General features: G+C 38.6%; 2 protein-coding genes across 2 annotated transcripts; both read right to left on the reverse strand.

The window, feature by feature from the left end:
- Positions 1-7685: 7685 nt before the first annotated feature.
- Positions 7686-12376, reverse strand: LOC107802952 (axial regulator YABBY 1). The gene is made up of 7 exons (XM_016626538.2): positions 12134-12376; positions 11257-11415; positions 10882-10996; positions 9337-9385; positions 8856-8931; positions 8561-8635; positions 7686-8096 (listed from the first exon to the last, which is right to left on the reverse strand). Exons 1-7 carry the CDS (start codon positions 12251-12253, stop codon positions 8028-8030), a joined length of 663 nt encoding a protein of 220 aa, XP_016482024.1. The 5' UTR covers positions 12254-12376; the 3' UTR covers positions 7686-8027.
- A 13618-nt stretch (positions 12377-25994) lies between these two features.
- On the reverse strand, positions 25995-31680 carry LOC107802953 (Golgi SNAP receptor complex member 1-2-like). The gene is made up of 6 exons (XM_016626539.2): positions 31386-31680; positions 28162-28358; positions 27300-27389; positions 27151-27219; positions 26349-26478; positions 25995-26263 (listed from the first exon to the last, which is right to left on the reverse strand). The coding sequence occupies exons 1-6, from the start codon at positions 31525-31527 to the stop codon at positions 26166-26168; spliced, it is 726 nt and encodes a 241-aa protein (XP_016482025.1). The 5' UTR covers positions 31528-31680; the 3' UTR covers positions 25995-26165.
- Between the last annotated feature and the right edge of the window lie 40409 nt (positions 31681-72089).

Here is a 72089-nt window from a genome sequence, read left to right on the forward strand (position 1 = left end):
GAATCCAGTCCTTTCAATATCGGAGGTGCTCCTGGGATTTGATCCACCCTGAAATTGTAGGTTTCAACCTTTTTGTTGTTCGCCTCGATTTTCTTTTCCCCTGATTCTACCCGCTTTGTCAACTCCTCAAGCATCTTTATAATCTCGGGACTGGTACCCTATTCTTGTTCATTTGACCTTACTATGACCGGTTCATTTATGCGGGTGGCTTCACGGGGCGGATTGGGTTCAACCCTGCTCGGCGTCTGGCTTTGGCTCCGCAACTGAGCTATCACCACCTGTTGAGCTTGCAACATTTTGAAGATCATCCGTAAGCTGATTCCGTCTTCTTCATTGTTTGGTGTGTTTTGAGTCGCCGATCGAGCCCCACCACAGATGCTATTTTCGGGATCGGTAGGCAAGTTGGCATCGATCACCATGTGTGAATTAACATAAATTGGATCTGCGGTCGAAATTCCAACGGGACCAACAGGTGGCCTTACGTTATCCGACATTATGTTGTTATTCTCACCCTGATGGCAGGACTCGTTGTCGATATGTAGGGTGCTAATTGAGAGTTTGATATTTTTTACCTGAAATCAAAGATACTTCAAATAGCAAGTGTAAAGTAGTATGTGTTATGAAGATTTGTATCAAATAACCATTATTATCCTTAGCCCCACGGTGGGCGCCAAACTATTTACCCTCAAAATCGGATAACAATTGAATTTGTTAGTGGTTATAAGGACATGCGGATTAAATTGATACAAAGCGATAAATTAGATTGCAATTAAAATAAATAACGATAAATTAATTGCGAACTACAGGAATTGGATGATTCCAATTCTGAGAATGCCAGCCACCCTTGAGTTGAATACACTTTTATTGATAGAAAAATATCAAAGAGTAGGAGCTTGGAGAATATATTCCTTATCAGTGTATGTTACCATGCTTTTTATGAATTGTCAAGTCCCCTTTATATACTAGTGGAGATCTACCATTTAAGATATTATTTTATTATTTTATAAAAGGCAAAAAAGACCGTTGGTTCTCTTTTTCATGATTTTTGCCATAATGACTAGTTAATGGCAAGAATTACGGACCCCTGTCGGATGAGTTGGCAAAGTTTTCTTCGAGGCCGTTGGAACAAGACCTAGTATGCCTTCGGTAAACTCTAGGACATATTTGATGGTTTTTCAATGGCTAGTTTTGATAATGCTTTGGGTCCGATCTTGAATATTATATTCTGCTCTCGGCTGATCATGTTGGATGTCATCGAACCTCGGACTTCGATTTTTACCCTGTTATATATGTACTGACCTTGGCCCTCCATTTCTCAAGCTCGATCGAACATTGAGCTTGATTTATCCGTACACAGATAGTCCCCTCATTTTTCGGAGAGTAGATGACGAGAAACGATATGAGTCTCACATTCTCACTTCAATATATCATGACGCAAGTGAAAAAAATATAAAGTCAAAATCCCCTTATTTTTCAGTGGGCAAATGATGGGAAACGATTCGAGCTTTAACTTCTTAAAAACGTGACGACGAATTCATGACGTAAGTGATATGAATAGCAGAAATATCCCGTCGGTCCAGTCTTCGAGGCATTAAATATGTGTCAGTCAATGGTCGACCATTTTGGGATATGAACTGCTGTGATATGAACCGTCGTTTGGGAACACTATAAATACCCTTCAACCCATTCATTAGAACCTTTTCCATTTCAACTCTTGCTCTTGCGTTTTAAGAGAATTTCATCATCCTCACCTTCTAGTTTTCCGGTTTTAAGCATAAGAACTTCCTTCCTTGTGAGTTTTTAAAAATTTCTTCGTAAGTTACCTGCTAGTAACAACTCCTCCTTTAGTAACATCTTCTTCTCTCCTCTATTTAGAAGAAATGGCAAAGACTTCAAAATCTGTTCCTAAAAAAGAAACTCCTTCTTCCTCGAAGCCATCGGAAAATGTTTCATCTCCTGCTATTGAGGAACCAACACCGAAACCCTCTCTAAAGTCGTTTGTCCCTTGGGTGTGCCGACTTCAAGATCGAACAAAACCCCTTGGTACCGGGTCGGTGCGAGCCGGTCTCGAGATACATATGTACTATTACAACTGACATCCTCGAGAATTACGGACCTTTATCGGATGAGTTGGCAAAGCTTTCTTCGAGGCCGTTGGAACAGGACCGGTTATGCCTTCGGTAAACTCGAGGGCATATATGATGATTTTTCGATGGCTAGTTTTAATGATACTTTGGGTTTGATCTTGAATATTATATTTTGCCCTCTGCTGATCATGTTGGATGTCAGATCGAACCTCGGACTTCGATTTTTACTTTGTTACAGATGTACTGACCTTGGCCTTCCGTTTCTCAAGCTCGATCGAACATCGAGCTCGATTTTATCCGTACAAAGGTAATATACACAGTTCTCCGCAATTAGAAATTGGTAATCGTTTAGCTCTCGCAACAATCAAATTTTATCCATTTTCTTGTAACACAATGAAGTTATATACCTTGATTCCTAAAGTTTTTCTTATTTATTCTTCTCCTTTTCTATTTTTTTACCCTTCATTTTCTACTTTTTCTTATGTTTCTTCCGAATATTACTTTTGAAGTACGAAATCCAATAGATGATGATTTGAGTTTAATTTTCACACTAACCTAGCAAAAGAATTTCACAGTTAGGCCATCAACAAGCTTAAATAAACTAAAATTTATAATTAAATGGAATTTATTGCTTGAAAAATAAAACAATTAATTTGTTACTACAAGTAAAAATACACCCCACATGTTGGGATCATACTGGGTTTGTTGTTGTTGTTGTAAGTAAAAATACATTCGCATCAATTTTTTTACATTGGTGTATACAGATGCGGATACAAAATTTAAATTTTATCGGCTCACCATTCAGAATTACACCTCATGTTATTATTTAATGGATTCAAAATATATTATTTGTACATATTTAATATGTTTTATGTAAATATACTGTGTGTGAGACGAAACTATGAATTCAGATGAATCTATGGCTTCTATTCTAGATACGCTCTTGAGTGTATATAAATTAATCATAGTATCACTTTAGGGTGAAAATGGGAGAACATGGCAACTTTTAATACATGAGAATCCTTTTGGGAATCTCACGTCGAATATTTATATGATAAAAGAATTCATTATATTGTTTTGTGGATGAGCTAGTAGTCGTCAACCATAATCCCTAAGGAAAATTCAGAGACGGATAGGCACAATTCAAATAATTTTACGAGCTTGAATCTGATCATCTATTTACCATAGGTATCAATTAGATATAGTTTTACAAAGTTTGAATCTAATCATCTTCTTACTGTTGCTATCTAATTGGATCTCTCCAATTTCAGTTACAATGGGAAGTCTGAATTGGGTCAAGCCATCTGTAATTGAGCTGCTTTGGGCTTTTCGATCTCTGTTCCAAAGCCTGAACAGGTTTTGTCTAGGGACTTTTTCGTATATATACAAGATTTTAAACTTATTTATTCGATTTTGTCTAAGTCTTCATATTTACGGGAAGTAACAGACATTTTTTTACAATATATATATATATAAATTCGGTCAAAATCTACAGTTTATCTACAACTTAAATACATATTTTTTGTACAGAATCCGGTCAAAACTACAATTTACATACAATTTATATACAATTATGTAAGTTGTAGATATGTTATATATTGTTTCTACACTCGACATACAAAATGTATACAATTTGTTTAGGCCAAATACATATACAGCTCCTCTAACTTGACACGAAATTCCATCTTGGCACCTCATTTTAGTCAAGTTCCAATTAAACACTTCATGTACACTTAAACTGTGTCATTTAAACGCTTAAATATAGCCGTAAAAATATTAGTGTGCGTGAACTTTACACACGGTGACCTGTCAAATGTAACAAATAAGAAAACACCACATGGCTTTTTAGTCAAACTAATGCCAAAAATAAGAAGAAGAAAAGCTTTTGAGCCTAAAGAAAACGAAAGAAAATTATTTTTTAAGAATCCCCTTCTTGAGTATCATCTTCTCCACCATCAACTCAGATTTTTATCCTTTCCGACATCAAAACGCTTCAACCCTTTTTCTCCACCATCTACTATTGACTTAACACCACCGCTTCAAAGTTCTATTTCTAATTCGCAGACCATCTCTGTAAATTGTTGAGAAAAACGAGCACCATATCGGTCTTAGAATTTTATCATAGACCACAATAAAAATTAAGAATAAAGACAAAAGATAAATATGGTACCGCAATTGTGCTGCAGATTTCATTAGGTGATAAATATTTTATTATTAGGGCAGGGTGTTGTAAGATCATTGCAGAACATTTGGAGTATATTTGTGTGAACATAATAATAATAATAGTAATAATAGTATTAATAATAATAGTAATACTAATAGTAATAATAATAATAGTAATAGTAATAATAATAATAATAATAATAATAATAATAATAATAATAATAATAATAATAATAATAATAATAATAATAATAGTAATAATAATAATAATAATAATAATAATAATAATAATAATAATAATAATAATAATAATAATAATAATAATAATAATAATAATAATAATAAGAATAATAATAATAATCAAATTGCAAGTTAGCTTTTGGTCCATTTTTTGATGTCTTACAGAGGTTAAGCTCCAATTGTATATTATCTACCTGTTTTGTCAAGAATGAAACGGGACCGAGATTCTGGATTTCCTATAAAACTTTTCAAAAGTTCTCAAAATTTTCTCTGAACACAATGATCTCACAGGCTTGTTAAAAAATTTCTCTTTCGATAGCTCAATTTCCTCTTTCTTTTTCTTTTGTTAAAAAATAATGGAAGAAAACAGTGATTTGTCAAGAAGAGATCGAAAATAGAAAGAAGAAGAGGAGATTTGCAGTAAAAAAAAAAGAAAAAGCAAAAGGTAATTTTTTAAGGAATGAGGCCCATTTTATATTTGTTAAAGTCATTTTACGCGCGCTAGATAAAAGTGAGAAACAAACATTGATCCATGTCAGCATAATTGTTTAATTGTACAGTTCAATGGTATTTAAAGTGTTCAATTGGAACTTGGCTAAGATGAGGTGCCTAGATGGAATTTTGTGACAAGTTTGAGGGGCTATCTATGTATTTGGTCATTTGTTTATGTATTCTTTTTCTAGTTTCAAACTGAAATTTCAACCAAAACCACCTCGAATCTTCCCCAAATTATCTCAAAATTGAGATATAAACTCCAACGGATATTCTCAATCATTCGCAACAACACCCAATCCAAACAAAAAATAATTTCGTAAAATTTGATTTTTCGAATTCAAACTTCGAAACTTTTTAATGGTTGTCAATAGAGTTTTTAATGGATTAACATAGATTCCAATTCAATCTAGTCGCTTCTAATTAATACTATTTTGTTTATTGATTTAAAAAGCTAAAAGAACGATAACTAAAATGATTCTTCTCATTAGAGTTAATTTTTTTCTTATTTACTCGTTTTCATAGGATCTCGAGCAAAAACTTTGCTAGGTACTAATCTTCTCTTTCTTTTCTTTGCTAGGTACTAATCTTCTCTCTTTTTCACATAACATTAGTATCATTTCTTCAGTTAATCCACATGAAAATATTAATATAAGAATACTGATAGAGAATGAGAGAGAGAGAGACGGAGAGAGAGATCGAAGAGGGAATTCCCTACTCAATTCCTAATATAAAAGGATACTCATTAATACTAATTTGTATATAATTGGTCGAGCTAGAGTATACCTTACGGATTCGATAAAACCCATTAACTTTGGTCGGAACAATATATTTATCGTAAAAAATTTATTGAATATGTATAAATTATTAATTTAAAATTCAATAATTAAAAAACAAAAATTCCAAACTCATAAGTTTCAAATTCTTGCGTCCCCTCTGAATTCCAATAAACGTAATTTGAACAAGCACACTGTAGAAAGGGACCTCGACTACTTGTACAGTTTTTTCAGATACTTATTTAAAGCTTATACTATATTCTTTAGTAAAGCTTCTTGAACGACCACCCGATATATAGTTGCTTATGCAAATGCAAGCTCAACAATGCGGGCTTGTAATCCAATAATGCATTACGGCGAGGGAAGGCAAGAAAATCATGGTATATTGGTATGTTCAAAAAGCTGATAAAAGAGCTAAAACTGTCTTTACATTGAATGAATAATTCGGTCTTTTGATAATCCCTACCTTACTGACAACACTTCTTTAGTTATGGTTAGTTTATTTCTTTGTTGGAATCTCCAAAGAGATTTTTCAGTCGATCAAACTATCAGAATTCTAATCATAATATTAGATATCCAAACGTTCACTCTCTATTTCCATTTAAAGGATCTACGACATGGTTTTGATATTTTTAAAGAATAAATGACTTTATTATGCTGGGAAGGAAAATATTCATATTAATCTATAATGGAGTTATTGCCCACGTAAGGAATACATACTTCAAATGCCAATTCTAAGTTTGAAACTAAAATATTACCTCATTTAGAAATATTAATCACAAAACTATGTTTATATCTCAGATATTGTGTATCAATGCACAGAGTGGGAGTTATAATTACACACTGCCTTTATGTAGCTGAAGAGGGATAATTATTACCTTTCATCACCTAAGTACCTTAATAAATTATACTGTATAATTTTAGCTTTGCTATCAAAGCTGATATCAGGTTCTTTGATCGTCTATTAGGCTAGAATCGAATATAGGCGCAAGTACCCGGTTATTCAAGTTTTATCTAAGCTATTACTTTGGTTATCTTTTCTATTTCAAAGTGATTTGATATATTTATCTACATATATTATTCGCTTTTGTTTTTTAAAGGGTAAAATGTTAGGAGCAACGTGACATCATTAAAATCATACCAAGACGAGTTAAAGCAAATTAGCAGATAAAAATGGCATAAATTTGTTTAAATTACATTTTTTCTCTCTCTAGTCCAAATTTGGACTAAGGCACGTTTTCAGTTGCCCTCGAGTTTAGTATGTATCAGATTTAGAAGTTATATGTTAGTAGTATTCTTAATATAATATTGGCAAAGGGGAGGGGTGTTTAGGTTATTGGAACATCAACGAGTAGGTCGTGGTGACATATTGGGAAGAGAAGCAACCTTCTGGCTAAATTTTCACGAGTAGTGTAAAAGTTTCATATCACTGTCCATTTCTATGTGGCTAGACGTATTATTGACCCAAAGATTAGGATATATTCTGATTAAAATTTCTTTGGGGTACCACTGCTATAGCATAATCAAAATACAATGCATGGTCTAAACACCAATTTTTCTAGGGGAATTGTCAGAAGTAATTAAGAACGTTAACAAGGTCATGAAATGTACATAAGGAGAAGAAACATTCCCCTTTAGTTAAGCCTATGCAAAGATAAGTTCAGTATTTTAGCATGGTTTTAATTTCTATCTTGCAAGTTGCATGTACTCTGGTATATACTCCTACAAGAAAGTTTGGAAAAATGGGATTATATATTTAAAGTTGGTCATTGGGTTGTCAATGGATCTTCACTTATAAATTTGCTTTTTAATACTTCTTCTCAAAAAGGCAATGGAGCTATGTTATCCCTCGCCAAAAACGATTCTAAAGAAAATAATGAAAGGCCCAAGACGGTAAAGAAAACTACTCAACTAAGGGACGATAAAATTCATAATACGATACTCTTAAATCTTAACATATATGAACAGTAGCAGTTCCATTTTCAGATATTGGGGGTTTCAGAGAGCTTAGTTATTAGCATTAACAAACAAACAGAGTTCTCAGAATCCTTTCCTCACTAGAAACTAAGCAACCTGAAACAGTTAGAAATGTCTTCTTCAAAGACAACATGAGAGCGAGCAGCTGGAAACCCTAGAGAGTACGTGTTCTTCAAAGAAACTAGAAATTAACAGGCCACCCAAAACTATAGATAAACTAACGCACATTAGATAAATAGACAGTTCCAACAGATTAGGTAGAGAACATTGGCCAGTGACTTCATTTCCTTAATTAGTAAGGAGATACACCCACGTTTGCTGGAGCAAGAAACCCTTCCTTTATCAGAACATCCTCCCCTTCCTACACATTTCCCAAAAAGAAAAAGAAAATCAAAAACAATAAGACTAGAATAAATATCATTTTAATGGAAAAGCATGTAACCTTAGTTACACTAATTAAACTACTTGAGGATTTAATTCATATATTTTGATGAGAATGTAAAGAACTTTTACATTGTCATTATATTTTACCATGTGATAGCAGATTACATACTTTATTTTTTTGAATTACTAAGTCCACTTGTTATGCACGTGTTACATCTAGTTACTCTATTTTTTTAAAATGAATTGATAGTTTATACTAAGTTCTTGTAGAAGTTACAAATTTGTACTAAAGGTCCTCAAAATAAAGAATGTTAAGCACTCCAAAGTAAAGTTCTACGTTATATAAAAATGATATAAAAGTGTGGTTTAATTAATTAGCTCACTTAATAAAAAACATATTGGGTGAAAAGCTAGGGTTTTAAAAGTGAGTTGGAAAGGTACCTGTTGACATGCATTGGGTTTCTTCACGGGTTGATCAGGCATAAGTCCGAAATGAATGTGTGGAAAGTGGGCCCACTGCAGAACAAGAAAACAAACCAACGCGCAATTCAATAACATGTTTGTAAAAAGCAACATATGCACCAAACCCTAGTCAAACAAAACCCTAGTTAAAAGGAATAGAAACTAGCTCTAATGCCTATAAGAATAGATTCTTATTTAATCTTTCTATTCTTGTGTTAATTCTATAATAATAAATATTAATTTATCTTAATAAGTAAATATTTTTGTGTCTTACATTCTTTGCAGCAGCACTGAAGGCCTCCCTGTGACTTATATCAGGATTTCCAGCTTTGATACGTTGGATCTCGTCCCTGCATATATCGCAGTCATTAAATTATTTCATTGTTTTTGTCAATGGCAATCCATGTGCCGCTTAAATCATTTTTTAAGTATATGTATTTCTATATTAATCTCCATTTTGAACATAAAATTTGGCTGCTTTTTTCGTTTTTTAAAAAAAAAATTGAAGAAAATTTTGAAGTTTCAAAAACTGGTATGGGCCAGTTTCTGGGTAATAATTTTTTTTTTCACTCACAAAACTTTTGCATTTTTCAAATAAAATGCATGTTCAAATACGGATTCAACTTTAAAAAATTATTTTTCAACACAACTTCAATAATTCTTTTTTTTTAAATTTCACCCAAATCTATATTCAAACGCTAATTAAAAAAAAGAGATAAACAAATATTGTATCAATTTAAGAAAAATATACATACTTGATGAATCGATTGTAAGCAGATGGCACACGCTGTCGTTTCTCCGGGGCTGAGTACAGACGACATGTAGACAAACAAAACAGGCATTAAAAACACTTGGCTGACTTTCTGTAGTATTTCTGATACTTTCATTTACCAGTACTCTCACGCGGGACCAAAGAGATCAAGAATACTTTTATATACCTTTTTCTCTGTCCCTCTCCTCTCTCACATCATATCATTTCATGATCATTATCTAATGATCTATCTTTCTATCTATTCATCTAGATTCTGTGGTGCTTTTGAAAAACCATCTAACTTTCCGGGGGACATTTTCTCTTTCTCTTGTACAGAGAGAAAAAAAGGGCATCAACTATATAAAAGTGCCTAATACACATAAAGCAGCTGGTGACAGAAATAAAAATGTTAAGAGTGCTACAAATAGGATTTGTACTTACACAACCTAAATTAGTTCCTAAACACCATTTATTAGTATACTACTAGAAATTTACGTCATGTTAATAGGATTCAACAATTATACCTATAACCTAAAGCAATTTTTCAGTGCACATTTACTAGTTTACTACGCCATTCGTTTCGAAAAGATTATTCTAGTTTGACTTGATAAAAACTTTAATAAATAATTGAAGACTTTTGAGATATGTGGTATTAAAATATTTATGTGGACTTAAAACTTTTAAAACTTGTGATCTTAAAATTTTCATAGCATTTATGCAGCTATAGATGCTTCTTATTAAGAAAATATTGAAAGGGGTCTATCTTTTTTAAAACGGACTAATATAGTGTCAATCATTTTGAAACAAATGGAATAGAAGTTTTTGGGGGGATTCAACAACTGAACTTAAATTCTATATGCACGAAATAAATTTCCGAACGAGAGATTCAATTGAACCCCTTTAAACCATGTATATCTGCTCTTGGTCCCAAGCCCAAACACCCCAAGAAAGAAGTCCAAATGAATATTTTTTTCAATAAAAGAGGCCGCCATAGTGAGGGGTTATAATTTTAAAATGAATGATTAAAATGATTCATTCTACACAGATTTTAGGGTGTTAACTGATATTTCAAGTGAAGATAAAACAATATCATCATAGTTAGCACATATATTGTACACACAGGCAGAAACTGTAGATGAACAATGCAAATACGTTTTAGCTGCAATTTCTAAACGTGGCTTTTTGGGAAGTACCTTATATGTGGAAAGCGTTGGAGAAGGAAGGCAGACAAGAGAAAATGGTAGAAGATCCTTCCCCAAAAATAATACTATTTCAGTATGGAAAAAGAAAAGTTTAACTTATTAGACACTGTTGAAGAATAAACATATGCTAGTAAAATGCACATTCTTTCTTCATTTGCTAAGAAACCCCTATTCACTGAAAAGTCTAGAGCTTCATTGTTTGTTTAAGGGTACAGCACTCCATATGCTGAAATTAAATTAATTTGGTTCTGTTTAGAAAGTCATGTGTTACTAGTAAAAGAAGTTATTTTTGTCATTTGTGAAACTTTGAAGGAGAAATATATAATTGTAAGTAGAATTTATCTTACGTCTGTTTGCAACTGGTGGCTTTGGAAGTTCATCAACTCCTCGAACTGGCATAAGTGGCTCATTCGGGTTTGGCTGATTGATCAACAAACTTGGTGGAGAATTCCGAATCTCATCCTGAATTTTTAAGAAATAATGACAAGTGTAAAGGAGAAAAGTGTAAAGAATTATTAAACTTGCACTTTCATCTCTTAAGGACAGTCAGATAAAATAAGAACGATACAGAAAAGATTAGATCATGACTTCTCTTTAAGGATGAGAGGTACAGATAGTGAAAATAAAATGTATGGAGAAAGATTGTTGTTATAAATAGCTAATAAACATAGACATATGGACTTGGAAACCCTAGATTCCAAGCATAACTGATGTATATATACCAGAAGATTCTGAGGAGAAAAGAAAGAATGGGGGAGATGAAGCTGATTAGCAGAGGGAAGAAGCAGGCCACGCATGTTGACGTTGACAGACAAAAGGTTGGTGCAATGACCACACCTTACTGTCACAGTCTTGAACAAACTGGAGCAAGGAACACTCACCTGTGTACAAAAAATAACATGAGTATTTTAGCAAATAGAGTAACGCAATAGCAATTTTAGCTGATTTATGCAAAGGGTCTAGCTAGGCCGTTGAACTGTCCAACTCTTTTATCAAAAAGTTTATACTATTACCAACAAGAAACAAAAGAAAGGAGCATATGCTGGCAAGAATGAGCTGAAAGATTTATTGTGTTGTTTTTACTCCAATTCCCCTTTTGTAATGAAATTATACACTCCATTTCACACTTGTTCGGGAAAATAGCATTAGAAGTGTCCCATGATTTAATATAACGCATTTATATTATTAGTATCATTATATTATGAAGAAAAAGGGGAGGATTTGCAAGAGAATAAAGATGCGGAACAAGTCATTATTGAGTTTGTGATGAATAGACTGAACACATCCTTGAACAAACTGGAGCAGAAAAACCATGGGAAGAGATGAAAAATACCACCAGATGGAATAAAATCCAAGAAAGTTCATTTTAAAGAAAATTTATGTAAAGGGTTCCAACAAAGGTACATAAGTAAACCTATGGAATATATCAAGTATAAATTAAAGGAAAGTAAGGGAAAAGTATGAATAATTTCAAGAACATGATCATATATCACTCCTAAAAGTGAAGAGGGGGAAGAGGTCACAAGACAGAGAGAGGAAGCTAAGAATATTATTGTGTAGAAGGTGTTATAATATAGGGAAAAAGTAGTAGCATAATACCGCGAGAACAGTGTCACAAAAGTTGCATTGGACATAACAGAGTTGTTCCCCTGAGGGAGGAGAGAGGTGATGGTGGTGGAGGTGGTGGTCCGGAGCAAAAGCAGCAGATGAAGAGGACATGATGTTTTTGAGATGAGATGATAAGATTCTGATTTTCTCCCTTTTGATTTGATTGATTGATGATTGACTGATCAAAGGGAGTGAGTTTTATATAACAGCTTGGATAGGGCTCCTAATTCTTTTATTTTTCTTTTAGGAGTTATCAAGGCAAGTTGAAGAGTAAGAAGTCCATGTGTGTGAGAAAAATAGTGGGATAAGGACAGAAAGTCAGAAACCGACCTAATATAACACATTAGGGAACTTGGTGGATCAACAAATTCTCCTATTTCTGGATTTCCTAAATAAAATTCACATTATTTTCCCTTGCTACTCTATTTTGTTTTCCTATTGTCCATAATATGGAGTAATGAATTATGATACTGTCACAATAGGGAGCATCATCTCCGCGCGTCCCGTTTAGATGTTATTATTTCATTTCTTTTTTTCCTAAACTAAATCAGTTGATAACAAAAAAAACCAATTGATATAAAAATATATGTATGAACTAACATTGTTTAAATTGTTTTAAATACTTTGTATAAAAAATAAGTTACTCTATCAAATCACTGACATTTAAAGTTGTCACACTACCATATTATATAGCCCGTAAAGAGATGACTACAAGTACATACAGGATTCAAACTGGATTGTGCTGAGATGAATAATATCGTTTCTCGTTTAATCAAATCTTGAATTCTAGCCCTAAAACTAGAAAAATCCTGATAAAAAGGGTCTTATCTTTTAATGGACTTTGCGCAAGTGAATCCTTGAAATGGATCGGAGAGAAAGAAAAAAAATGTATGGTTGGCATTCCCAATGGCTGTGCTTGTTTTGGTGTGAGGGGGGTAGGGATTGAGGAGAAGCAGAGGCGGCAGAGGTGGGGGAAAGGAGTGAGAAAGGGACGTTTGCATGGGTCGATTAGCTTTCACTCATTCACTTGTTGTTTTCATAGTTATGAGAGGAGAGTACGAGACAATAGTTTTTCTTTTGGTTCTTTCTTGGTTCCCATATCTTCATTTATTTTCTTTCTTTTTTGGTTTTCTCGTTTCCCAATTCTTCTTGTATTTAAATTTAATTATTACTAGAGTGAGTAGGGTTAATAAAGCCTTAAATGTCGGGCACCTATCCTCTGCATCAAATTAGTGGTGCCCCAACCTCCAGCTATTCCATGCTCAAGGTTAGTCGTGATTACTACTAGTTCCATTTTAACTCCAACATCATATATTACCTCTTGTATATCATTTTCTCGGTCACTGAATTCGGTTCATGTTATGTGTTTTTAAAAATTTGCTTATATATTTAATAAACTCAATCATAAGAGTATTTGATCATTATAGTAAACTTTTATCTCTGTCTTACATGCCTGCTTAATTGACACTCTAATTAATAAATAAAAAATGTTTCTTGTCTTTTGAGACCACATAGGGTATGATTTTATTCTGGGAGCGAGTTTGCGTAATTAAGGAGATTTGGTAGGTAGAATTTTATTAAAGCGTCTAAAGCACATGTTTCTTATAGATTACAAGAGGCCTTTACCTGTGGTCCAATTTAATTGTATGACTCACAAGTGTATTATTTCTTCATACTTAGAACAAAGTCAACTAATTTAAATTCAGGAGGCCTGGGAAAATATCGATGAAGGTAGTTTTACATGACCCCACCTTGATTTATACAGTAAATATGACAATTCGTACTGTTTCCCAAACAACAAGAGTCAAATATTATACTGCTAAAGTTTTAATCTTTGTTTCGGGGGTGTTTGGACCACTTTCAAAGTCCAGTTGTGTAAACCATTCTTAGTGCAAGTGGAAGAATTGTTTGTAATTTATAAGGGAAAACAAATACCCTTTTGGATCTTTGGATTACACTCTGATTCCGAACTTAGTTCATGTAATAATTAATATCATATTTTATTAGCGCGTCGTTTCTCTAATTAATATGATCCTCTTAACTCGTTTGCGATATATCATCTTTGGCAAAACTCGGATAAGAAATTAAGAATTTGATAGCTTCACGGTTTTTTCTCACTCTTTGCTTCTTCCTCCAATTTATCTTTATTGTCAATCTATTACTCCATATAATCCAATTCGAAGTTAGGAGTTAGCCGAAAGATAGGTTGGCAGTCGATAGTAGTTCTAAATGAATATATTGGCAAGCAGGATGTTGGTTTTTATTAAGATTAAAACGTTTGAATTTAAATAAATATCTAATTACCAAAATATTGTATTTTTTTAAAAAGTAAATTTTCGCCTTGTGGTCCAAGATAGTGTATTAAAATCTAAACACAAGAAAACTAACACTATTTGCTTATTTTCAACATCTGAATAAGTAGTATACAATTTATCCTTATCTAAAACTAATAATTATAAAAGCTATTAACGGTGGAAAGCGCTAGCGATCAATAATAATCATCGGCCCTTGGGGGACATCGACTCCCCAAATGATCATGTTAATTACGTGTTGAGGCTCCTCCTATCCGATCTGCTTGTTGGTATCCCTGATTCTGAAGTGGTTTTTGGCTCGCTCGCTTAGGAATTCTAGGAGGTGCCCATTGTTAAACAATCGAGCAACTTCTTCTCTTAATTGTCGGCAATATTCGGTCCTATGATCGTGAGTATCGTGATACTTACACATCAAATTAGGATCTCTCTGGGCAGGGTCGGGCTGTAATAGTCGGGGCCACTTGGTCTCTTTGATGCACCCTATGACCGACACGATGCTTGCAGCGTCCACGTTGAAATATCACTCCGATAAAATTGGTGCTTCCCTATTCCCGAGAGACCTGTCAAACTCGCTCTTGCCCATCATTCCCCGACCGCTCGACCCTCGATCACTTCTCTTCTCGTACCTAGCTGGATGACGCACGAATCCGTTTCTCCTCCGATCCGCGCTGTATGGCTAATATCGATCTCGAACCGGCCTTGACTCCTGATCAATGACTCTCTTAGATCTATCATCGGTTCTGATGGGGTAAACAGATTCAGAAGGGACCCTGAGTTAGTCGTCTTCGACCTTGATTTTCGATTGGTACATGACGTCGGCCCAGGTTACCGCTGGGTACTCCATCAAATTTTGTTTTAGTTGTTGAGAGGCCACAAAACTTCGGGGGTTGAGCCCGTGAGTGAATGCCTGGATCGCCCAATCATGCGCAACTGGTGGCAGATCCATCTTTTACATCTAGATCTTGACACGAACTCTCTAAGCATCTCGTTATCCCTTTAATTGACCTCGAAAAGATTTGACTTTATTGTCTCTACCTTGATGGCTCCGGCATGGGCCTTCATAAAAGCTTCTGCAAGCATAGCAAGCGAATAATTAAAATTCAGAGGTAGGTTGTGATACCATAATATTGCCCCCTTTGACAAAGTTTCCCCAAACCATTTTAGCAATACCGACTCGATTTCGTCATCTTCCAAGTCTTTCCCTTTGATCGCGCATGTATAGGAGGTTACATGCTCATTTGGATCACGGTCCCATTATACTTGGGAATGTCGGGCATTCGAAACCTCTTCGGGATCGGCTTCGGTGCCGCGCTCGGGGGGAAAGACAGCTGGATAAATTTTTTGAAGTCTGGTCCCTTCAATATCAGAGGTGCTCTTAGGATCTTATCGACCCTGGAGTTGTATGTTTCCACCCTCTTGTTGTTGGCCTCAATCTTTTTCTCGCCTAGCTCCAACCATTTTGTTAATCCTTCGAGCATCTTTATTACCTCTGAAGTTTATCCGGCTCGGCTTCACCCGATCTCACGACAACTTGTTCAGCTCTCCGAGTATTTTCCCGTGATTGTTCGGGCTCGACCCTGTTAGGGGTATGGTTTTGGTTATGCTATGCTATTGTCGCTTGTTGAGTCTGCAACATTTCGAAAATCAATCGTAGGCTCACCAAATCACTTTCACCTTCGAGCGCTTCTCGAGCCGTTGGCCGGGGTCCCCAGCGAAAACTATTTTTGAGATCAGTTGGCAAATTGATGTTGATGGGCACCTGCGTGTTATCATCAACCGAGTTGGCGGCTGGGACACCATTGGGATCGGCAGGAGACACATTATTACTGGGCACCACATTATTATCTCGGTCGAGGACGGATATTACGTCCCCTAACCATCATGCATAACCGTTCACCGTGCCTACCGAGGTCCAGAAGTTATACTTGGTCGGGGTCCATCGTTTTACTGTGTCCGATCTTAGATACATCGATCATTCTCATAGGTATCGTTTTGAGGGGGTCCTAGCCTCGATTATAATCACACACTCGTTCGAATTAACACCCACTAGGCCCACAACCCTAAATAAACAAAGGTTACATTCGACCTCGTTCGAATTGATACCTACTTGGCCCACGACCCTAAATAGATAAAGGTTACATTCAACCTCGTTCAAATTAACACCTACTCGGCCCACGACCCTAAATAGATAAAGGTTATATTCGACCTCATTCGAATTAACACCTACTCGGCCCTAAATAGACAAAGGATGTATTTGATCACGTTCGAATGCACACCTAGTCAGCCCTCAGCCATAGATAAACATATGACGCGTTAGACCTCGCGACGTGTTCGACCTCGTTCTAACCAACATCTACTGGCCCTCGGCCAGGATCAAACCTAAACTTCATTTCAACCTCGTTCAACCAACTCGAACAAATTAAAAGGTGACTGGACAACAAAATCAAAAAGTGTACAAACTTGAACGAAGAAAAAGAATGAGGTACGAATAACAAAACTGACCTTTCATACTTAGAATATTTTTTACAAAGGCTCGAGTACACGTCTACAAAATACACACAAATCTGCGGCTAAATAAAAAAGAAGGAAAAATAACTAATCACTGCCTGGCCCAGCAGCACCACCAGCTTGGTCGCCCATACCATCTCTACCTACTTCTTCTCCATCGCCATCGCTAGCGGGATACTCATCCTCGTACCAGGCATCCTGTTCAATCCGTTCCATGCCGGTATCCTCGTCATCACCAGCTTCCAGTGTAGCGGTGTCATAGCCGCAAGCAAACCGAGCTTTACGTGTCTTAGCACGAGCATCCTCAAAGTCGGCTTCCAAAATAGCCCTCGCCCCCCATCAGGTCCCTGAATATATCCAGCTGGGCCTGGGCATGAATCCATTCCTCTTACAAATCCCGTGGAACATCAAGAAAAACAGAAGTATGGGAAGAGGACGACTGACCCAATAACTGCACCTTCTCGACCGCTTTTTCCAACTCTCCTATCCGCTCATCAAGCCGCTCCTCTCTGAGCCTGGCTATCTCTAGAGCACTACCCCGCTCAGAATGAAGAACGCGAATCATGATCACCAAACCCTCTATTTTTCTCTGAACTGACAACTAGGCCAACCCCACATTCTCTAAACCCGTTGCTTTCTCATCGACCTCGCCACTTAGAGCGTTCACTTTGAGTTGACGCTTCTCGAGCTCAACACGCAACGAAACCACCTAGGCTTGAAGATCGGCGCATTCGACCTCGACCCAAATGGAGAGAGATCGAAAAGCTTACCCTAAGAGCGAGGCCGGCTATGCTCCTCGATAAAGTGGAATCCTTAAGCTTCTCAAGGGTTTTACCCTCCATATCAGAGCTAAGGGGACCAAGAGAAGGGACCACGCCCTCCGTTTCCACCATCAAGTCCCGATCGATGGGGATAGCAATAGTCTGCGTGGACCTCTCCAACCTTACCTCGAGTTGGGTAAATCATTCCCCCATCATCCTCACCTCCTTGACATCCATGTCAGAGCCTGTCTCGTAACCTTTCTCGGCTACATATTTCCCTTTTAGGTCGGCCCTCGAAAAAAGATCCTCGGCCTGTCGCGAAGAAGATGGCACGTCCTGCCGCAAGTCATTAGGGACTCTCGACTATGGCCCTTCAAATACCATCAAGGTCTCAGGAAGAGATGTACCCTCTTCGTCTTCAAATGAGGGAGGAATCACGGGTGGCAACTCGACGTCACCACCAAGCTCTATGGTCATCGTCTCTCGGACGACGAGATCTTCCATTAGTAATCTCATTTTGCGGGGAAGTAAGTCATCCCCACTCGGTATCGATTCCGCTTCATCGTCCTCGTCTACTAGATGATACAGATGGGAAGTCGGTAGTTCTGCTGTAGGTGCGGTCGACGACTGTGCAGACCTAGCCACGGTTGAAGAAGGAATAGAAGCGGATAATATGGAAGGCTTGGTCGCGGTCATAATAGGAACCATCCCCAAAGAAGCAGCCTTCCTCTTACGAAACACATGAGGAGGGGCCTTTGGTCTATACGAAGGTCCTCGGGCTGAAAAAGATAGAATAAAAGATTCACTTCCTACACAAAACTACAACGGGCAAGCGACCATGATGTCAAAACAATATAGATGAAAAGATGTACAAGTGAACTCACCGGTCGCAGAAGGCGCATGCCTGAAATTCTTGAGAAATGTCGGCCATTCACGAATCCCAACTATGTGAGGTAGAATCCGGCCGAACTAGTCATGAATGTGCCCGACCAAATGAGGGGTGTAGTCTCAGTTGCACGAAGAAGGGACGGGATGTCAGACCATGACTAAAACAGGAAAAACAAATGCTTGGGTAAAAAAGACAATACTTACGGGCGTAATTCCAAGTCTCAGGGAATCCGCTTGTGTTGGCCACCACGTCATCTGTTTTGACGAAATATTAGTTGAGCCAAAACTGACAATTTTCCTTATCGTCCATCTTCACCACCAGTCACTTACTTCCTCTGTGGTGAAGGTGCATCATCGACCCCTATAGAAACTGGGGGCGAAGAGATGCATCAGGTGGAGAAGTGTGAGCTCGACACCTGTCAATTTCGCAAATTTTGTTAATATGCGGATAAGCTTGTAGATGTATGGGGAGAGTTAGGTCGGGCAAATGCCGTAATAGCGGCAAAATTCCTTCGCCAATGGGAGAAGAGGAAAGGAATAGTCGACGTAGAAAGGGTACGCATTGAACGCGCAATACCCAGGGCGGTGTATTTGTACCACATCGCTCCCCGCTGGGATCAGATCGATATGGGTAGGAATCTTGAACCTCGCCCTAAACTCAACAAGATCGATCTCCTTCATCGTCGACTCCGGGACCTCAGGGTTGTCCTCAGGTATCTTCCAGAATTCGGACCTAGTTTTCTCATTACGGGAAATTATTTCCTCCACTGTAAGAAAGTTCTCTTCCTCATCAACGACATAAATCTTATCGGCGTAAGGAGGCATTCCAGAACCAGAGGGTGCGTTAACCATATTTTTGAGAAAAGAAGTTTTAAGCACAGAAGGGATGGAAGCAACTGAAATCACTAGAATCAGGGGAGTGGATACGCAATGACGAAGTAAAAAGGGAGACAAGGGTTCAATATGGAGAATGAAGAACGAGACACAGTGAATCGATATTAATAGTATGCAAAACAAACACAAATGGCCTCAGGTCCTTATTTATAAGAGTTCAGGAACCAGGACAAAGAAATCAGGCCATCATTACCTAGTGCAGGTATCGAAACGACAGAGATACGGGAAACGATGCAAAACATCGGGAAAATGCATCACAGTGACGTATCATGTCATGACGTCATTTTGAAACAGTACGGCCCCAAAGGTTGCGGATCACAAAAGGTCATGTCGCCACCTCATCTGAAGCGCCACTATCCGACTTGCTCGCACAATTTTGTCAACCACGATAAACTGAGTCCGCTCATCAAGGCCGTATGGGCTCGTCCTTAATAAGCGGAAGGACTAATTGTATGGGCCAAAATTTGCCCCAAGGCTATTTGGTCTAATATGACATTAAGGAAAGAGTCGGTCGAGGTCGATCGAAAGGCAATAAAATTTGTGGCCGATGTGTCAACCATGGTCGAGGTCAAGAACTACGCAAAGGACAATAACGACTAGTTCTCATGATAAGATATTAGACGGAATATTTTAGTGAATATTCTCTACATTTGTACTATTAGGGTTTACTAGGGATATACGTTGAAGATATAAGGGAAATGAAAGAGAAAGGAGGGCAGGCAATATTCATTTTTATAAGAACACTTTTGAGAATAAGATTCCCTCTCTCTTACAAAAATACAAAGATTACCTTTTGATAAAGATTCTTGCTCATATTATTTCCCACCTTTCCACTAGATCCAAGGATTGTTCATACGAAATCTTGGACCTTTCTGTCACTCGTCATTGTCAGGAGAAACATTCGTCCAATCAGTTAATTATTGGGTGAATCATTCTCCTTATTTACTTAAATATCATTTATTGTCATTTATTGTTAATTATATCTCCATTAATGTTCATGCATTAAGAGTATTTTTCATATACGACCATCAACCATTTACGGGATCTGTCCCCATCTCCTGCACGTTTTCAAGACTAGCATCTAGAGTTGTTATCCTCAACTAGATTTAATCCATCATTACATGAATTTAATGGTTTAACCGGAAGTTACATTTTTGGTCAAACAGTTCTCTCATTGAGGGGTTTGGGGAAAACTTTACCCCGATTTTACCCGTACACATTTATTTATGATCCACTTCGAAAGTACTGAGTTCAGATGAACATGACGCTACTATTCTATATCCCTGGGCTATATTGCGTGTCTCATCTAACGGAATTCTCTTTAGCATAATGTTGCTTTCGGTTTTTGCTCTACATAATAAAGTATAATAGGCTCCCGAAAAGTAAAATTCGAACCTACACGAATCGATGTTATGACTTACCAAAACGGGGATAATGAAGAAGGAAGAAACTGAGAATTACAATTGAAAGAAATAAAGAAAGACGAAGAAAACAGGTAGTTGCTTAAAGTAATAGATTAATGCAAGGCAATAGTAGTAATTAAGATAATTAGAGTAACTAAAATTAAAGTTAGAGAAGCGGTAAAATAAAGTTTTGGCTGCTGAATGACTTGACAGTTCAGGCTCTTTCTCGCACACTCACACACGCAGAAACAGAGAGATGCGTAGCTGTCAGTGAAGCAGAGAAGACAGAAATCTTTGATCTTAATTTATGCAGCACTTTGTCCTGACGCTAATTTCTGCAATTTATTATAGCTAGCATAATTATTGTAGACCTTATAGCCCTAACTTTTAATCTTTCTTAGGTGAAAATGAGAAGAAAAAAAAAGGGGCTAGCCTTTTAATTTTCGTGGATGATTATTGGTATAGGATGGGAGAAGTAATGCTGTTGTAAAAGCACAAAAGAAACACTAGCATAAAAAGTAGTAATGCTGAAAAAGATGGCTGTCAACTTCTTTTCTCTAACATAATTGAGAACTATCACATCTCATATTTTCATCGCATGTCAATATGGCAGTAGCAAAGTCATGTTTGTAAAGAGAAAATGAAGCTTGTCTTGTCTTCCCAAAGATTGCCCTTTAAGGTCCTGTTCAGACTCTCCGTTACATAACATTTTGTGGTCCATTTTCAATGTTCTCTATCAACGCTACATTTTGAATTACAGATAAATAATGTGAATCCAACTATATATTGCTCTTATGCCACAATATTTTGTTCTGTTCATTTTAATAACCTTCAATTTCGAAACAAGTGTTAATCTTTATCTAGCAAAGTCTACAATAACTCAATTGGATGTGGTAACCCTCCATCGATTATTCTCTTCATTTTATTAAATGAACCTTCATCCCGCATTGTGGGAAAGAGATGACAAGACATCTTAGATACGAATAATTAAGCTGTAAAATATTGTGCAGTGTCAACAATATAATGTACTTAAACAAAATTACTTTAATTAAATTTTGTTTTGTTCGATTAGTAGAACCAAGCTAAGTTTTGACATATCAAAGTTTAATTATGCCATTAATGACAAGTACTCGTGGACAAGCAGCAGCAGAGGGGAAAGCGGGGGACTGTGCCGTTTGGACAATATTTGGTTGAAGTTGAAAAAAATAATATTTGAAATTAATAAAAACCAAATATATAAATATGAGGAGACGGATATAAAGCACAAGCCCTCAATAGGTACTATCCATTACTGAAGTAATTTCTCATTAAATTGACTTGGAAATACACATAAAATAAGAATGATTGCTATTTGAAATTATCGTGCAAACATTTAATCTATGACTTCCACGACTTAGGAGTTGTTTTCATGTGGTTGAGCTGATGATATCTGTCATTTTTAAGACTTTATTCTCAGAGACCTAAGGGGATGAGAGAGGCAGTGAAATCTGAAAGAAATAATATTGAAATAATATATAAGTAACCATTCAGAAAACTGTGGTGGGATGGATAAGATCCCCATTCTTAATGATAACTCGATAAGTCACGGATTTCCAACCCTAAAAATTAAAAATTCTTTGTTAAATAGTGTTTCTCCTTTAATGGGCTCTATGTGTCGCAAATCTTGATTAATTGGGCTACTATATTCGAATATCAGATGCTTAGTGTAATTCAATATCTCGTCAGTGGAATTAGAAGAGCGACAAAAGTACAAATGAATTGATATAGATTTGAACACTGTACTGGAATTCGAATTAATATCCCATCACTGGAATTACCGTACTATGAATCACTGCTGGGAAGTTCTTTTATTGTTGAGATCTACTGTTGGCTCTAAATTTTGTACGTTTACTTGTAAATAAGAACAAGTTCGTCATATACTGACAATTAGATACATACAAACTTTTCAGCTACTAATAAATCTCCTCTCAGTTCAATCATTTAAAATTTCAATTGAAAGATTTTTCTTTGTCCATAACAATACGGAATTCATGATATATTCCATTCAAACTAATTTCAGAACTTGTCTATATATATGACGAATTTAAGTAAAGATCTATAAAAGAGTATATTTTAGTAAAATATAAAGCAGATCGACCTTAAATTCATTAGCCCTTCAACTTTAGTAATTGAGTTACATCTCAGTTACTAACATTATTACGTTCACTGCATCCCAATCAAAATATCTTATTTTTTTCCACTCCAAAAAAAATAAATATTGACCTACTTCTAAAATGACAAACTTTTCTCAATAACTCCATACTTTTGGCAATACTATATCTTGAATTGATGTGCTGTCTTTTCTTCGTTTACTACTTCAGTACTTGTTTGTATTTAAATTATTTTTTAAAAATGTTTTACACAAACTTCTTGTATTAATTTATTCAAATATTATTCTTAAAATACGCACATATCAAATTAGTAGCATGTTTAGTCAAGCTTCTCACAGTGCCAAAAATGTTTTTTTTCTTTCAAAAAAATACTTTTTTGATCAATTTGAGGTGTTTGGCCAAGTATTTTTTTTAATTTAAAAAAAGTATTTTTGACTAGAAGCAGAAACAATTTTGAAGAACCAGAAAGAAATAGTTTCTCTTCAGAAGTAGAAGCAGAAACAGTTTTGACTTTCTTCCTAACAAAAATACCCTTTGCAAAATATTATATATACAAAAATAATCTTACTTAGTTTAAATTATTAAGTAATATAAAATAACTTTTGGGATGAACTTTTATATTTATTGGATGATTTTTTGATATATTTAAATTATCTTGAAAGAATAAAGTACTTTTCAATTTTATTTTTATATTTTACTTAAATAAAATAAAAAAACTTAATTATTATCTTTAATAATAAATATTTATAATTATTTATCTACTTATATAATATTAACTATTAAACAAATCTCTTTATGTCCTTATTTGTAATTTGACACATAAAAACACTTTTTAAAAGTGTTGACCAAACATAAATTATTGTTCAAAAATATTTTTCAAATTAATTAACGAAACACAAACTGCTTTTCTCCAAAAGTATTTTATCGAAAAATACTTTATCGAAAAGCATTTCTCAACCTAAACTGATTTTTCGCGAAATAGGCTATAGGTCAGGTACGAGCTGGGAGGACAGGGACAACTCTGAGGTAAGGTAGAATAGGGTTGAGGAAAACAAATTCTGTTTTAGTTGAATGGTTAATAGAATGGTTGACTTTCTCCTCTTTCTAGTTGAAAGTTAATGAAGTAACTATATTATAATTGTAATCTTATACTAGATCTGATGAGTAGAATGCAAAGGTAGAAGCGTGTCAGCTGATGTCCCGTAAAAGCTTAAGCTACAGCACTTGTTGTGATAATTATTCTACTTGTTTTTTTTTAATTTAAACTTCTATACACTAACAATGCAACTTTTTTTTATTCAGGTCCTCAAAAAAATAACCACAAGTAACTATATCCATTATAACCTGTTAAAATACACCAATGAAAAAAAAATTCATTTGTCTTTTCATTTTACATTCTTTTTTTTTTTTTTTTTTTTCTTTGGGGATAAGCACATTCTGCATTAATAGAGCAGTCTACAATCTATGGAGAAAAAGTCTACCAATTTCTTTTGGCATCTGGGCATCTCTTTCTCCCTATAACAGATGTTAGAAACTGTAAATGTTCACAGAAAAGACCTCCAACTCCAAGTGTGTGAAAACGTAGTGGAAACCAATAAAGTAACCTAAGCTTATTTAATAACCTGTCAAGACTGCTTAAATATGTTTTGGCATCTCACTCTCACACCCATTCTTTAGCATCTTCTTTTAACATGAAAAAGTACGTACGAAAATATTGGGTAGAGGGTAGCTATAATATATGCCTCTCTCCTCTGGTAATAATAAATTAAAAAGAGAAAGCATAGAGTACTGTGAAGGGCTTCTTAATTATAGCAAGAAAACATTGTATTGTATGGAATGGTATGACTTGTTTCCATGCAATGCATGATGTACAGTGTTTACTACAGAAGCCAAACTTCTTACGTGTTTATGTTTTGGCAATGACTAATTGGCCATACTTTTATGTTTTGCTAAATTTGTAGTAAGAAAAACGCCTTTGTACTTTGTGGAGATAAGGACTGAGCAGTGTGCAGCGTTTGGCTTTCTATGTGCTATAATTGTCTGTATCCTCTTTTCAATGCATGTGAGTAGGGAAAGTGATTTTATTATTGAATTGAACGGTTACCCCACTCCCTTTTTTCCACACGACTACTAAATTCTTCACTTACAAAATTGTTCAATCTCGGACTCAAAAAACATTTGAAGTGACTTACAATCTTATTTTTTCTGTGTTGAATTTAGTACTCACGCAAGTACTAAATTCTTGACTGAAATAAAAAATAAAAAAATTGGAAGTGGTTTGCGATATATCGTGCTTGGTCCATCTTGGATGTAAATGAGTATTATATACAACTCTCGCTTTCCTCAATCACCAACTAATGAATGCATATGAAACATAGAAAGAACAATTGTACTAGTATTAAAAGTAGTTACATATTCAAGTTTAGCCAACCGATATTTGAAGTATAACCAGTAGATATTCGAAGTTCACTAATTTGACTACTTGAAATTCACACTTAGTAGATCCCTCCATATTCAAGACAAAAATACCAAACCACTAATTAAGGTTGGAAAAATCTTGATGCGCCACACTTTGGGTGGTAGAAAAGTAGTTACATTAACTGTCTTATAGTATTACCTGTCATTTCAGTCTTTTTCCTAAACAACTAACTCTAATGCTGGACAGCTTAAGTCATGGGAATTTAATTAATCAAAAGATAAGTATATAATGGAAGGCAGGTCATAAATTACACGCTACTAGAATAACTCATGTACAAAATATGACCTTAATTTGAAGAATGAGGCAGCCTATTGTTATGAGCATAGCACAGCCGTAGAAGCTATAAATTTGATCATGAATTTAATGTTAAATAATCCTAACACCAAACGTAGCAGCCTGAACCTATCACATTAAGAAACTTTCTAGCAGTAGTTGGTAAATATTTGAAGTTGGAATAAGAGAGAACAAAAGTAATATATTGTTATAAAAGCAAGTTAGAAGAAAACAGAAAGGCTTTTTAATCACGAGCTCAAGATTATCGCTTTTGGGGAAATAGCAGTGACTACAAGCGCAAAATTCCTTAGAAAACATTATCTTCTGAACTTTCTTGTATCAACAAATATATCTATTACTTAGAAAGCCAATAGATAATAAGAAACAAAGTGCAAGCAGCAATGACTGCAGATAGAATGAGTGTATCCCTTGATTTCTTCCTTCTGATTGAACCTGCAAAGATCAGCAATGATGTAAGCAGCATATTATTTTTAACTAAGCAATTTGATAGCAGAAATGGTCCCCAAAATAGTAGTACCAATTAGCCCACGAATGATAGGAAACTTGTCACCCAATTGTTTCACTTTTCCTTGAACATCACCAAATAAAGCTCTTTGAGAACCCAAGGCAGCCCTGGTTGTTTGAGCTTGGTTAATCACGTCATCAATCTGCACAGAAGGATCAACATGTTTGAGAGGAAGTACTTGCGTCTTTTTTGGGCACATGAGGTCCTAGATTCTGTTAAATAGTAAGTCATGATTATTAGTGATCAAAAAGTTTTGTGACTTATGAGGGTTGGCAGATCATAACTCGGAAAAGCTCTTAAAAGCAGCATGGCCGGAGCAGATTGAAAAGATGATGAGCAACTACAGAGGGGAAACGATTTGGAATTCCTAGAACAAGCAACAGGATCGTATATGTTTGCAGAATGCTGTCACACTCTCATTTCGTATCCAGATAATCTTATCATGGAAACCCAGATCGACACTTATAGAGCTAAAACAGGGTTTGGGGGTTTTGTTGGGGGGGGGGGGGGAAGTTAGAGAAGATCAATCTTTAAATTAATATTCTTCCCAATAACACAAATAAATTTTAATTTCAATAACAGCTATTAGCTGAGGGACAAGAGGTCAACATGTCCACCAAATTTAATTGCTCTTAGGCACTTGCGACTTCAGAGCTTGTTTTCACGTTTTGCCTTTAATAACACTGTATGGAAAGATGTCTTTGAGGTTTAGTTGTCACTACAATACTCCATACCAAGACCATCATAGAGTAACAAAAGATAGTAAACTCTGTACAGAGAATAATCAGTCGGTAAAAAGAGCACTTAATCTTACATGAGATATGCTTCCATGTATAGCAGCTCTCTCCCGCAGTATCTGCATCTTGGGGGAACTCCCTGATGCCTGAATATACACAAATAATAGCTTAACATGCAATTGAAACTATAGCATCTAAAAAATATTTAATAATGAATTTTTCCTACCTTATACTCACTGATATCATCTCTTACAGAACTAAGAAGTTCAGCATGTTCCCTCATTGAGCTAATATTTCCCTTAATACGCCTAAACTCCTGAGACAAGATCATAGTGTCAGTTTGAAAACAATGACTTGGCATAGCTAACAAGAAACGCCAACTACCCAGATAACATGCATCCCGAATAATAGCAGTTCAACATCCTCGTATAACCCAAACTTCCATTGCTAAATTTTGAGGGAATCTGACCCTCCTTAGGCTCTACTAAGCAATCTATTCTTATATGGACAATAATAGAAGTACTTTAATCAATGAGTATTACTTCCAATTACTCCCACAAGATAGTTGGTATATTAACGACCCTCATCAACTAACCCTTCCAAGAAGCATGAACTGATAGCTAATCTTACAATCATCAGAAGACTTTGCTTTCTATACAAATCAAAACTTCCAAGAGCTTAAGTAAATTCTCGCAGTTAACATGGGTCAGTAGCTAAATCTGCAGCCGAGCCAAGGAAAACAATAAAACAAATTGATTATAGTTTGTGTATTATTTCAAATATTCATTCTTAACGCATGTTGTTAGTTCTTAGTTCCAAAAACGGATTACAGTAGCAACATGGGCAATGGAGTGATTTTCGGAAACTGCTCATGAGTGCTTAGAGATACTGACTCATATCAGTTGGGTATCAACATGGCAGGAGACAATGCAGCATTGTAACCAAAACTGCTGATGCATACCTTTTTGTTTTTCCCATTTCAGAAAGTTACAAATGTTAAATCCTTTATCAAGTATCAGTGACTATAGTTGAAAATTTGCAAAAAATAAAATGTATCAGTGACTATAGTAAACATGTTGGTTAGTAACCTGGGTAAATTCATGAAGTATGTCCCTATGCCTTGCCAGCTTCTGTGTAACAGAAGTGGTAGGTGCAGCAGAAGCCGCACATCTGCTCATAGAATCATTTACATCCAGTAACTTCTCAAGTAATGACTGAATCTCCATTTCCATAGACTTCCAGGACCTGCTGGATCCTAGAGTTGGTGAACCAGCTTCTACATACCCTGAACCAATAAAAACAAATATCAGAAACCATAGCTAAGTTGTTCACAAGCTCCAAAATTCAGAAACAGGCCACATTTGCTTCGTTCTTCAAGCATCTTGTCAAAATTACAAGTTTAGCTGCAGATCATTAACTTACAAAAAGAGAAATAACCTTCTAAAAATTGGTCCATTTTTTCTTTACCATGAAATGGAAAAGAGCATTAAGTCGTAGTGATGATCCTATGTTTACATTAGGCAATGTGTTGCTAGGAGTCCGTTTAATCTGTTTAGAGATTTGTATGTCAGTTGGCAAAGTAGAGAATTTCTAGTGTTAGACCCCAAATTATTGTATACAGGAATCAACTGGCCCAAATAGAGTGATACAGATAGTGAGGATTCATTGATAAGTAAAATTACTCTTGTTCGGCCTTTGATAAATACATTTACTCTTGTTTATTAGCAAAGCTCATAACCAAACAAACCCACAGATCGCATATCTAAGATTTGGGGGGTAATAAGTAGTGTTGACCCTTTTAGGTCTACATGGACAAATATATGCAACAAACAAACATATAGGAAGTTTCCTCCTGGTCTGGACCAAAATTAGAGTAATGATTTCTGCAATTGCAATTTGCACAAATGATCTTTTTGCATTAGATTTGATTGTCTCATAATTTCAACTCTGCATATCGAAGATGTTCCCGAGGCTATGTTGTCTTTCCCCAGGCTATGTTGTAAAAATCGAAGATTTTATACACGTTAACTTCAACCTATTTCTAGTAAACAATTGTCAGCAATTACTGAGTGGGATAAAACTGTTCTTTGCTTTTAGCAGTTTCAAGGATAAGGAACTGCGATCATCTTTTGAATATGAATTAGAAAGAAAAAAAGATGATGAAAAATGAAAACGGGGATATGACCAGATCAAAACGTGGAGAATAAACCTATATGGGAAGAATACCAAGACATTTCCACAGCAAAGCATGCATTACATTGTATACTTTTTTATTATGAAGATCAAAAGGTGGCAAACATCCTTTTTTAGCTTCTATACCGGTTAATACCTCTATCCCAATAAACTTGACCTCATTTGACATGATCAGTCAAATTAGTTAGTAATACTAAAACGTTTGAACAGATTAAGTTTGGAAGAGAAGTATGGAGAACTTTTTCATCTACAAAGGAGGTCAAATTATCGGCGAACCACGAAAGAATGTAAGTTTTATTTGGGGGGAGGGAGGATAATGGAAATTGGCACCCACAGAAAGCTAGTCTGCAAAAGGACAACAAGGCCATCAAAAACAGAGTTATGAACTTAAGGTTGCACAATAGAAGTCTTATGTTCAAATGGTTGTGGAGATCCAAGATGGAATAGACGAACTATGGAAAAAGGTAACATGGCAAAATGTAAAATGGACAGCCAATGGTGCACCAAGGATGTTATAACACCATTTGGGTTAGCAGTTTGGAAGCAGATGAGGAAGCTGGATGTATTTGAAGGAATCATAAAAACCCAGGTGGGAAATGAGAGGAAAACAAGGATGCTGCAAGTCAAATGGCTGGAAAACCGACCTCTTAAGGAACTTATCCAGATCTATACAATCTGTTCAACACCAACTAATGCAGCATAGCTGACTGCTTGAAAGGCAGCAACTGGAATCTTCACTCTAGAAGGAACTTACAAGTCTAGGAACTGGGAAGTGTGAGCATACCTATTACTGACTGGGGGACCTGGTAGTGGTAACGAACAGGTCAGTTTCTCCATAGTGGATGGCAAAGAAGGATGGAATTTTCTTATTTTAAATCAAGAAAACCAGCACAAGAAGGAGCGAACGTGGCCTTGGAAGTTGATTATGAAAAACTTATGCACCAGCAGAAGTGGCTGGATTTGGATGGCTAGCACTCAACGAGGCCTGTCTCACACATGAATCCAAAGCAGGGGTACAGAAATCATGCAGTGTATGTTACTTTTGCAAATTAGACAGACATCTCCTGCATTTCCGGTTCATATGGGCAATCTGGCGTATGTTCTTGGCCTAATTGGAGAGTTGAGTGATGCAAGGGTATTTGAAAGGTGCCATGACCAGTTGCAATGGACAGAGAAGAAGAAGCTATGGATAAACATTCCACTTTGTATATTTTCTGGCAGATGGATAGACAAGGAACCACGGATGTTTTGAGAAAAGGCTTTTATCTTCATCATTTTAAAGTTGAACTGTTTACAAAAACTTATATTTTCAGTACAACAGGAAAACTGTAGATGGATCTGGAGTTCATGGATTCATTACATGGATGAAGTACTGAATTTCACAAGCACCTTAATTGACAGTACATACTTAGCACTACATTCAATAGTAAGTCTTACTTTTCTTATCAAAAAAATTTAAGCTGGTTATTCATTTCCCTCAATTAGCCGAAGTTGCAGTAGCAACTTCTTTGTCTCAAATAATCACACATTTAGCCATAAATTAAACTTCAATTAACGAAATTGAAAAGGCAAAACGGAGGATCCCCAAAATTGATCCAAACCAGAAACTCAACTCATAAACAACAACATAGAGTAAGAACAAAGTATGATACAACGAATCAAGATATAATGAAAGTATCATACTCTTTCTCAAATAAGTCCTACACACAAACAAACAAAAAAGCAACAGATTGATACATTGAATCAAGCTAAAAGCTTTACGTTTTCTGGACCAAGATCCACTTACAATTTGATAGTATGAATCAAATAGAAACTTTACACTCTCTCTCAACCAAAACCCATCAATATTTTGAAACAATGAATCAACACATAAACTTCACCACTTTCTTAACCAAATCCTATAAACATTTTTCACTCAAAAGCAAAACTTTGCACTTTCTGGACCAAAACCATCAGCATTTTGATACAATGAATCAAGATAGAAACTTTACACTTACTAACCCAAAACCCATTAACATTTTAACACAATTAATCAGTTAATATTTTCCTATCAAATTAGGAATTGTAGTTCAAATATTCAATTGGGTATAAAAGATTTAAGTGAAAAACTGGAGAGTACCTCCTTGGGTGAGCCTTGCACCAAGCTTAGCATAAGAAGAAAGCTTAACATCAAGATCCCCTTCGATCTTGCGAGCGTCTTTCCGCAATTCTTCCCACCCTGATTCTTGCAGCAGTATCTCCATACTCGGATCCTTTGACATTCGGATCTGATTCCAATCCGACCCGATCAATCTTTCTACCAAATTTTCTATCAATTGGGGATTGTGATCTGACAGTTATTACAGTTGAGGGGTTTATGGTTTTGGATTTTGCTGCAGAAGCCACGATTCACTTTTTCTCCTATGCTTTTACACTGCCTGGTTTTTCGTCTGCTTGCTTCTGAAAGCCAAGGGAGGGACAAAATAGTCAATTCCTAAGTATTATTACTTATATATCCATTTGAATTTCTTTTTTTTTTCTTTTGAATTTGAATATGCACTATTGTAGAAGAGGTGTCAAATGGGCGGGTTGGCCCGATTTTGGACGGGTCAAAATGGGTTGAGTCTATAAATGGGCGGGTCAAGTTACTTGGGCTGAGATGAGTTAAGTCAAGATCTCTAAAATTAGGGTTATAGCCCAACCCGCCCAACTCTTACCAAGCATTTAATTAATATGTATTATTTTCTTATGAATTGGATAATTACTAAATAATTTTTTTTGTTATGGTCATATATAACATATCAAAAAAAATAATTATTTCTAAGATATTTTGGCAAAGTTACTCATGGACCAATTATGGCTAAAAATCAGCTCAACTTTAAATGGGTTGAGATGGGATGTGTCAAGATGGATTGAGTTTAATAAATGTAAAAATTGCATGGGGCACCCTATTTGGTCGCCCCTTTTTAACCTGTATCCGCTTTATTTTTAACCCTATTTTGTTTGCATCCGTACCCTTTTTTTTTGTTAAAAGCCTTTTAAAAAGACGATTTTGCCCTTCTTTATTAAAAGACTACTTTCTCTCCAAATATACGCCATTCTACTGTCTCTGTCTCTCTTCTCCCGTTCTTCGTGTTTTTTGATTTGTTTCTCTCTGAAATCAAACGGTTTTCGATTCTTCTTGATTTTTCAACTGTTTGTTCCCCAATAACATTACGTTTAATCACAAGTACATTGCATTAACTTTCTGGGTTTTATTTTAGTATTGTTTTTACGATTTAATTTCTGGATTTTTTTGTTTATAGTCATCTTAGTTGAATCGTTTTCCTTTTTTTTTTAATGATAAAATAGTTTCCTAGGGTTTACTTTGATTAGTGCATTAATTTTCTAGGTTTTACTTTTACGATTGTGTTTTTAGGTTTTTTGAACGTGTGTTTGTATTTTTTGATGATAATTCTATAAATTCTTCGGTGATTTTTGGATACTTTGATATTTTTAATAATTTTGAGAGTAAAATAGATACAACAACAACAACCCAGTAAAATTCCACTAATGGGGTCTGGGGAGGGTAGTGTGTACGCAGACTTTACCCCTACCCCGAATGAGTAGAGAGGCTATTTTCGAAAGACCCTCGGCTCAAAAAAATAAAAAGACAAAATGACAAAAAGGAGACAATATTAGTATCACAACAACAATCATAGGATAAATAGGAACACCATGAAATCCAGAAGAAAGATGCAAAGCAAAGGGAGACAATATTAGTAAATATTAGTATCACCACAACAATCATAAGAAAAATAGGAACACCATGAAATCTAGAAGAAAGATGCAAAGCAAAAGCGATAGCTAGTAAATAGGACATGCACTGAAAAGCGAAATAGTAAGCCACAACATTGCCAATAGCTATCTTAGACAAAAACCCTACATGGCTAGTCCCACAATGGTACGAAGTAAGGCACGACTCAACTACCTCCTAACCTACAACCCTAATACTCGACCTCCACATCTTCCTATCAAGTGTCATGTCCTCGGAAATCTGGAGCCTCGCCATATCCTGCCTGATCACCTCTCCCCAATACTTCTTAGGTCGCCCTCTACCTCTTCTTATGCCATCCACAACCAGCTGCTTACACCTTCGTACCGGAGCATCTGGACTTCTCTTCTGAACATGTACGAACTATCTAAGCCTCGCTTCCCGCATCTTTTCATCAATGGGAGCCACATGCACCTTCTCCCGGATATCATTATTCCTAATCTTATCTATCTTAGTGTGCCCGCACATCCACCACAACATCCTCATTTCTGCTACTTTCATCTTCTGGATATGTGAGTTCTTAACGGGCCAACACTCAGCCCCATACATCATGGCCGATCTAACCACCGCTTTATAAAACTTACCTTTGAGTATCGGTGGCACTCTCTTGTCACACAGGACTCCAGATGCTAACCTCCACTTCATCCATCCTACCCCAATACGGTGTGTGACATCCTCGTCGATCTCCCCTCCCCCCTGGATAACCGAACCAAGGTACTTGAAGCTGCCTCTACTCGGGATGACCTGCGAATCAAGCCTCACATCCACGCCCTCTTCCCCTGGCTCAGCGCTGAACTTACACTCCAGGTATTCCGTCTTCGTCCTGCTCAGCTTGAAACCCTTAGACTCAAGAGCCTGTCTCCAAACCTCCAGCCTCTCGTTAACACCGGCTCGTGACTCATCAATCAGAACTATGTCATCGGCGAATAGCATGCACCATGGCACATCCCCTTGAATATGGTGTGTTAACGCGTCCATCACCAGGGCGAATAAGAATGGACTGAGCGCAGAACCTTGGTGTAACCCCATTACAACCGAAAAATGCTCAGAGTCACCTCCTACTGTCCTAACCCGAGTCTTAGCCCCATCATACATGTCCTTAATCGCCATAATATAGGGAACCGACACACCTTTTGCCTCCAGGCATCTCCATAGAATTTCTCTAGGAACCTTGTCATACGCTTTCTCTAGGTCAATAAACACCATGTGCAGATCCTTCTTCCTCTCTCTGTATAGTGGTGTATAGCTTCTGTAGTTGAACGACTCGGCATGAACCCGAACTGGTTGTCGGATACAGACACTGTCATCCTCACCCTCGCTTCAACCACCCTCTCCCACACTTTCATGGTATGACTCAATAATTTGATACCCCTATAATTGTTACAACTCTGGATATCATCTTTGTTCTTATACAATGGAACCACCATACTACACCTCCACTCATCCGGCATCCTCTTCCCCTTAAAAATAATATTAAACAACCTAGTCAACCACTCCAAACCTGCTCTCCCCACACACTTCCAAAAATTCCACCGGAATCTCGTCTGGCCCGGTCGCTCTGCCCCTACTCATCTTACGCATAGCTCTCACGACCTCCTCAACCTCGATACACCTGCAGTACCCAAAGTCACGGTGACTCTCGGAATGCTCCAATTAGCCTAGCACAATATCCCGATCCCCTTCTTCATTCAGAAGTTTATGAAAGTAAGTCTGCCATCTCCTCTTAATCTGGGCATCTTCCATCAATACTCTACCATCTTCGTCCTTGATGCATCTCACTTGGTCCAAATCCCGAGCCTTCCTCTCTCTCAACTTGGTCAGCCGGAATAACTTCTTCTCCCCACCTTTTTTCCCCAATTCCTCGTACATACGACCATAAGCCACAGTCTTAGCCTCTGTGGCCGCCAACTTAGCCTCCTTCTTAGCTGCCTTATACCTCTCCATGCACACTCGCCTCTCCTCCTCACCTATGCTCCCTACTAACTTTAGGTACGTCGCCTTCTTTGCTTCCACTTTACCTTGGACCACTTCATTCCACCGCCAGTCTCCTTTGTGCCCACCAGATACGCCCATCGAGACCCCTAACACCTCTCTCGCAGCCTTCCCAATATAGTCTGCTGTCGCTGACCACATAGTGCTCGCGTCACCACTACTCCTCCAAGCTCCCATAGCCGACAACCGCCCCTCCAACGCTTGGGCTTTATCCTTAGTTAAGGCTCCCCACCTGATTCTCGGTCTTTCTCGAGTAAACCTTTTCCTCCTCTTTAACATAATACCAACGTCCATCACCAAGAGCCTATGCTGCATCGCGAGTATCTCACCCGGAATCACCTTGCAATCCTTGCACAACCCTCTGTCACACCTCCTGAGGAGGAGATAGTCAATCTGGGTCTTCGCCACCGCATTTTGAAAAGTAACCAAATGCCCCTCCCTCTTACGAAATCTAGAGTTCGCAATCACCAACCCAAAAGCCTTAGCGAAGTCCAACAACGATGTACCTCCTCCATTCCTCTCCCCAAAACTGAAGCCTCCATGCACCTAATTGAGTGTAAAATAGATGATGCTATTAAAGTGTGAAGTTTATAATACTTCAATGATAACTTAATTCTAGGAGCTGAAGTTTTATTTTGTTATATTATTTTATGAACTTCAGCATTATTTGGAGTTGAATTTGTGTTCTGTATTTGTAACTTCAGTTTTTCTAGAAGATGAAATTTTGTTTTGTGTTTGCTAAACTTCGAGTTTTTGCTGAAGTTTTTATTTTGTAACTGTTGAACTTAAGCATTATAGTCTTGAAATTTTTGTTTTTGTGTTTGCTGAACTTCGAGTTTATGCTAAAGTTTTTGTTTTGTAATTGGTGAACTTTCAGCATACTAGGAGCTAAAGTTTTGTTTTGTATTTGCTGAACTTCAGCATTTAGGAGCTGAAGTTTTTGTTTTATATTTGTTGAACTTCAGCCTTCTTAGACCTGAAGTTTTAACTGATTTTTTTTATAATGTTCTGATGTTATTTTTCCTATCTTTTTTTTGAACAGATGGCATCTACGAATCCTAAAGCACCTAAAGATCCTAAAGCACGTAGAATACGCAAATCTCCTTCAGTACCTATTGCTCTACCTACAAAATCAAGGGACATATGTTATGAGTTTGGAGATTGGTTTAACTGTCGTGCTTACTGGAAGGGGAACAACGGATTGAAGTATTATATTGCAACTTTCTTGACTCCTAAAGAACAGGAGAAGCTGAATAATGGTACATTTCGGTATATTATGGCTATGGAGAATTTCCATTGCAGCATGAAGTTGGTTTATTATTTGATTATTTCTCGCGTATTCACCAATGATCGAGACTCCATTAGTTTCAAGATTTTTGTTCATAATGTGTCGTTCAGTCTTGAAGACTTTCATATTATGTGCGGTTTGAGGGTCACAACACATAATGTTGAAAAACCAGTTAAACAAGAGAGCAAGATTCTGAAGCGCTATTTTGGTAAGTCTAAGGGTGTAACCTTGAAGAACATTCGAGATTATATGACCCGGAATAAAATTCAAAAGGATGATGTGAATTTCAAACACGTATGCGAGAGTGATGAAGATGCTGTGAAGCTTATGAAAATTCTTGTTGTGGAGTCTATTTTGTTTGGAAAAAAGAATGAATCAACTGTGTCGGCGGAGTATGCAGCTATTGTTGAAGACGATAAGACTTGTGCTGATTATCCTTGGGGTAATGCGTCTTATGAGAAGCTCATTGCCTCAATGAAACATTCTTTGGACAACCAGGACAAAAAGAAACCAACTGAGTATACTGTAGGTGGATTTCCATTTCCACTATGTGTTTGGTTCTATGAACGCTTCCCAGATATTCAGGAGAAGTATTTAAAAGAGGAAGACTTCTTTGATGCCCCTCAGGTTCCCAGGATGTTACGTTATGTATATTTGAGAGAGCCTAAATATAAAGAACTTTATGAGGATTACTTCGGCAATCATGGTGTAAGTTAATATTTTTTATTTTTCCTTTTCTTCTGTAGTTGTGTTAATATGTTGACGTATCAGTTTTATTTTACTTTCATAATATACTTTTTTGTATTAAAAAAAAACATCAGACATTTAGGATAGTGGATATAATCCTACCGAAGAGGATTTGAATTCAATGCCTTTAATTGGACAATTACCATGCAGCCGGATTCGTTCAAAGGTACTGAATCCGATTCCATCAACTAGTGAATCACCACGTAGTCGGAGTCGATCAAAAGAATCCAATCGAACTCCTGTAATTGGTGAATCATCACGTAGTCGGAGTCTATCAAAAGAAGCCAATCGAACTCTTGTAATTGGCGAATCACCCCGTACCCAGAGTCATTCTAACCGTTCTACAATGGCGTTTGACAATGATGAATTAGTCAACACAATATGTCGTGTAAGTTTTGAGCTGAAGTTTTTTATTTTTGTGTTTTGTAAAACTACAACATGTTTTAGCTGAAGTTTTTTGTTCTGTTTGTGATAAACTTCAGCATTCTAGCACCTGAAGCTTTGTTCTGTATTTGCTGAACTTCAGCATGTTTTTCGCTGAAGCTTTGTTCTGTATTTTGCTGAACTTCACCATGTTTTAGCTGAAGCTTTGTTCTGTATTTTTTGAACTTCAGCATGGTTTAGCTGACGTTTTGTTATGTGTTTGCTGAACTTCAGCATTCTTTTAGACCTGAAGTTTTGTTCTGTGTCTCTATACTAGAGGGTAACGAGGGAGGTTAAAAGACATGTAGAAGAAGAAAGACGCATGATCGCGAAAAAAGTTGTTGAGGAGTTTCAACAGGATGAGCGATCTTCTATTGTGGATGAGGTTATGATAAAAGTCAAGGTAAGCTTATTTATAGAGAAGTCTTTTTTTCTGCTAATGTTATTCAGATTAATCATTGTTAGTAATTTTTTTATATGAATATTTTGATGAGAAGTTTGAAAAGTTGTTTAAGATTATCGATAAATCAAAAGGAATGGACGATGGTGATGCGGATTTTGATTTGATGAACTATTGACAATATGATAGGATGAACGACTCGTTCGAACCTCTATCGGATATTAATGATGCTCATGATCCACTACATAAAGTCGCAGATGAAAATTTAATAGGTGAGGAAGCGACTCTTGAAGGCGATGTTCAAGTATTCGAGGAAGTTCAACGTGTTGAACAACAAGTTGAAGAGGAATGTACCAATGTTGATAGACTGAGCAAAGATGGATATGATGAACAATTATCAACCGAGAATGTAGAAAGCAAGAAAGGTGCAGCTGATGAAGTTGTCAATACTGAAGAACATGCACCGAGTTGTGCTTTGGGTAGTGATATTGCACAAGGAAATGTGTGTACTACTATTGGGAAAGGCAATCCGTTTGCGGACGCAATAGCTATTTGCCAAGAAATTTTAGGTGTCGAGACACAGGAAGTTTTCACTAATAGTATAAATATTGAGAGAGTATCTGGTGCTACTTTTGATGAGGTAGTGGACATTGCTCGGCAGATAGAGATGGTTCGTAGCTAGGAACATGGAGAGAGAGAGAGAGAGAGAGAGAGAGAGAGAGAGAGAGAGAGAGAGAGAGGCTAAGAGGCCTCGAGGACAGGGAGGACTCAGCGGTGCCCTTCTGTGGGTCAGTTCCAACACGGTAGGGGTCGTTCTTACAGACACACACAGACAGGTCGTCCAGCTCATTGTGGTACATCAGCTAGCCACGATTCTTATAGTCCTCACTCAGGCCACTCATCACTCAATGCCCTTCCCACCCAGAGTTCGTCCCGTGCTCTATAAGTTCAGGGCTCCTCTATGCCAGGTTCTTCTACCAGTTATCTCGGTGCTCGGGGCTCCCTTAAGTCCCCGTCACCAGCACCAGGGAGTTATTTTGAGTGTGGGGCATTTGGGCATGTGTGGAGGCAGTATCCTCGACGTCATGGAGGATCATCTTAGCAGAGGAGTCAGCCTTCGACTTCAGTACCAGTTACTTCACCACCCGCCCAGTCAGCTCAGTGTGGAGGTCAGTCAGCTAGGGGCTGCCCTAGAGGGGGAGGCTGATCAGGTGGTGGCCAGGCCCATTTCTATGCACTCCCTACCAGACCAAATGCCATCGTTTCAGATGCTGTGATTACAGGTATTGTCTCAGTTTGTCATAGAGATGCCTCTGTATTATTTGACCCTGGTTCCACTTATTCATATGTTTCCTCGTATTTCGCCAATTTTCTGGATATGCCCCGCGAGTCTTTAGTTTCATCTGTTCATATATCTACTCCTGTGGGCGATACTATTGTTGTGGACCGCATATATCAGTCATGTTTGGTGACTATTGGGGGTCTGGAGACCCGAGTGGACCTTTTGCTGCTCAGTATGATTGACTTTTATGTGATATTGGGTATGGATTGGTTATCTCCATGTCATGATGTTCTAGATTACCACACTAAGACCGTGACATTAGTGATGTCGGGATTTTCGAGGGTTGAGTGGAGCGGTTCTATAGATTATGTGCCTAGTAGGGTAATTTCATATTTGAAGGCTCAGCGTATGGTTGAGAAGGGTTGCCTATCTTATTTGGTGTTTGTAAGGGATGTTAGTGCAGAGACTCCTGCCATTGATTCTATTCCGGTGGTACATGATTTTCCGGATGTATTTCCTGCAGACTTGTCGGGCATGCCGCATGATAGGGATATTAACTTCGTGATTTTTGCTCATTTCCACCATTTTTAACTCGGACTTTGGAGCTTTTGGGGTGATTTTTGAAGGGGATTCAAGGGTTTTCACAGAGGTAAGTTGCTTGAGCTCTAATACTCCTAGTTATGGTGCTTTCCCGTTGATTTCTCATCTAATTAGTAGGGTTTTGAAGTGAAAATTGGGGGTTGGGGCTTGGGATTTTGGAGAGTGTAATTTGAGGATTTGAGGGACCAAATGATGTAGGATTTTGATGAATTTCATATGGTTAGACTCGTGAGTGAATGTGATTTTGGATTTTGTGACTTTTTCGGATTTCAAGACGTGGGCCCGGGGGTTGGATTTGAGTCGATTTCGGGTTTTGAGTCTAGTTTAGTAATTTTCTTATAGAATTAATTCCAATAAATTTTATTGACTGAATCGAATTATTTGTGGCTAGATTCGAGGCGTTCGGAGGCCAATTCACGAGGAAAAGCCATTGCAGAATAAAGAATTACGCGGTTTGAGGTAAGTAACAGTTTTAAATCTGGTCCTGAGGGTATGAAACCCAGGATTTTTCTGTCATGTGATTATTTTGGAGGTGACGCACATGTTAGGTGACGAGCGTGTGGGCGTGCACCGAGGGGATTTTGATTTGGTCCGTCCCATGGAAACTGTAAAGTTGAATGACTTGTTGATAGTTATGTGCTCTCTATGTGTTGTGGAAATTTGACTATAAACCATTTTAGAAACCATGTTTAGGCTACATGTTGGTACTGTTGGGAACCACAGAGGTCGTGTATATGTTGAACTATCTGCTTAATTGTTGTTTTGTACTCAGTCATAATTTACTTGTTTATTTTATCTCAGTCTCTATTGTTCGTTATTGATGTATCATATCATTGTTGTTTGGCCTGATTTTATGATTGTGGAGAGCCCGGAAGACTGGAGAGCTTTATGACTAAGTAAGGCCGAGGGCCTGATTGTGAGATATTATACCATAGCACGTGAGTTGGCCGTGCAACACGTGAGTTGGCCGTATAGATCCTTATATTATACTATAGCACGTGAGTTGGCCTTGCGGCACGTGAGTTGTCCGTGCGGATCCTTATACTCACGCTCACTAGGGGTGTACAGACTCCGGAGGGGCTCCTACAGCCCAAGCGCTATAATTTGCACGGATAACTCACGTGCCATAATATAAATATCTGGATCCGCACGGCCAACTCACGTGCTATAGTATAATATAAGGATCCGCACGGACAACTCACATGCTGCACGACCAACTCACATGCTATAGTATAATATAAGGATCCGCACGACCAACTCACGTGCTGCACGGCCAACTCACGTGCTGCACGGCCAACTCACGTGCTATGGTATAATATCTCATGATCAGGCCCTCGACCTCACTCAGTCATAAAGCTCTCCAGTATTTCGGTCTCTCCACAATCATAAAATCAGCCCAAACAACAATCATATGATACATCAATAACGAACAATAGAGACTGAGATAAAATAAACAAGTAAATTATGACTGAGTACAAAACAATAATTAAGCAGATAGTTCAACATATACATAACCTCTGTGGTTTCCAATAGTACCAACATGTAGCCTAAACATGGTTTCTAACACGGTTTATAGTCAAATTTCCACAACACATAGAGAGCACATAGCTATCAATAAGTCATTCAACTTTACAGTTTCCACGGGACGGGCCAAGTCAAAATCCCCTCGGTGCACGCCCACACGCTCGTCACCTAGCATGTGCGTCACCTCCAAAATAATCACGTGACACAAAAATCCGGAGTTTCCTACCCTCAGGACCAGATTTATAACTGTTACTTATTTCAAAACGTGAAATTCTTTACTCTGCTATGCCTTGGCCTCGTAAATCGGCCTCCGAACCCCTCGAATCTAGCCACAAATAATTCGATTCAGTCAATAAAATTTATTGGAATTAATTCCATAAGAAAATGCTAATTTTCCATAAAAATTCGAAATTTAGCTTAAAAATCGCCCGTGGGACCCACTTCTCGGAACTCGACAAAAGTTACAAAATCAGGAAGCCCATTAAACCACGAGTCCAACCATACCAATTTTACTCAAATCCGACATCAACTCGACCTTCAAATCTCCAAATTAAACCAAAATGGGTTTCACAATTTTCCAACTTAATTCACCGATTAAATGTTAAAAACGACCATGGATTCGGGTAATTTAACCAATGAACTTTGAAATTTCTAATTTCCACAATTGACTCTAGAACTTATCAAATCACGTCTGATTGACCTCAAATTTTGCACACAAGTCATAAATGACATAACAGAGGTATTTCAATTTTCAGAATCGGGTTCCGACCCCGATATCAAAAAGTCAACCTCCCGGTCAAACTTTCCAAAAATTAAACTTTCGGCATTTCAAGCCTAATTCATCCACGGACCTCCAAATAACTTTCCGGACACGCTCCTAAGTCCAAAATCACCATACGGAGCTATTGGGATCATCAAAATTCAAATTCGGAGTCATTTACACATAGGTCCATATCCGGTCAATTTTTCTAACTTAAATTTTTAATTATGAGACTAAGTGTCTCATTTCATTCCGAATTCCTTCTTGACCCGAACCAACTAACCCAGTAAGTCATAAAATAATTATAAAGCATAAATTGAGCAGTAAATGGGGGAACGAGATTATAATACTCAAAACGACCGGCAGGTTCGTTGCATTCTCCCCCTCTTAAACAAACGTTCGTCCTCGAATGGGTTTAGAACAATACCTAGAGTCTCAAATAAGTGTGGATATTTGCTCCGCATCTCCTGCTCAATCTCCTAAGTAGCTTCTCCGGCTGGCTGACCTCTCCATTGTACCTTCACTGATGCTATGTTCTTTGACCTCACCTTTCGAACCTGCCGGTCTAAAATAGCCACCGGCTCTACATCATAAGTCAAATTACCATTCAGCTGTACTGCACTGAAATCCAGAATATGAGACGAATCCCCGACATACTTTCGGAGCATGGATACATGGAACACTGGATGAACACCTGATAGACTAGGTGGCAAAGCAAGTTCATAAGCCACCTCTCCAATTTTCTTAAGTATCTCAAAAGGCCCAATATACCGAGGGCTCAACTTGCCCTTCTTCCTGAATCTCAACACACCCTTCATTGGTGAAATCTTGAGCAGAACCTTCTCCCCAACCATGTAAGCAACATCACGGACCTTCTTATCGGCATAACTCTTATGTTTAAACTGCGCCGTGCGAAGCCGCTCCTGAATCACTTTGACCTTCTCTAAAGCATCCTGAACCGGTCAGTACCCAATATTCTAACCTCACCCGGCTCAATCCAACCCACTGGAGAACGACACCGTCTCCCATATAAAGTTTCATACGGAGCCATCTGAATGCTTGATTGGTAGCTATTATTGTAAGCAAACTCCGCAAGTGGAAGAATTGATCCTAAGAACCCCCAAAATCAATAACACAAGCGCGTAGCATATCCTCCAATATCTGAATAGTGCGCTCGGACTGTCCGTCCGTCTGAGGGTGAAATGTTGTACTCAACTGAACCTATGTGCCTAATTCTTGCTGCACTGCTCTCCAAAACTGTGATGTAAACTCCGTGCCCCGATCTGAAATGATGGATAGTGGCACACCGTGTAGGCGAACAATCTCGCGAATATAAATCCCAGCCAACCGCTCCGAAGAATAATTTATACCAACTGGAATAAAATGCGCAAATTTGGTCAACCGATCTACTATCACCTAAACAACATCAAACTTTCTCAAAGTACGTGGAAGCCCAACTACGAAATCCATGGTAATACTGTAACGACCCAGCCGGTTATTTTGAGTATTATAACCCCGCTTCCTCCTTTACTGCTCAAATTGTACTTTACAGTTATTGTGTGAATTGCTGGGGTAATTGATTCGGGTCCGGTGAGGTTTTGGAATGAATTGGAACACTTAGTTCCAAGGTTTAAAACTTAAGTTAAAATAGTGATCAGATGTCGACTTATGTGTAAATGACCTTGGAATTTAATTCTGATGATTCCAATAGCTCAGTATGGTGATTTTGGACTTAGGAGCGTGTCCGAAAAATTATTTGGAGGTCCGTAGTGGAATTAGGCTTGAAATGCCGAAAGTTAAATTTTTGGGAAGTTTGACCGGGGAGTTGACTTTTTGATATCGAGGTCGGAATCCGATTCTGGAAATTGGAATAGCTCCGTTATGTCGTTTATGACTTGTGTGCAAAATTTGAGGTCAATCGAACGTGAATTGATAGGTTCCGGAGTCGTTTGTAGAAACTAGAAATTTCAAAGTTCATTAGGCTTGAATTGGGGTGTAATTCATGGTTTTAGCATTGTTTGAGGTGATTTGAGGGTTCAACTAAGTCCGTATGATATTTTAGGACTTGTTTGTATATTTGGTTGAGGTCTCGAGGGGCTCGGGTGAGTTTTGGATGGTTAACGGATCATTTTTGGCCTTAGTGAGATTGTCGATATCTGTTGCTGCATTTTTCGGATTTTCTCTTTCACGTTCGCGAGTGGGCCCTCGCGTTCGCGAAGAGGAATTTGTGGCAGGTAGGATTTACTCTTCGCGTTCGCGAGGAGGTCTTGCATTTGCGAAGAGAATTTGGGTTGTGCATCACGTTCGCATATGGGGTATCGCGTTCGCGAAGGGAAACATAGTGGGCTTGGGTTTTGCCTTCGCGTTCGCGAATGGGAGCTCGCGTTCGCGAAGAAAGGCTCCGTTAAGCATCGCGTTCGCGAGCAGTGTCTCGCGTTCGTGAAGAGCAAATGTTGGGAAGCACATTTTGTGCTTCGCGAATGCGAGGGACCTGTCTCGTTCGCGAAGAAGAGAGATCTGGACAGAAAGTTTAAGTTCGGAAAACGGGACTTCGTCCCATTTTCCATTTTTAACGATTTGGAGCTCGGATTGAGGTGAGTTTTGGGATATTTTCAGAAGAAACAATGGGGTAAGTGTTCTTAACTCAATATTGGTTAAATTACCCGAATCCATGGTTGTTTTTATCATTTAATTGGTGAATTAAGTTGGAAAAGTTTGAAAACTCTCTTAGTTTAAATTGAGAATTTGAAAGCCGAGTTGTGGTCGGATTTGAGTAATTTTGGTATGGTTGGACTCGTGGTTGAATGGGGGTTCGGATTTTGTGAGTTTTATCGGATTCCAAGACGTGGGCCCCATTGGTATTTTTGGGGCGTAATTTTGGATTTTGTGAAAATATTAGTATTTTGATATGGAATTAATTCCTATAAATTTTGTGTGCTGAATCAAATTAATTGTGGTAGATTCGAGCCGTTCAGGAGTTGATACACGCATAATGGGATTTCTGGAGCATTGCTTAACTTGCTCGACATTGGATTTGACTTGTTCGAGGTAAGTAACTCTTCTAATCTTGGAGTTGAGGGTATGAACCCTGAATATATGTATTTTGTGAATTGTTGGGAGGTGACGCACATGCTAGGTGACGGGCGTGTGGGCGTGCACTATAGAAATTGTGACATAATTGTTTCTGTGGAATTTTATAGTTAAATAATCTTGGCATTTTCCATGCGGTTTTATGTGTTAAAGAAATTGAGCTGAAAAGCATATTAAAAATCATGTTGAGGCTATGTGCCAGTATTATTGGGACCCACAGAGGTCATATTATTGTGAATTATTGTGTTAAATTGAAAAATCCATACTCAGTCATATTCATTTCATTGCATATCATAACTCAGTTTTATGACTCTATTTTGATGCATATAAATGTTTTGGGGCCGAATGCCCTGTTTTACTGATATGCCCGAGTGGCTTGAGAGGTTTATGACTGAGTGAGGCCGAGGGCCTGATTTATGTTGCATATTCATGGGATCGGGCTGCATGCCGCAACATGTTGCCTATTTATGGGATCAGGCTGCACGCCGCAGCATGTTTGATATTGGCTGAGGGCCTGATTTGTGAGGATGAGTGTGGATCGGGGCTGCCCGCCTAAAACATACTTTATAATTATATCACGTGAGTTGTCCGTGCAGCACGTGAGTTGTCCGTGCAGATTATAGCACTTGGGCTGTAAGAGCCCCTCCGGAGTCTGTACACATCCCCAGTGAGCGCAGGTACCTACTGAGTGCGAGTATAGAGTGCCGAGTGCTGAGTGACTGGGAGGCATGAGTAATTGTGAGGTATGCCCGAATGGCAAGAGTAATTGTGAGGTATGCACGAGTGGCACGAGTGACTGTGAGGTTTTGCCCGAGGGGCTGTATATGAGTGATGTTCTGCCCGAGGGGATGTTTATGATCTTATCATTGAGTTGCATTGCATTGGCATGCACACATGACATACATGCATAGAGATGTATTTTCTCGTGTTGTACTGCATCACATCATTCATGATTTTTCACACATTGTTGACAGATGGGCATAGTGATGCATTAGTTTTTACACGGGTTATCCGGAACGAAAATGAAACATCTTATTTATTATTGACAAGATTTTGGGAGAAATTTATTATTTTCAAACTATTCATATTTATTATTTTCAAACTATTCATATTTTTGACAACTCCAGCAAACGATTTGGTTTTTTTTTTCACTGATGTATTTGAAAGAAAGAACTACTATTTTTGAAATCATGATTTGGCTGGGTATTTTATCCCTGAGTTACTTCTGGCATTATTTGCTTTATGTTGTAATGGATTGTTGTGGACTATTGGTTTTGGACCCGACCTTGGTGGAAGCTCGTCACTACTTTCAACCTACGGCTAGGTTTGTTACTTACTCAGTACATGGGGTCGGTTGTACTGATACTACACTTCTGCACATTGCGTGCAGATGTTGGCTGCTGTTGTTGCTGTGCTCAATGATTGCGGGACTTGAAGATGTACTTGCGTTCCTGTTGTAGCTGCCTTTTGTTCAGGGTAGCCTTAGATTTATAAAAGCTCTGTTTATGTATTATTCAAACTGACTATGTATTATTTCATTTCCGCTTTGTATATTCTATTCTTAGAAGCTCATGATTTATACTACCAGTTCTTGGGGAATGTATAAGGTTAAGATAATTACTTACTTAAATTTCTTTAATAATTGTTATTGGAATTGGATAGATGAAAGTTAGGCTTACCTAGCGGGTTGGGTTAGGTGCCATCACGTCTAGTTGGATTTTGTCTCGTGACAAATACGCTCCCATTTGCACTCCGAAATTTCAAGTCTCTGAAGCAATCCTCCCGGCCTCTGATGTTCATACTTTACCTGTTGACTATTTAGACACCGAGATACAAACCCAACTATATCTTTCTTCATCTGCCTCTACCAATAGTGTTGCCTCAAATCCTGATACATCTTCGCGGCACCTGGATGAATGGAGTACCACGAACTGTGAGCTTCCTGGAGAATCAGCTCATGCAAACCATCTACATTAGGCACACATAGCCTGCCCTACATCCGTAATACCCCGTTATCTCCAATAGTGACTTCCTTGGCATCACCGTGCTGAACCGTGTCCTTAAGGACAAGCAGATGTGGATCATCATACTGGAACTCTCTGATGCGATCATATAAAGAAGACCGAGAAACCACACAAGCCAAAACTCGATTCGGCTCGGAAACATCCAATATAACAAACTAATTAGCCAAGGCCTGAACATCCAAGGCTAAAGGCCTCTCTGCTACCGGTAAGTATGCTAAGCTGCCCAAACTCTCCGCCTTACGACTCAAAGCATCGGCCACCACATTGGCCTTTCCGGGATGATAGAGAATGGTGATATCATAATCCTTAAGCAACTCCAACCACCTTTGCTGCCGCAAATTAAGATCCTCTTGTATAAACAAATGTTGTAGACTCCGATGGTCGGTATATACCTCACACTGCACACCGTACAAATAATGCCGCCAAATTTTTAAGGCATGAACAATAGCTTCTAACTCAAGATCGTGGATTGGAAAATTCTTCTCATGTACCTTTAATTGTCTGGACGCATAGGCAATCACCCTACCGTCTTGTATCAGCACTGTGCCAAGACCAATACGTGACGCGTCACAATACACAGTATAAGACTCTGAACCTGTAGGCAACACCAATACTGGAGTTGTAGTCAAAGCTGTTTTGAGCTTCTGAAAGCTCTCTTCACACTCATCTGACCACCTGAACGGAGCACCTTTCTGGGTCAATTTAGTTATAGGCGATGCAATAGACGAGAATCCCTCCACAAAACGACGATAATAACCGGCCAAGCCGAGAAAACTCCGAATCTCAGTAACTGAAGATAGCCTGGGCCAATTCTGAACCGCTTCTATTTTCTTCGGATCCACCTTAATTCCTTCACTGGACACTATATGTCCCAAGAATGCCACCGAACTAAGCCAGAACTCACACTTAGAGAATTTGGCATAAAGCCTCTCCTCTCTCAGCCTCTGTAATACAATACCCAAGTGTTGTGCATGCTCCTCCTAGCTACGTAAGTACACCAAAATATAATCAATAAATACCACTACATATAAATCAAGATATGGCCGGAATACACTATTTATCAAATGCATAAATGTTATTGGGGTATTGGTTAGTCCAAAAGACATCACCAGAAATTCATAGTGGCCATAACGAGTTCTAAATGCCATCTTTAGAATATCCGAATCCTGAATTTTTAACTGGTGATACCCAGATCTCAAATCAATTTTGGAGAACACCCTCGCGCCCTCAAGCTGGTCAAGTATGTCATCAATACGCGGCAAGGGATATTTATTCTTGATTGTAACTTTGTTCAACTGCCTATAATCGATGCACATCCGCATAGTATCATCTTTCTTTTTCATAAACAGAACTGGTGCACTCCAAGGTGACACACTAGGCCTAATAAACCCCTTTTCAAGGAGTTCATGAAGCTGCTCTTTCAATTCTTTTAACTCAGCTGGTTCCATACGATACGGAGGAATAGAAAAGGGTTGAATGCCCTGCACCAAGATAATACCGAAATCAATATCTCTGTCGGGCAGCATACCCGGCAGGTCTGCAGGAAATACATTGGGAAAGTCTCGCACGACCGGTACTGAATCAATAATAGGAGTATCTGCATCAACATCTCTCACAAAGGCCAAATATGACAAGCATCCCTTTCCAATCATACGTTAGGCTTTCAAATAAGAAATTACCCTACTAGGAACAAGATCTAGAGAACCACTCCATTCAACCTTTGGCAACCCTGACATCGTTAACGTCACGATTTTTGCGTGACAGTCCGGAATAGCATGACATGGAGACAACCAATCCATACCCAGGATTACATCGAAATAAACCATACCAAGTAATAAGAGATCAACTCTAGTCTCTAGTTCCCCAACAGTTACCACATACGACCGATACACACGATCCACAGTAATAATATCACCCACCAGTATAGATACACAAACAAGTGAAACTAAGGACACACAGGGCATATCCAGATAATGAGCAAAATACGATGATACATATGAATAAGTGGAACCAGGGTCATATAATATAGAAGCCTCCCTGTGGCACACTGAAACAATACCTGTGATCACTGCATCTGAGGCAACAACATCTGGCTTGGCAGGAAAAGCATATAATCGAGCCAACCTGCCACCTGATCGGCCTCCCCATCTTGGGCGACCCCTAGCTTCCTGACCCCCACCCCGAGCTGGCTGGGCAGGTGGTAGAAATACTGGTGCCAGTGATGGTGCCGTCAGTCGAGGACTCTGTTGTGGAGCCCCACTAAATAGCCTAGGACACTCTCTCTTGAAAGGACCAAATTCTCCGCACTTGAAACAACCCCTCCTCTGATGGAACTGCTACTCCTGATAACCCGAGGAATTACCTGCAGAATCCTGAGCGGACAAGGCATGATGAGAACTTTGCGCTGGTAGTGCACTGAATGAAGACTGGCCTGAGTGAGCACTATAAGAATTGTGGCTAGCTGATGCACCACGATGAGCTGGACGACCCGTCTGAGCGTGTCTATAAGAACGACCCCTACCGCGATAAAATTGACCCCCTGAAGGGACACCTCTGTAATCACCTGGACCACGAGGCCTATTAGCCTCTCTCTCTCCACGCTCCTGGCTACGAACCAACTCTATCTGCCAAGAAATGTCCACTACCTCATCAAAACTAGCACCAGATACTCTCTCCCTAGTCATAAGTAACCGCAGCTAATTTTTGATGCCATCAATGAACCTCCTAATCCTTTCCCTATCAGTGGGAACCAACCAGACTACGTGACGAGCCAACTCAGAAAATCTTATCTTGTACTGTGTCATGGACATATCACCCTGGCGAAGCTACTCAAACTGTCTACACAACTCCTCTCCGTAGGACTGAAGCACGAACTTCTTCAAAAAGACCATGGAGAACTGCTGCCAAGTAAAGGGTGTTGCGCCAACAGGCCTACGCCTCTCGTAAGTCTCCTACCATCTGAATGCAGCCCTAGAAAACTGAAAAGTAGTGAATGAGACCCCATTGGTCTCCAAAATACCCGCTGTCCGAAGCATCCATTGACACCTATCCAGAAAACCCTGAGCATCCTCTGACTCTGCACCGCTAAAAGATGGAGGTCGAAGCCTCTCAAATCTCTCAAGTCTCCTCTGCTCATCATCTTCCATAACAGGAACTATCGGGGCCTGGGCAGTTGCAGCCTGCTAGGTTGGTAGTGCCCCCAGTATCTGAAGTCCCTGTACTACCTGGTCTGGAGTACGGGCAACAGGGGTATGAGTACCTCCCCCGGCCTGAGAAGTGGCAGGTACGGCCTGAGCCAAAATCACCTGAGCTAGACCAGTGCAAGCTGCCAATATCTGGGCCAAAGTCTCCTGAAGGCCTGGAACCTCAATGGGCACAGCTGGTGCCTGAGCTGATCCTATCGGCTCAGCTATATCTGGAATATAATCCTGAGCTGGAGCAATTGGTGGTACTACAGGTGCTGGTTCAACTATGGTCTAAGAGGTGGAGGCCTGACCCGTTGATATAATCATTATGATTTGGATGAGGCCAATACACCAGATGGTGTCGTTACAGGTACGATCCTGATTTTGTTATAAAAAGGATATTTTTTATTAATTTTATTCAGTTCTGAATATTGAGGTGTGTCCTCCTATTATGCTCTGCTTATGGGTGAACTCCGTAATTTTATGACCCACTTATATGTTTATCCCTGTCGGGAGATTTGAAGATATGAGCCCGTGTGTGTCATTTTATTTTTGTACACCATTTAGGGCTATAAGTCCAAAAGTAATTTTTATTATTCATTACAGTGGGTTCAATGTGTTTCGGAATAATTGATTCCAATTTTTATAAATTATATGCCCTACTGGTATGAGGGTTCATTGTATGTTGTGAAAACTGTTTATGAAATATATTGAAAAGAAGAAAGAAAGGAAATTGAAATTTCAGTTGGCACAATGTGCAATATACTTGTGATTCAGAGTTGAGGACGAGATCCTCGCATTTTTATATGATGTGAAATATTTAAACCAGGATACAAGCCATGGTGGAAGTTATATAAGGACGAGGTCCTTGTGGTGAAATATTTATGAGTTTAAAATTCTCCCTTTGTGAAAATTAATTTGTACAATAATATTAATAGGGAGTCATGCATGTTAGGCTTATCTGATAATTCTTATATATTTTTTGTGCATATTAAGCCATTTTTGTGTTGTAAACATTGAGTTTTAACCTATGAGATGAGTGCCCAGGTGGCGTTAAATGTGACTCATTAATCTGAGTAGGTAATCATGAGGTCTTCATCCTTCACATTCTATTGTCAATGTTGTGAAAATTCGAAATGAGATGGTGTTGTCGGGCTTATCTTAAATGCGGTAACGTGGGATCGACCGTGAGTATATGTGTAAAAGTAAAATCATCAATTTGGTAACTACAAAATAATTCTTAGCACGTTCGAGGACGAACGTTTGTTTAAGAGGTGGAAAATGTAACGACCCGACTTGTCGTTTTAAGAATTAGTGCCCCGTTCAGTGGCTTAAGGTCTCGAGCAGCTTCACAATATATATTATGACCCGGGGGTGTGGTCGAGTTTGATTTACGGATGATTCAGAGTGATTTGGGACACATAGTCCCTAAAACGGAAGCTTAAGTCTTAGGATTTTGACCGTAGTCGGAATTGTGTGAAGACGACTCCGGAATGGAGTTCCATCAGTTCCATTAGATCCGTTGGGTGATTTTGGACTTAGGAGCATGTCTGGACTGTGAATCTGAGGTCTGTAACTGATTTAGGCTTGAAATGGCGAGAGTCGAATTTTTGAAGTTTTGGACCGGAAGTGGACTTTTGATATCGGGGTCGAAATGCGATTCCGAGAGATGTAACAACTCTGTTATGTTATTTGGGACTTGCCTGCAAAATTTGACGTCATTCTGTGTTGGTTTAATAGGTTTCGGCACGAGTTTTAGAAGTTGGAAGTTTTGGAAGTTCATAAGTTCGATTCGTGGTGCAATTTGTATTTTCGGCATTATTTGATGTGATTTGAGACCTCGAGCGAGTCCGTGTTAGGTTATGGAACTTATTGGTATGTTTAAACGGGGTCCCGGGGGCCTCGGGTGTGTTTCAGATGGGCTACAGACCATTTCCTTCTATTTCTGAACATCTAGCTTTGGTGTCTGATGTCCTTCTTCGCGATCGCGAAGATCCTTTCGTGTTCGCGAAGTGTCTCTGCTGATCGCCTCAATTTCCTTCTTCACGTTCGCATAATATGCCTCGCGATCGCGTAGCTCTGCACATTCCTTCACCGCATTCGCGTCCCCCAGTTCGCGTTTGCGTAGTGTTATTTTGGAAGGGGAATTATTTGTCCTTCGCGTTCGCGAGCATACTTCCGCGATCGCGTACTTCTGCCTTTCCCTTCTTCGCGTTTCAGCTCTCTCTTCGCGTTTGCTTAGAAGAAATTAGGAGATGGGGGCTGTTGGCTATTTCTTCTTCGCATTCGCATCAATTGCCCTGCATTTGCGTAAGCTCCTGCCCATTGTTCATCGCGTTCGCGTCCCTTCACTCGCGATCGCGAAGGGTCTTTCTTGGAAGCCTCAATTCTCTTCTCAATGATCGCGACCCAATCTCCGCGATCGCGATGCATAGTCATATGGGCAGAATTAAAAGTCTCAAAAATGGGGGTTTGAGTTCATAACACAAAAATCAAATTGGTAGCTCGGTAGAAGGCGATTTTTGGAGAGATTCTTGCGTGGGTGTTTGGGTAAGTGATTCTTATCCAGTTTTAATTAATTTCCATGATTATGTCTTTGAATCCATGATCTAATGGGTGAATTACGTTGGAAAATTTAGAAAACCCTCTTAGTTTAAATTTAAGATTTGGAGGTCGAGTTATTATTGGAATTCGATAAAATTGATATGGTTGAACTCGTATCGGAATGGGTATTCGGATTTCATGAAAATTATGTCGGGTTCTGAGGGGCGGGGCCCGCGTTGACTTTTGTTGACTTTTTAGAATAAATTTTTAAGTCGACGCATTATTATCCGAAATTGTTTTCGATGAATTTTAATGAAGTTATACAATTAATTTGGATAGATTTGTGCTGTCCGGAGGTCAATTCAAGCAAAAAGGCTATTTTGGAATATCGACCTAACTTCAAAAAGGTAAGTGTCTTGCTTAACTTCGAGTGGGGGAATTACTCCTTAGGCATCGAGTCTTATGTGCCATTTGTGAAATGTGAAAAGTTGTGTACGCGAGGTGACGAGTACGTACTCAGGCTTATATGTGCAAATTTTATTGGATTAAAGTCTTAGGCATTATTGTGTAGTAAATTGGTAATTGTGGACAATTATTAAATCATCTGTTTGCCATACCTAAATCCTTGTTGTTGAATTTGTTTTTATATGACAATTTGATGTGATTGTTACTTGAAAATTTATGTAATTTCGCGAGTATTGTTGGTTTGATATTTCTTGGAATTTAATTTCAATATGAATTTTCCCTATGCAAATAATTAATTAAGCAAGATTAAAAATAAGTGTTAATATACTTATCTAAATTTGGATTAATGAAGGCTTTGCTTTATGCTGAGTAATTTCTATCTCTGTTGATTGTTTTTTAGGGGTGTTATACACATTGTGTGGAGTCTTTTGCTATTTATTGTGAAATTAATTGATATGGTTGTATCTTTGGAATTTTGGTTGTGGCCATTGGGCAAATTGTGATATGAATTGATTTTGTTATGTTGCCGTGATAATTTTCTGTGTAAATTGTTATGTTGTGTGAGTTATTATTTTGAAAGAGAAAAGGGTAGCATTTCACCATTGATATTAGGTGGGTATAAGGGTGGCATTTCACTGTTGTTGCGTTTGTTGGAATATTGTCTGGGCGGAGTGATAAGGGCGGCTATAGGAGTGATAAGGGTGGCTATAGGAGAGATAAGGGTGGCTATTGATATTGTCAGGGCGGAGGGATAAAGGCGGCTATAGGAGAGATAAGGGTGGCTATTGTCAGGGACGATATGTGATGATGTGGAGTTGTGGTGCTGGTGATTTTTATGTGATGTTGTGATTTTCTTGTGTTTATTTTTCTACCTTGTGCAATTTGTCTTATTGTTGGTAAATTGATAATAATCTGATTTATGTTGAAATTGAGAGCCTGTGACTATTGCCAGGCGGATTATAAAATGAAATGTGGGCACGAGGTGCTGTGAGTAAATAATGAAGATATTGGCATGTGAATTGTCCGTGCAGTTGTGATATGAAATGTGGGCACGAGATGCTGTGATTAAATGATAATAATATTGGCACGTGAAATGTGCCGAGACCCGTGTTTACAAAAAAAATATGAAAATGGCTGAGACCGTGTTGTTATGATTATGAAATGTGGTGTCACATGGTGACTTTTTAATTGAAAGAATTATATTCAAAATATTTATTTGAGGAAATTATATTTGAAAAGATTTATTGAAAGAATTATATTTGAACGATATTTATTTGAGGAAATTTATGTTTGAAAAGATTTATTGAAAGAATTATATTTGAAAAATAATTATTTGAGAAAATTATATTTGAAAGAGAGTTATTTGGAAGAATTATATGTGAAAGACATTTATTTGGAGAAATTAATTTAATTGGGTGTACTTGTATTCATTATTTATTGAGCGACATTAATGGTGTTCTTATTGTATTACTGTGCATATCACTGGTTGTTTGATGTTGCTATTATTGTTATTTGTTTTCTATTATTTTGTATATTATATTGCACAGGTTATTAGACTAGTGAGTGTCTTGACTGTACCTCGTCTCTACTCCACTGAGGTTAGTCTTGATACTTACTGGGTACCGACCGTGGTGTACTCATACTACACTTCTGCACATTTTTGTGCAGAGCCAGGTATTAGAGATATCAGACTTGAGCAGATTTAAAGCAGGATCGTAGGGATTCAAGGTAGAGTTTCTTGATCGTCGCAGTCCCTTGGAGTCTTTTCATTTCATTGTACTGTCAATTTGTAATCAAACAGTATTGTATATTCGGTCCTCGTGATCATTCCATGTATTTAGTTAGAATTCGTGACTCAATACTACCAGTCTTGGGAGGTTATATATTCATATTTGTTCCGCTGTTAGTTTTGATTTCTTATTTTTTAAAAAATGGGCTTCAAAATGTAATTGAAATCGGCTTACCTAGTCTTAGAGACTAGGTGCCATCACGACGCGTGTGGCAAAATTTTGGGTCGTGACAAGTTGGTATCAATGTAACGACCCGACCGGTCGTTTTGAGTATCGCAGCCCTGTTCCCCCATTTACTGCTCAATTTATGCCTCACAATTGATTTATTACTTACCAGGGTAATTGGTTCGGGTCCGGTGAGGTTTTGAAATGAATTAGAACACTTAGTTCCAAGGTTTAAATCTTAAGTTAAAATAGTGACCGGATGTCGACTTATGTGTAAACAACCCCCAAATGGAGTTTTGACGATTCTAATAGCTCCGTATGGTGATTTTGGACTTAGGAGCGTGTCCGGAAAATTATTTGGAAGTACGTAGTGGAATTAGGCTTGTAATAGCGAAAGTTGAATTTTTGGAAAGCTTCACCGGAGGGTTGACTTTTTGATATCGGGGTCAGAATCCGATTCTGGAAATTGGAATAGGTCTGTAATGTGAAATGTGACTTGTGTGCAAAATTTGAAGTCATTCCGGATTGATTTGATGTGTTTCGGCACAAGATATAGAATTTGAAAGTTCAGAGTTCATAGATTTTTGGTTTGAAGTGTGATTCATCATTTTGATGTTGTTTGATGTGATTTGAGGCCTCGAGTAGGTCTGTCGTATGTTTTAGGACTTGTTGGTGCATTTGGTTGAGGTCCCGGGGGCCTCGGGTGAGTTTCGGATGGTTAACAGATCAAATTCGAACATAAGGAAATGCTGGAACTGCTTCCTACTGGTGTGATAGCACCTGCAAAGATTTTGATCGCAGGTGCGAAGCCGCACGTGCGCACAACCAGTCGCAGAAGCAGCCAAGAGTGGAACTGGGAAGTGCTCGCAGGTGCAAAGAAATTGTCGCATTTGCGAGGCCGCATCTGCGAAGGAGTATGCGCATCTGCGAGCTCGCAGATGCGAGATTTGAGAAAGCCGGCTATTTCCGCAGGCGCACATTTCGTCCGCAAAAGCGGATGCGCAGGGGCGATACCAGGCACCGCAAGTGCGGAAATGCCTGGGCAGTGTTAAAAACGCGGGTTTTCGAGTTTCTTTTCTCATTTTGGTCATTTTGGAACTCGGTTTGGGCGATTTTGGAGAGGAATTTATCCACACAACTTGGGGTAAGTGTTCTTCACTCCCTTGTGGTTATATTTCATGAATTAATCTTCATTCTTGGTGTAAGATTATCGAATCTTCAAGAGAAATAGAAGGAAATTTCTATAATGCCACAAAATGAATTTTTCGAGTTTTGAATACCGATTCAGAGTCGGATTTGAGTGAAATTAGTATGGTTGAACTTGTAATTGGATGGGTTGTCGTATTTTATGAGTTTCGTCAGATTTCAAGACGTGGGCCCCACGAGTAATTTTTGGGGTGTAATTTTGAATTTTGTGGAAAATATTAGTATTTTGATATGGAATTAATTCCTATAAATTGTGTGGACTGAATCAAATTATTGTGACTAGATTCGAGCCGTTCAGAAGTTGTTACGCGCAGAATGGAATTTTTGGAGCATTGTTTAGCTTGCTCGACATTTGATTTGGCTTGTTCGAGGTAAGTAACTCTTCTAATCTTGAAGCTGAGGGTATGAACCCTGAATATATGTATTATGTGAATTGTTGGGAGGTGACGCACATGCTAGGCGACGGGCGTGTAGGAGTGCACTATAGAAATTATGACATAATTGTTTTTGTGGAATTCTGTAGTTAAAGAATCTTGACATTTTCTATGCGGTTTTATGTGTTAAAGAAGTTGAGCTGAAAAGCATATTAAAAATCATGTTGAGGCTATGTGCCAGTATTATTGGAACCCATAGAGGTCATATTGCTGTGAATTATTTGTTTTAAATTGAAAATTCATACTCAGTCATATTCATGTCATTACATATCATATCTCAGTCTATGTTGCTATTTATTGATACATCATATCATCATTTTTGGGCTATTTTCATGACATTGTGAGCCCGTGAGAGAGAGACTGGAGAGATTGATGACTTAGTGAGGCCGAAGGCCTGATTGTGAGGATTATTATGTGGATCGGGACTGCCCGCCCGCAACAGGCCTTATAGGATTTATTATAGCACGTGAGTTGTCCGTGCGGATCCAGATATTATTATAGCACGTGAGTTGTCCGTGCAGCACGTGAGTTGTCCGTACGGATCCAGATATTATTATAGCACGTGAGTTATCCGTGCAGATTATAGCGCTTGGGCTGTAGGAGCCCCTCATGAGTCTGAACACTCCCAGTGAGCGCAGGTACCTATTGAGTGCGAGTACGAGTGCCGAGTGCGAGTTCTGAGTGCGAGTGCTGAATGATTTGGGAGGACTAAGTGACTGGGTGGATTGAGTGACTGTGATACTCTAAGAGTATGCATATGATTTTATCACTGAGTTGCATTGCATTGACACGCACACATGGCATACAGGCATAGAGATGTATTTTTCTCATGCTGTACAGTATCACATCGTTTATGATTTCTCACACATGTTAGCAGATGGGCATAGTGAAGTATTTGTTTTACACGGGTTATCTGGAAAGAAAATGAAACATCTCATTTATTATTGAAAGTATTTTGGAAAAATTACTATTTTCAAACTTATTCATATTTTTGGCAACTTCGGTAAATGATTTGGGTTTTTGCTGATGAACTTGAAAGGAAGAACTATTTTTAGAAAATCATGATTTAGCTTAGCATTTTATTTCTGAGTTACTTCTTGTATTATTTATTTTACGTTGTTATGGAATGTTGTGGACTATTGGTTTACCCAAAATTTCAACCTGTCGTGATGGCGCCTATCTCGATACTAGGCAAGCCGATAATCTCAATAAACCACAATTTCTCTTAAGTTTGAAAATATAATATTTAAATACAATACAAAATCCCACAAATACTGATACGAACACTCCCCAAAACCTGGTGTCACTGAGTACATGGGCATCTAATATGAATACAAGTCTGTAAAATACGACCCATAACAGTCTGAGACCAAATACTATAAATAAGGAGATAGGGAAGGAGAGGCAAGATCTGCGAAACACGATAGCTACCTCTGAATCTCCGGAAAATCAACTGTGCGAAAGAATCAACGCCCGCTAAGTCCGGGAACACCTGGATCTGCACACGAAGTGCGGGATGTAGTATGAGTATAACTAACTCAGCAAGTAACAATAATAAATAAGAAACTGAAGATAGTGACGAGCTACACAGTTATAGTTCAGTTTCAGTAATTCCAACAAAGAATAGACATGCTTTCAAATCCAACAGTTTAAGTCAAATCAGTTTTATACAGTTCAAGTTCATGTAATCTGGATAAAAAATCTTTCAGAGTATTTCACAATAATGACAGATAGCAACTAAGTGCAACAAAAAATGAAAAGCAAGTACAGCCTGTCAGGGCAACAGTCACTCAACTCGTCACAACAGCTCAACCACTCGGCTCTCAGCCCTCAACACTCACACTCAATGGGTACCCGTGCTCACTGGGGGTGTACAGACTCCGGAGGGGCTCCTACAGCCAAAGCGCTATAATCTGCACGGATAACTCAGGTGTTGCACGGACAACTCACGTGCCATAATATAAATATTTGGATCTGCACAGCCAACTCGCGTGCTGCATGGCCAACTCGCGTGCTGCACGGCCAACTCGCGTACTGCACGGCCAACTCGCGTGCTATAGTATAATATAAGGATCCGCACGGACAACTCACATGCTACACGACCAACTCACGTGCTATAGTATAATATAAGGATCCACACGGACAACTCACGTGCTGCACGACCAACTCGCATGCTATAGTATAATATAAGGATCCGCACGAACAACTCACGTGCTGCACGACCAACTCATGTGCTATGGTATAATATCTCACAATCAGGCCCTCGGCCTCACTCATTCATAAAGCTCTCCAGTCTTCCAGGCTCTCCACAATCATAAAATCAGCCAAAAACAAAAATGATATGATACATCAATAACGAACAATAGAGACTCAGATAAAATAAACAAGTAAATTGTGACTGAGTACAAAACAACAATTAAGTAGATAGTTCGACATGTACACGACCTCTGTGGTTCCCAACAATACCAACATGTAGCCTAAACATGGTTTCTAACATGGTTTATAGTCAAATTTCCACAACACATAGAGAGCACATAGCTATCAACAAGTCATTCAACTTTACAGTTTCCATGGGACGGACCAAGTCACAATCCCCTCGGTGAATGCCCACACGCTCGTCACCTAGCATGTGCGTCACCTCCAACATAATCACATGACACAAAACTCCGAGGTTTCATACCCTGAGGATCAGATTTAAAACTATTACCTACCTCAAACCGCGTAATTCTTTATTTTGTAATGGGTTTTGCTCATGAATTGACCTCCGAACGCCTCGAATCTAGCCACAAATAATTCGATTCAGTCAATAAAATTTATTGGAATTAATTCCATAAGAAAATGCTAATTTTCCATAAAAATCCGAAATTTAGCTCAAAAATTGCCTGTGGGGCCCATATCTCGGAACTCAACAAAAGTTACAAAATCCAGAAGCCCATTCAACCACGAGTCCAACCATACAAGTTTTACTCAAATCTGACATCAACTCGGCCCTCAAATCTCCAAAATAAACCAAGAGGGGTTTCACAATTTTTCAACTTAATTCACCGATTAAATGTTAAAAATGACCATGGATTCGGATAATTTAACCAATATTGAGTTAAGAACACTTACCCCATTAGTTTTCTTGAAAAACTCCCGAAACTCGCCTCTTCCCGAGCTCTAATCCGTCAAAACCATTTTCATAACTTAAACTCTTTGTCCAGACATTTGCTCTACGCGATCGCGAACATTCCCACGTGATCGTGAAGAACAATTTTTTATCACCCAGATTTAACTCTACGCGATCGCGGACTTTCCCATGCGATCGGGATGCACGACATCACAGACCTACGCGATCGCGGACCTAACCACGCGATCGAGAAGCACAAATGCGTGATTTCCATTTCTACTCCATTTCCTCTACGGAATTTCAAGTCTCTGAAGCAATCCTCCTGGCCTCTGATGTTCATATTTTACTTGTTGACAATTTAGACACCGAGCTACAAACCCAACTATATCTTTCTTTATCTGCCTCCACCAACAGTGCTGCCTCAAATCTTGATACATCTTCGCGGCACCTAGATGAATGGAGTACCGCAAACTGTGAGCTTCCTGGAGAATCAGCTCACGCAAACCATCTACATTAGGCACACATAGCCTGCACTACATCCGTAATACCCCGTCATCTCCAATAGTGACTTTCTTGGCATCACCGTGCTGAACCGTGTCCTTGCAGATGTGGATCATCATATTGGCTCTCTCGGATGCGATCATATAAAGAAGACCGAGAAACCACACAAGCCAAAACTCGATTCGGCTCTGAAACATCCAATATAACAAACTGATTAAGGCCTGAACATCCAAGGCTAAAGGCCTCTATGCTATCGAAAGTATGCTAAGCTGTCCAAACTCTCTGTATTACGACTCAAAGCATCGACCACCACTTAGGACTCATAGAGAATGGTGATATCATAATCCTTAAGCAACTCCAACCACCTTTGCTGCTGCAAATTAAGATCCTTCTGTTTAAACAAATGTTGTAGACTCCGATGGTGGGTATATACCTCACACTTGACACCGTACAAATAAAGCCGCCAAATTTTTAAGGCATGAACAATAGCTGCTAACTCAAGTTCGTGGACTGGATAATTCTTCTCATGTACCTTTAACTGTCTGGACGCATAGGCAATCACCCTACCATGTTGCATCAGCACAGCGCTAAGACCAATACGCGATGCATCACAATACACTGTATAAGACTCTGAACCTATAGGCAATACCAATACTGGAGTTGTAGTCAAAGCTGTTTTGAGCTTCTGAAAGCTCTCTTCACACTCATCTGACCACTTGAACGGAGCACCCTTCTGGGTCAATTTAGTTATAGGAGATGCAATAGACGAGAATCCCTCCACAAAACGATGATAATAACTGCCAAAGCTGAGAAAACTCCAAATCTCAGTAACTGAAGATGGTCTGAGCCAATTCTGACGTGCCTCTATTTTCTTCGAATCCACCTTAATTCCTTCACTGGACACTATATGTCCCAAGAATGCCATTGCACTAAGCCAGAACTCACACTTAGAGAATTTGGCATAAAGTCTCTCCTCTCTCAGCCTCTGTAATACAATACCCAAGTGTTGTGCATTCTCCTCCTGGCTATGTGAGTACATGAGAATATCATCAATAAATACCACTATAAATAAATCAAGATATGGCCAGAATATAATATTCATCAAATGCATAAATGTTGATGGGGCATTGGTTAGCCCAAAAGACATCACAAGAAATTCATAGTGGCCATAACGAATTCTGAATGTTGTCTTTAGAATATCTGAATCTCGAATTTTTAACTGGTGATACCCAGATCTCAAATCAATTTTGGAGAACACCCTCGCTCCCTGAAGCTGGTCAAATAAGTCATCAATACGCGGAAAGGGATACTTATTCTTGATTGTAACTTTGTTCAACTACCTATAATCGATGCACATCCGCATAGTACCATATTTCTTTTTCATAAACAGAACCAGTGCATCCCAAGGTGACACACTAGTCCTAATAAACCCTTTTTCAAGGAGTTCCTGAAGCTGCTCTTTCAATTCTTTTAACTCATCGGGTGTTATACGATACAGAGGAATAAAAATGGGCTGAGTGCCCTACACCAAGTCAATACCGAAATCAATATCCCTGTCGGGTGGCATACCCGACAGGTCTGCAGGAAATACATCAGGAAAGACTCGCACGAGTGGTACTTAATCAATAATAGGAGTATCTGCATCTACATCTTTCACAAAGGCCTAATATGATAAGCATCCCTTTCCAACCATACGTTGGGCCTTCAAATAAGAAATTACCCTGCTAGGAACAAGATCTAGATAACCCTTCCATTCAACCTTTGGCAACCCCGACATCGTTAACGTCACAATTTTTGCGTGACAGTCTAGAATAGCATGACATGGAGACAACCAATCCATACCCAGGATTACATCGAAATCAACCATACCGAGTAATAAGAGATCAACTCTAGTCTCTAGTTCCCCAATAGTTACCACACACGACCGATACACATGATCCACAGTAATAATATCACCCACCGGTGTAGATACACAAACAGGTGAAACTAAGGACACACAGGGCATATCCAGATAATGAGCAAAATATGATAATACATATGAATAAGTGGAACCAGGGCCAAATAATGTAGAAGCCTCCCTATGGCACACTGAAACAATACCTGTGATCACTGCATCTGAGGCAACAACATCTGGCCTGGCAGGAAAAGCATAGAATCGAGCCTGCCTGCCACCTGATCGGCCTCCCCCTCTTGGGTGACCCCTAGCTATATGACCCCCACCCCGAGCTGGCTGGGCGGGTGGCAGAACTGCTAGTGCTGGTGCCATCCGTCGAGGAATCTGATTTGGAGCCCCACTAAATAGCCTAGGACACTCTCTCTTAAAATGACCAAATTCTCTATACTCGAAACAACCCCTCCTCTAACGGAACTGCTGCTCCTAATAACCCGAGGAATTACCTGCAGAAGCTTGAGCGGACAAGGCATGATGAGAACTCTGCGTTGTTAGTGCACTGAATGAAGACTAGCCTGAGTGAGCACTATAAAAACTGTGGCTAGCTGATGCACCATGATGAGTTGGACGACCCGTCTGAGCGTTTCTGTAAGAATGACCCCTACCGTAGTAAAACTGACCCCCTGAAGGGACATCGTTGTAATCACCTGGACCACAAGGCCTCTTAGCCTCTCTCTTTATCCACGTTCCTGGCTACAAACTATGTCTAATCTGCCGAGCAATGTCCACTACCTCATCAAAAGTAGCACCAGATACACTCTTCCTTGTCATAAGTAACCGCAGCTGATATGTGAGGCCATCAATGAACCTCCTAATCCTCTCCCTATCAGTGGGAACCAACTAGACTGCATGACGAGCCAACTCAAAAAATCTCATCTCGTACCGTGTCATGGACATATCACCCTGGCGAAGCTGCTCAAACTGTTTATGCAGCTCCTCTCTGTAGGACTGAGGCACGAACTTCTCCAAAAAGACCACGGAGAACTACTACCATATAAGGGGTGCTGTGCCAATAGGCCTACGCCTCTTGTAAGTCTCCCACCATATGAGTGCAGCCCCAGAAAACTAAAAAGTAGTGAATAAGACCTCACTGGTCTCCAGAATACCCGCTGTCCGAAGCATCCGTTGACACCTATCCAGAAAATCCTAAGCATCCCCTGACTCCGCACCGCTAAAAAATGGATGTCAAAGCCTCTCAAATCTCTCAAGTCTCCTCTGCTCATCATCTTCCATAACAGGAACTATCGGTTGCGAAAATGTATAACAAGATGCCAATTTGAGGCTAAGCAGGTAGGTTATCTCCTGCAGAGTAATCTACGTAGGTGCGCTTCTTATAATATTGAGTGGAGAGTTTCTTTTCTACCAGCGGAGGGTATGTGTTGAGATTTGAATTCGAATCTGGGTGAGAAAGTTGACTTGACTGTCAAGAGAATAAATGCGAGCTTAGCAGATAAATTGAGGTATTTTATGGTTTCTGTTACCTGAGCTTGTGAAGAATTTTCATTAAAGTGACTGCAGTATTATGGTAGTAATAGAGTTTGGATATTGTGAGTTATGGAATATTTTGTTCTATGGCTTTGAGTCAAGAGGGGGAGCCTTCTATTGACGATTTGATTTCATGGTTATGTGTTGTACTGGTTTCGATTGGAGGCATACATGTGAATCGGTAATGACTTGCAGAGATTGAGCCTGAGCAGCTACAGTCGGCTGGGCTGGTAGTGCCCCCCAGTATCTGAAGTCCCTATACTACTTGGTCTGGAGTACGGGCAACAGGGGTATGAGTACCTCCCCCGGCCTGAGAAGTGGCAGGTGCGGCCTGAGCCGAAACCACCTAAGCTAGACCAGTGCAAGCTGCCAATATCTGGGCCAAAGTCTCCTGAAGGCCTGGAACCTCAATGGGCACAGCTGGTGCCTGAGCTGATCCTGTCGGCTCAGCTATATCTGGAATCTGCTCCTGAGCTGGAGCAACTGGTGGTACTACAGGTGCTAGTCCAACTGTGGTACGAGCTGCACCTCGACCTCTACCTCGGCCCCGGCCTCTACCATGGCCCCAGCCTCTACCACGGCCCAGCCTCTCATGGCCCTAACTGGTGGCTGACCATCCGATCTGGTAGTACGTATCCTCACCATCTGTGAGAGAATAGAATAACAAAAATTTAGTTTTCGGAATCAACAATTTCGCACAATAGAATACAAGAAAGTGAAATTTTCCTAAGGGTTCTGCAGCCTCTCAAAGATAAGTACAGATATCTCCGTACCGATCCGCAAGACTCTACTAAACCTGCTCATGACTCGTGAGACCTATGTAACCTAGGCTCTGATACCAACTAACCCGGTAAGTCATAAAGAGAATGTAACACCCCAGAATAATTTCGAAGTACTTCAACACTAACAAGAAAGTTGATGTGTGCGTAGGTACGAGTTGCTATAGCCAGTTGAGATTAACACCGTGCGTTGATGTAAAAATCAGACCTTTTGAAAATATTTGAAATGTAAGAAATTGGTTTTAAGGTTTATAAGTATGGATAAAACAAATAATCTCAATTGAGATGGAGTTATCGGGTTTATCTCAAATGCGATAATGTGGGATCAACCGTGAGTATATGTGTAAAAGAAAAATCATCAATTTGGTAACCTCAGAATAATTCTTAGCACGTTCAAGGACGAACATTTGTTTAAGAGGTGCATAATGTAACGACCTGGCCGGTCATTTTGAGAATTTAAGTCCCGTTCGGCCGCATAAGGCCCTGAGCAGCTTCATATTATGTTTATTGACTTGCGTGCATGGTTGAGCTCAGTTACCGGATGATTTAGAGTGATTTGAGACACTTAGTCCCTAAAACGGAAGCTTAAGTATTAGGATTTTGATCATAGTATGAACTGTGTGAAGACGACTCCGGAATGGAGTTCAGTTAGTTCCGTTAGCTCCGTTGGGTGATTTTGGACTTAGGAGCATGTACGGACTATGAATCTGAGGTCTGTAGATGATTTAGGCTTGAAATGGCAAAAGTCGAATTTTTGGAGTTTTGGATCGGAAGTGGACTTTTTGATATCAGGGTCAGAATGCGATTCCGAGAGTTGGAACAAATCCGTTATGTTATTTGGGACTTGCCTGCAAAATTTAACGTCATTCCGGGTTGGTTTGATAGGTTTCGGCACGAGTCTTAGAAGTTGGAAGTTTTGGAAGTTCATAAGTTCGATTCGTGGTGCGATTTGTATTTTCGGCATTGTTTGATGTGATTTGAGACCTCGAGTGAGTCCGTGTTAGGTTATGGAACTTGTGTTTAGACGGGGTTCCGGGGGCCTCGGGTGTGTTTCGGATGGGCTACAGACCATTTCCTTCTATTTTTGAACTGCTGGTTCTCGTGTCTGATGTCCTTCTTCGCGATCGTGAAGATCCTTTCGCGTTCGCGAAGTGTCTTTGCTGACCGCCTCAATTTCCTTCTTCGTGTTCGTGTAATAAGCCCCGCGATCGCGTAGCTCTGCACATTTCCTTCATCGCGTTCACGTCCCCCAGTCCGCGTTCGCGTAGTGTTGTTTTGGAAGGGGAATTATTTGTTCTTCGCATTCGCAAGCTTACTTCCGCGATCGCGTACTTCTGCCTTTCCCTTCTTCACGTTCACAGCTCTCTATTCACGTTTGCGTAGAAGAAAATAGGAGCTGGGCACTGGTGACTACTTCCTCTTCGCGTTCACGTCCTTCATTCCGCGTTCGCGAAGGTATGCCATCCCATTCTTCGCGTTCGCGTACTATTTCCCGCGTTTGCGTAGGCTAGTCGTGAGCCATCAGACTTTTCTTCTCCGCATTCGCGAGCGTGTTGTCGCGTTCGCGAAGCACAAGCTGGGCAACACTCTTTTCCTTCTTCGCGATCGCGTTTGATGTTCCGCGGTCGCGATGCTTTGACGCCTGGGCAGCAGAATATAATCTCCAAATCGAGGGTTAGACCATTTTTATCATATTTTGACTTGTAGAGCTCGGTTTTGAGCGATTCCTTGTGGGTTTTTCAAGAAAATCAATTGGGTAAGTGTTTTTCACCTAGAATTTAATATATTCCATGATTTTATCTTTATTTTTATCATTTAATTTGTGTTTTTAGTTGAGGAAAATGGTGATTTTTGAAGAAAATTTTTGAAATGAAAATTCACGATTTGGGGGACGAAACGGTATTGGAATTTGATGATTTTAGTATGGTTGAACTCGTGAGTGAATGGGTGTTTGTATTTTGTGACTTTTACCCGATTCCGAGATGTGGGCCCCATGGCGATTTTTGGGTTAAATTTCGGATTTTTGTGGAAAATTTATATTTTCATATGGAATTTATTCCTACAATTTGTATTGATTGAATCGAATTAGTTATGAATAAATTCAAGCCGATCGGAGTCAGAAAAAAATTGAGGAAAGGGCATACTACTTGACTAATTGAGAGCAGTTTGAGGTACGTATCTTGCCTAACCTCGAGTGGGGGAATTACCCCTTAGGCATTGAGTCTTATGTACAATTTGTGTAATTAAAAACCATGTACGCGAGGTGACGAGTATGTACTTGGGTTATATGTGCAAATTACATTGGTTAAAATCCTTAGACGCCTTTATGTATTAAATGGAAAATTATTGGTACTTATTAAATCCTTAATTGTCTTGCCTAAATTCTTGTTTTGTTGGATTTGTTTCTATATGATGATTTGGTGGGATTGCCACCTTGATTCTTATGTGAAATATTATTTATTGAGTTGTTCACTCCCGGATATAATTGTTAAAATTTTGTGCACACTATGGTCGAGCCATGGGTTTCTTATTATAGAAATATATGTATTATTGAATTCTGTGATATGTTGTAATATTTGAGCACTTGATGTGCAATCTGTGATAAGTTGTAATAATTGAGCATTTGATGTGCAATCTGTGATATGTTGTAATATTTGAGCACTTGAGGTGCAGTTTATGATATGTGATATTGGCACGTTATTTTATTGGAAAGTTTTGTTCGGGTGTTTACACGAGGTTTTTGCCGTGCTATTGTTACTATTGATATTTGCACATGCGGCGTGACAAGACGGGATATATATATATATATATATATATATATATATATATATATATATATATATATATATATATATATGTATGTGTGTGTTTTGTGCATGTGGCGAAACAAGGTGGGAACATTATTATGCACGTGTGGCGAGATAAGGCAGGCACTTACTTTAATATTGCACACGTGGCGAGACAAGGTGGGCTATGTCGGGAGTTGAATTGTGATGATTTGTGATAGCCTGGAGGCATTGTTGTTGTTACATATTTACTTTTGGGATTACAAGACGGTATCTCAGGAGTGCCCTTTTGTTGACATCTCTCTATGGTTGCACTTGTCTTTGGTTATTGCATTTCCGTGTTAGGACAACCCATGTGATCTGCCGTGATGTATTATTTTATTTTCACTATGCGTTTGTATTCCTTGTTGTACTTTGTTGGCTTGGGCTTTTTAGTACAAGACTCTGAAGATTTATATTCCTAGTTTTTATCGATTTTGATTATTGAGTTGTTTTAAATAAAATAAGTTACTATTATGTTTTAAATTAATAAGTTTTACATCCGAAGCAATAGATTATATGATATTTTATTTAAATTGAAATGCCATTTTTCTTTACTCAAACTATTTCTAAAATAAACTCATTTCTTTGCTGAATTTTACTTGGTTTAAAATTTGTAACCTTACTTTATTAAAAATAATTAATCGTGTGGATTTTATGTATAGAAATATTTAGCACAAGAGTTGTTCGTGCGGTTGTGATAGAGATATGAGCACGAGATGCCGTGAGAATATGACAAGGGGCTGAGAACCGTACCTTATGATTATGATATGAGATAATTATTTGAAAGAGTTTTTATATTTGAAGGATACTTATTGGAAGAAATATATTTGGAAGGTATTCATTTGAAGAGATTATATGTGAAAGACTTGTTTAATTGGTTGTACTTGTATTTTTTCTTATTTGTCAGAGTAATAATTGTAGTGTTCTTGCTGCCTTACTGTTTATATCACTGCTATTTGTTCTCGATTATTTTAGTATGGCACAGGTTATTTTACTAGTGAGTGTCTTGACTGTACCTCGTCACTAATCCACTGAGGTTAGTCTTGATACTTACCGGGCACCGCTGTGGTATGCGCATTCTATACTTCTGCACATTTTTGTGCAGATCCAGGTATTGTTCGTTACTAGCTGTGTGGGCCGTTGCTGTGGAGACTCAAGGTAAACCTGCTGCTGCGTTCGCAAGCTTCGGAGTCACCCTCAAGTTTTTATTTTGCACTATTTATTCTTATTTCTGGATAGTTGTATTTAGAAGTTTTCTAGCAAACACTCTGTAGAGCTTATGACTTGTACTACCGGGTTTTGGGAATTGCAAATTTTTAAGAGATTTCTATTTCAAATTGTTAGATGTTATTTAAATAATATTATTGTTTTAATTAATGTTAGGCTTACCTAGTCCCTTAGACTAGGTGCCATCACGATACCCAAACGGAGGAAAAATTGGGTTTATGATTGTGGAGAGCCCGGAAGACTGGAGAGCTTTATGACTGAGTGAGGCCGAGGGCCTAATTGTGAGATATTATACCATAGCACGTGAGTTGGGCGTGCAGCACGTGAGTTGTTCGTATGGATCCTTATATTATACTATAGCATGTGAGTTGGCCGTGCAGCACGTGAGTTGGCCGTGCGGATCCTTATATTATATTATAGCACGTGAGTTGGCCGTGTGAATCCAGATATTTATATTATGGCACGTGAGTTGTCCGTGCAGATTATAGCGCTTAGGCTGTAGGAGCCCCTCCGTAGTCTGTACACCCCCAGTGAGCGCGGGTACCCATTGAGTGTGAGTGCTGAGGGCTGAGAGCCGAGTGGTTGAGGAGGTTTAGTTAACGACCCGGCCGGTTGTTTTGACCCTTCTAACATTACGGCTGCTTCAGAATATGGAATGTTGCAACAATTACCTGCCGCTACAATAAATTCATACCAGTTTGTTGACGACCAAGAAAAAGAAGGACAACTAATAATGTAAGTAGACAACCAACACACGATCTAACAAAGTTTTTTGTTACCTTCTGCAATGACAAGCAACAACGAAGATGAAGAAAATAGGGAATTTATACCGATAACATCAGATACAATTGAAGAAATTGCTAAAACTTCTATTGCTTCTAAGAAATCAAGAAAAAGAGTGAGGAGAAAGCTGAAAAAATCTCCACCATATAAAATACTTAGTCACGATGAATTGCCTGAGCAAGTAAGAGTAGGATCAATTTTTGACAACAAGAAGAACATGACTAAATTTTTCTGCAGCTTGGAGATAAACCAAAAAGTTGAATTCACTTCAGGTAGATGATGTTCAAAGAGATACGAGCTGAAATGCATCGTGGAGAAATGTGGTTGGAATGTACGTACTACAAGAATAAAAAATTTCTCACTTTTCAGGATGATAAAATAGCATAACAACCATGAATGCTCGGTTGATGCAAGAAAATCAGATCAGAAGCATGCTACATCAAATTTTATAAGTGAACAAATTTCAAAACATGTTCGAGATAAAAAGATTGAGGTTACACCAGCCTTTGTAGAAAGTGAAATGATAAAACAAATTGGAGTTGACATTGGATATCACAAGGCATGACGCGCTATTCAAAAAGCTATTGCTTCCATAAGGGGAACACCGGAAGAGAACTACCAGATTTTTCCTTCATACCTACACATGATGGTGCATAGAAACCCAGGAACGTACACTAGCATAAAAAGAGATGAGCAGAATCGGTAAGCAAAACAATACTAACTATCAGCCTGAAGTTTCAAATGTTCCTATTTGAAAAACTTCACACCTTATGATTTGTTTTTTTGTGTTTCACTGTAAAGATTTGCTTAAATGTTCTTTGCTCCTATGGCATCAATAGCTGGTTGGTGCTACTGTAGACCCGTGATTGCAGTAGATGCAGTGTTATTAAAGTCAAAATATCGTGGCTTTATATTTGTTGCTGTATCAAAGGATGCAAACAATCAAATCTTTCCTCTATCTTTTAGTATAGCAGATTCAGAAAATAATGATGCATACATTTGGTTCTTTGGGGAAATGAGAAAAGCAATTCAAGTCCGTCGTGAACTGATTTTCTTATCAGATAGAAACCAATCGATCGCAAATGGAATTAGAAAAGTTTATCCTGAAGCTCACCATGGTATCTGACTCTATCACTTTGAGAAAAATTTAAAGCAAAGACATGCAAAATCCACGGTAATAAATCTTTTTCAAAGCGCTGCAAGGTCATACAAACGTGAAGATTTTAATCAGTTAATGTCTCAAATCAAAAGTGTTGACAAGAAAACATACAATTACATAATGGAACAGCCGCCAGAGAGATGGGCTCGATCGTGGTTCTCACGCTGACAACAAGCATGGTAGAATCAATGAATTCCGTATTACTAAAAGCGAGAGACATGCCTATTTTAAGAATGTTAGATTTCATCCAAGAAAAGTTGGGAGAGTAGTTTTACGAACGGAGAAAAAAAGCACATGAAACTTTTCACAAAGTATCAATATGGGCAGAAGAAGAGATGAACAAGAAGATGGGATTAGCTTGCAAAATATTTGTGAGTATATTTATTAACTTCAGAATTTACTTCAACATGTTTTCTCTGAAGTAATTAACTAATGCATAATCACTTCAGCTTTTTATATCTGCTGCAGTGATTTACTGGTTACATATAAATAACTTCATACTTTTTCTTTTTGAAGCAATAATACACTAACATAGTTTTTTTTTACTTCTTTATTCCTTCTTAGGTGTTCAACCTTGATTCAATGTTGTTTAGAATAAATAGTGAAGGAATGGAATTCATTGTGGACTTAAAGAAAAGAACTTGTGACTGCTTGGAATTCCAACTTGATGAATTGCCCTGTCCACACGCAATTGCTACTATTAATAAGAGATATTTGCAGAAATCTGATTACTGCTCAAAATGGTATTCAAGGGAAACATGGTTCAAAACATATGAAGGACATGTGCATACTATGGCAGATCAAAATACATGGGATATTCCACAAAATGTAGAATCTAAAATCACAAAACCTCCTGATGTAGAGATTTTACAAGGAAGAAGATAAAAGAAGAGGCATATCCCTGCGACTGTATCAGTACCATTGAAGTCTACCAAATGCAGTCACTGTAAACAAATTGGGCATAACAAAACAACTTGCTTGTCTTCTCCAACACCTCATCCATATTCCAAGAAATACACTGAAAAATACTCCAACGTTCAATAATCCTTGGTCTGAATTTATAATTTCATTATTGAATGATATATGTGAAATGTGATTGTTTTCGTAGAAATAAAAAAAAAGCTCTTGGATTGAGAAATACTCTTTTATATATTGCTTGAAGTACAAACCACTCATTTTTGTTGCGTGGTTTACAAGTTTGGTTGCATTTTAAAAAAGTACGCAATGACTTCAGCGAGAAAAAACTATAAGTGAAATACATATCTTTAACACACATACACACACAAAAA

The sequence above is a fragment of the Nicotiana tabacum genome, chromosome 19, assembly GCF_000715075.1.
Source record: "Nicotiana tabacum cultivar K326 chromosome 19, ASM71507v2, whole genome shotgun sequence".
In the NCBI taxonomy this organism is placed as follows: domain Eukaryota; kingdom Viridiplantae; phylum Streptophyta; class Magnoliopsida; order Solanales; family Solanaceae; genus Nicotiana; species Nicotiana tabacum.

Excerpts from the sequence above, each read along its gene's own strand:
- LOC107802952 (XM_016626538.2), bottom strand. The coding sequence starts at position 12,253 with ATGTCCTCTTCATCTGCTGCTTTTGCTCCGGACCACCACCTCCACCAC. Across the intron at positions 8,636-8,855 it reads TCAGTGCTGCTGCAAAGAAT|TGGGCCCACTTTCCACACAT; the intron begins GTAAGACACAAA and ends CTTGTTCTGCAG. Across the intron at positions 8,097-8,560 it reads AACCCAATGCATGTCAACAG|GAAGGGGAGGATGTTCTGAT; the intron begins GTACCTTTCCAA and ends GGAAATGTGTAG.
- LOC107802953 (XM_016626539.2), bottom strand. The coding sequence starts at position 31,527 with ATGTCAAAGGATCCGAGTATGGAGATACTGCTGCAAGAATCAGGGTGG. Across the intron at positions 27,390-28,161 it reads TACTTCATGAATTTACCCAG|GAGTTTAGGCGTATTAAGGG; the intron begins GTTACTAACCAA and ends ATCTTGTCTCAG. Across the intron at positions 26,264-26,348 it reads TATCATTCGTGGGCTAATTG|GTTCAATCAGAAGGAAGAAA; the intron begins GTACTACTATTT and ends TGATCTTTGCAG.